Here is a 72089-nt window from a genome sequence, read left to right on the forward strand (position 1 = left end):
GGTGTCTCCTGGAATGGTTTTGCAGCAGTCTTGAAGGAGTTCCCAGAGGTGCTGAGCACTTGTTGGCTGCTTTTCCTTCACTCTGCGTCCAACTCATCCCAAACCAGCTCAATTGGGCTTAGGTCGGGTGATTGTGGAGGCCAGGTCATCTGACGCAGCACTCCATCACTTTCCTTCTTGGTCAAGTAGCCCTTACATAGCCTGGAGGTTTGTTTGGGGTAATTGTCTTGTTGAAAAACAAATCATGGTCCCAGTAAGCACAAACCAGATGGAATGACAGGGTGCTGCAGAATGCTGTGGTAGCCATGCTGGTTAAGTGTGCCTTGAAATTTGAATAAATCACCCACAGTGTCACCAGCAAAGCACCCCCACACCATCATACCTCCTCCTCCATGCTTCAAAGTGGGACCCACACTTGCAGAAACCATCCGCTCACCTTCTCTGCGTCTCACAAAGTCACGGCGGTTGAAATCAAAAATCTCAATTTGGACTCATCAGACCAAAGTACAGATTTCCACTGGTCTAATGTCCATTCCTTGTGTTTCTTGGCCCAAACAATTTTCTTCTTCTTCTTGTTCATCTTCAGTAGTGGCTTCTTCACAGCAATACGACCATGAAGGCCTGATTCACACAGTCTCCTCTGAACAGTTGATGTTTTTTAGAATGTAAGCTCTCACGAGTAGGGCCATCTACCCTCTTGTGCTTCTCCTTACTATAGTGTCATTTACTTCTTACTCACCACTAGGGCACCTAACACTTGGTTGCTTATGCTCTGTTGCTTATCTGGGTGATATGGTCGCTAATGTAGCAATATATATTATCCATGTCCTGTATTGTATTGTTCTGTGGAACACTTGTGGCGCCATATAAATAAATGATAATAATAATAATAATAATAATAATAATAATGTTGAGATTTGTCTGCTACTTTAACTCTGTGAAGACTTTATGTAGTCTCTAATCTGAGGTGCTATTAAGTAGTGTTTTCTGAGGCTGGTAACTAATGAAAATATCCTCTGCAGCAGAGGTAACTCTTGGTCTTCCTTTCCTGGGTGGTCCTAATGAGAGCCAGTTTCATCATAGCGTTTGATGGTTTTTACAACTGCACTTGAGGATACATTCAAAGTTCTTGAAATTTTCCATATTGACTGACCTTCATGTCTTAAAGTAATGATGGACTGTCGTTTCTTTTTACTGAGTTGAGTGGTTGGTGCCATAATATGGATTACAACAGTAGTCAAATAGTGTTGTCCACTGTGTACTAACCCTACCTCTGCACAACACAACTGATGGTCTCAAACACATTAAGAAGGCAAGTAATTCCCCAGATTGACTCTTGACAAGGCACGCCTGTTAATTCAAAACCATTCCAGGAGACTACCTCATGAAGTTGATAGAGAGAATGCCAAGAGTGTGCCAAGCTGTAATCCAAGCAAAAGGGGGCTACTTTGAGGAATCTAAAACATATTTTGATTTGTTTAACACTTGTTTGTTTGCAACATAATTCCATATGTGTTCTTTCATAGTCTTGATTTCTTCAGTATTAATCTACTATGTTGAAAATAATTGAAATAAACAATGGAAAGAGTAGGTGTGTCCAAACTTTGACTGGTAATATATATATATATATATATATATATATATATATAGCACTTGTCAGTCTTCAATTCATATTGCTCTCTCCCCCACATTGTCCTTCATCTACCAGGTGGAATTTCCCATCAACATGATGGGACACACTAGATCACATTATCATGCACAATTTTCCTGATGAACACACACCTCATGACTGATCTACTTTCATCTGTGACCTAAACCTCATCACAACGCCACAGCTATATCATTCCACAAGTGTAAACAATAACATCTATCACAGAGACACTGCTCACAGATAAGCAGCACATCACTGCCTCACTGCCAGAAATACACATTTCAAAAAAGGACCTGACACCAATCCTCACCAAAGATTGACTTGTGATGATGATCTACTCAAAGATCTTGAACAGAAAATACCTGAGCAGCCACTTCAGAATCCAGCATAGCAAACAGTGAGCAGACATGTAGGCCTTGACCCTGAAGAAGAATTAAGCAGTTCCTGCCAGTACAATCCACTATACAACAATTGTTTTCTTTCCTTTCCACAATGAACCTCTCTTAATGTGACATAGTCATTAATGTTCAACTGTTTAAATAGTATGCGTTATGCATCCTGGTGGTCTGGATACCGACGCTTCTATTCCTGGTGCCACAATCCTGATGCTGATCAGAAGCGCGGCGCCAGTATCCTGACTGCTGGGATACCAAAGATAAGTATCAGGGTGTTAGGGGGGGTCAGGTTTAGGGTTAGGCACTAGAGGGAGGATTAGGGTTAGGCACTAGGGGAGGATGGTTAGGGTTAGGCACTGGGGAGAGGGAGGTTGGGGTTATACACTAAGGGGGAAAGGTTAGGGTTAGGTACGGGGAGGGGGAGGTTGGGGTTATACACTAAGGGGGAAGGTTAGAGTTAGACACTAGAGGGAGGGTTAGGGTAGGCACTAATTGGGGAGGGTTAGGGTAGGCACCGGGGAGGGGGAGGTTGGGGTTAGGTACTAGGGGTGGGAGGGTTAGGGATTGGCACCAAAGAGGGGGGTTAGGGTAGGGAGAGGGGGAGGGTTAGCATACTGACCAACAAGTGTTGGTATGTTAACCCTTTTGGGATGCTGGCACCAGGCTTCTAACAGCCGGGATCCCAAGAGCCGACATCTCATGCCAATTCTGTTTAGACAGCCTATTCTGAATGTTCAACTGTTTTATTCACTTACACTGTTATCCAGTTTAATGTTTATTCATTAAAAATAATTCAAATTAAACCACTCCTATTCTGGATCTGTTTCACCCTACATCATCTCCATGAAGAACTACCTCCACTAAGGAATCCAATGCTGCACATGGGGTTCTAAAGAAAATAAACAGAGTACTGCGCGCTATCCTATGTGTGTGAATGGTTCGAGATCTGATAATGCCCAATGTAGTGGTTCTATTTAATTGTATGGAGAGAACAATATTACCGCACCAAGATTATTAGGTACAAAGTAATATTGAAGTGAGGATGCCACATAACGTATTTACAATAATTCAAGTTTTTGATTCTACTGATTAGAAAATAAAAACCAGAATTCTCAAAAAGAAAGATAATCAGTTAAAAATACCAATATCTTTTGGTCTGAATATATTACCAGGGTAATATAGTACCAGGGTCCTACTCTACTATTATAAATGACAAGAGATATTTTTATATAAGAATTATATACCCTTAAATAAGGTAATCGAGTGAAATATCATTTTTGAAAATGATAAAAATAAAGAGTGATAAAGAAAATACATTTATTTAAGTGATTAAAGAGTTGTTTAAAACCAAGGCTGTGGGGTGTCTTTATTTATAAGTCTGTTTTAGTATAGTCACTGTGTGTTTCAAAATATGTATCTCTTCTTTTTAAATTTGATACATTTGCTGTAGGGTTTTAAAGATACAAGAGTATCCAACAAGAAATTATTGTCAGCCAGGGATGTAGCCAATTCAAAGCCTGGCTGTTTATCTTTCAGTCAAGGCTGTATGTTCGCACATTATACTGTTTATAACACATTTTTATGTGATGATGATTCATGTTTCACTGTATAGTATAATTATAATGTTGGAATACTTATACTATTCTATGTTCCTTCATTATAGGTATAATACATAGTCAGGAGCGGCAGCTTCACGTGTGGGCTGTATTAGCTGTTTATATTATTAGTTATTCACATGCATTTCACCAGGACAGAAAGTGTTAAACCAATTCTGAAATAATTATACTATACAGTGAAATATTAATCACAGTCCGATCGCAGTGAGATGCATACGCATGTGCAGACTCAAGAATCGGTCGTATTCGTGCGTATTCGCAGTTGCGATCGGTATTGAATGGCCCAATGTCCCTTATATATTTATGTTATAGGTTTATGCAGATTTTACTATTTCATAAGGTTTAAAGTAGAGATGTGCAGGTTCGGTTTTACTCGGATATGTTCGGACTTCAAAAATGGCAACTCAGCTATCACGTGTTTTGGATAGCCAATAAAATAAATACGAACTAATACGAACTTGCGATCATTTTGGCGAAAAGAACTGAGTAAAAAGTTTGAAAAGTACAATGATGTTGTTCCTTCAGCTTGATCCCTTGTATTCTAAAGTGCTAGTTGAGAGCTTATCTGTTGGAGTATATTATATTAAGGCTGAATCCATAGAAAATTCTAGAAGGGGGAGGGGGGGGCATGGTGTTTAAGGTGCTACACAGATGGGATAGACAGGGAGGAAGAAGCATGTAGCAGCAAGTTAGGATGAGAGCTGGAAGGCAGTAGTACCCTTGATCACATTGTGTCACACAGTAGTACCCCTTATTCACGTTACCCCACAAAGTAGTATGCCTTATTCATGTTATGCCACACAGTAGTACCCCTTATTCATGTTACACCACACATTTGTTCCCTTGATCCCATTACAGGTATGTCACGCAGTGGTACTCTTTATTCATGTTAGTAGTCCCATTAATCACATTATGACACACAGTAGTACAGCTTATTCATGTTACGCCACACAGTAGTTCCCTTAATTATGCTGTGTCACACAGTATTCATGTAACACCACACAGTAGTCCTTTTAATCACATTATGTCACACATAGGTACCCATTAATCATGTTATGTCACACAGTAATTCGTTTATTCATGTTACACCACACAGTAGTACCCCTTATTCACGTTACACCGCACAGCAGTACCCCTTATTCATGTTACACCACACAGTAGTATGTTACACCAAGTTGATGGTACCTGACTAATGAGTTGGTGTGGGAAAAATCTTAAAAAATAATAATTGGTTCTGATACAATTGCAATAAGAGAAGGAAGGATGGGTGAACTGTGGATTAGAGAGTGTGGTGATAACCTGGGGAGGAGGATTGGGGGGACTGGCAGGTGACATTAACCCAGGATTTGTAACAAATGCTGCACAGGGTAGGGAGTAAGTAATAGCTGAGGAGGAGTAGTGTCTGACTGGCAGCTTGTATGAAGTTCCATCCCAGAACATATTGAAGCATTGGAGCCCCCTGCATTTACTGATTTGCTGTAGCACTTTGTTGAGAGATGGCAGTGACACATCCCTGACGTAACTACATTGAGAACCGCACTAAAGAACCACTCTCCGCTTCCTGCTGTTCAGCCCCTGCCAGACAGAGATCAGTCAGACGCTGGCCGACTGCTCTGGGACAGAACCTCATGCAAGACGCCAGATAGGCCCCTCACAGTGGATAAAGATAGAGGGTGTCTGGAGATCAGGAGCGCCTGTGCCTTGAATTTATTTTAGCTATTGAGGCTGGTGTTGTTTTTTTATTGTGAGTGATATCATTCTGACACACATAGTGTAGCTGTGACTACTTGCGGCCCCATCATATATTATAATGCATTTGCAGTGGAGCGCTCCAACTGTGGACTTCACAAAGGTTTACAATTTATTTACTTCAATTCGCCACTGGCTCTAAGCTGAGAGTAATTTACTTGGACCTATATCTGAGATTAGTAGATAGTGCTCGATAAAGACTGTGTGATTAATCCATATTAAATATGTGTATATTTATTCAGTTCAATCTATTTACCTGATTTTTAGATATTTTATTATACGTTTGATATTTTTTGCCTATATAGTATAAAGTATAATCTTTAAAAGGAGAAGACTGTTACTTTGTTGCATACTGCTGGTTCCTGAGGATACTTAATTTATTACACCAGTTGGGCGCAACTGGGAACCTTTTCTGTGTGTGCCTTATAGATTGGGCAATGAAGCAGTTGTCCCATCCCAGTTTGCGGCGTGACTGGCATGTGATTTTATCTAGAGAATTTTGTACTAGCGCCAGGTTAAATGTATTCAGAGGTCACACTCTAATACTTACTGTATCTGTTCTTTTTTTGACATACTGACTACATTCCATTTTATGTATTACTAGCGAATCGCCCCAGCTTCGCATGGGAGCAATTCTTAATTTATGGCAACACAAACAGATTTAGTTTTGATGTGACACGCAAAAGGGCCACGTTGTCCATGAGAAAAATAGTCTACACTTAGGTCAACTCCAACCACGTTAAGTGTCTGTGCTTTATTTATTGTCATGCCGAAGCAGAGTCTTACCGGGAATTGGATTTGTTTGAAATTAAAGAATCGTTTTTGACATAAATAAAATGGAAACGGTAAAAAAAGGGAAGAACTGAAATTTTGTATCAGTAAACAGGGCTTACATTAATTTTTCTGGAGAAACCAGATAATATGTATCAATCTCTACATCAGGCCTGGCCAACCTGTGGCTCTCCAGCTGTTGTGAAACTACACATCCCAGCATGCCCTGCCACAGTTTTAGCATTCCCTAATAGCAAAATGGAAGCAGTGCATGCTGGGACTTGTAGTTTTACAACAGCTGGAAAGCCACATGTTGGCCATTCCTGCTCTACATGGTATAAAATAAAGTCCATTGTTGTGAAATATCTTTACCTGTTTAGGCAGCGTAAGCCAAGAAAGTGCTTGGACATCTGTTTTTCATTGGCTTGCTTCACCACAATCATCAGTGCTCGGATCCCTTTTGTCATATATTAATGTTTCATACTGCTAAACCTACAGTACATCAACAAATGCTCTATGGAATGGTGAAAACTGCATCAAAATCCATCTAGTGGTTCTTGAGATTAGCCAGATGTCTATCAGGGACCATTTTTTCATTGACTTGCTTCACTAAAATTGTCACTGCTCGACTCCATTTAGTCATACTTTAATGTTTCATATACCTAACACCTTCCTCAACAAATGCTCTATAGAACAGTGAAAACTGCATCAAACTATGGGCCTGATTCAGACCCACTCGCAAGCTAACAGCGCTCGCAAGCGGGTCGATGGTCCCCCACTGTGCATGCACCTCCTCCAGCTTTCGCATGCACGAGACCCGTCCAGCAACGGCAGCTCCATCGCTACAAGTCTCGCTACAAGATGCGGCTGCTGTTGATGTTGATTGACAGCTCGCCCCATTTTGTAGGCGGGGAGGTGGGGTGGCTGCACAAATGCAGGCGTTCCCTTAGGAATGCACGGCATTTGTGGGCGGCCCTACTGACATCACTAGTGATGTCAGTAGTGGACTCCCTGCTCTATTAGAGCAGGGAGTCCACTTGGGCTTGCGAGAGCTGAGACCCTACCACAGGGTCTCCATGCAAGCCCGATGGTCACGATAATCGGGACAGGCTCCAGGTCACTTGCAAAAGCTGTTGGTGGTTATCCACAGCTTAGCGAGCGGCCTGAAAAAAAAATACCCCTCAGACCTGTGAGCTGCCACCGGCAGCGAGTGGGTCTGAATTAGGCCCTCTGTCCAGTGGTTCTTGAGATTAGCCCAACCAAACAGAGACTTTGGGCCTGATTCAGACCCACTCGCGAATGGCTGTCCGCTCGCAAGTGGGTCGATGGTCTGCACTGAGCATGCGCACGACGGAGGGAGCTCCGTCGTGCGCATGCGCCAGACACGACGAGCGAAGGACTTTCCTTCGCTCGTTATGTCCGATCAAAGGGGGCGTGCTGTCAATGTTGATTGACAGCACGCCCCCTTTGGTGGGCGTGCCAGGGGCGTGCCTCCCTGACGGGGGCATTCCCACGGGAACGCCTCCCGTCAGAAGCCGGCCCACTGACATCACTAGTGATGTCAGTGGGAGTGATTTTGGCTCTGATAGAGCCAAAATCACTCCGGAGCTTGCGGTTGAAAACCTCAACCGCAGACTCCGGCTCGCAATTTCGATGGTCGCGATGGTCACGACCATCGCGGCCATCAAAATGCACACTCGTATAGCCTGTGGGTGGTGACCCACAGCTATACGAGCGTCCAGGAGGACGCTCCATGAAAATGGAGCCCGGCCCTCATGCAGAGCGTGCGCTCTGCTCAGAGCGTACGGCTCTGAATGAGGGCCTTTATTTTACACTATGTAGATATGTTCCTCTATGTATGTACAGTATGTGTTTGTAATTGTTTTATTGTTGACTTGTTAATTACTGTACATCACTGTGGAATAAAATAAAGTAGATCAATGTTGTTTTTTATGCCCTGCTGGTCTAGTGTTTTTATTAATCACTTAACAGCCAATACAGCATCTTTTTGTTAGAAGACATGCAAAAGGCTAGTAATCTCTCAGAACCAAATCCCAACACATATGGAAATTAAAACCAGCATTTGAAGCTCTTTAATAAATAAAGTACAATGTTTGATATATTATTTGATATTTATTTTTATTTGTGTATGTTTTTTACATGTAGATCATATACTCGAAAGCTGCGATGTTATATGGTCAAGCAATTTTGAATGACGACTTGGCACATTAATTCCCAGTCAGCTAGGCATGCAGTTTCAGACCACATGTAGTTTGCCCTGAAGGAACTGTCAGACATATTCAATATAAAAAATAAAATACATGAACAGCACCACATTTGTGTTGCCATTTGTCAGGCTTAGATTTTGCTCACATTTGTTGCTTACGCCACAGAATTCATTAAGCAATGTAACAGTCTTATTTTGTATTGGAAATGCTCCCTCAGAGTCCCAAGGGTCATCTTTTTGTTCTAAAAATTCATCCTTCGCCCTTAAGCCCACTATGCTAAAGCTTACCACACTCAAAAACAATCTTAATGTACAGTGAATAATCCCTAACACCTAATCTAAAATAACCACATGGAGACTTGTGCTTGGTGAAATTAATTGTCACCATTTATTTAGAAAAATAAATTGGAAAATGTATAGGACTGGAGTTGAAGGGAATAGTTGCAACAAATGCATCCATCTGTCAGCTGCTTATCCATGTGACATCAGGCACATGCCACAGTGAGAGGAAGAGCCTATACCACCACCACTTGCTAGGTCTTCGCTTTAGGTTTCTGATGCTTGTCAACCCATCAGAACAAGGCAACCACCAGCATGCATCAGTTAACAAGGATGATTTTGGCCACTTAAAGGCAACCCACATTTAACGCAGCCCACTACCACACAAGAAACTTACAAGAATCAAAACCGTTCCGTCAAGATCAACCGCAAGCCATCCTCACTAAGATGGACTCCATTTGGACGATAAAGCTGCAATCAAACTGCAAATCAGGACGACGCATCACATGACTGCCGTGCATCAAAACATACTTAGATACAGCAGCATTCACCTTCCTGTGAGCACCCTCAATGACTGCCTCACTGCAGTGTGCCCGCCAAATGTGATGGGTCACAATCTCAGACCACATGATTCCCCGTACCAGGCCAACAGCATTGAGGACCTTATTCAGAGTAGGTCGTGAGCGCTGAGCGCTCGCAACTGACTCGATGTTGGTCCGCAGGGCATGCACACGACGGAGACTGCTCCGTCGTGCGCATGCGTGAGCCCCCGCTAATGACGGATCACCCGTCGTTAGCGGGCTCGAAGCAGATGGAGCGAGCTGTCGATGTTGATTGACAGCTCGCTCCGGTTATTGGGTGGGCAGGGGGCGTGCCCGGCCAACGGAGGCGTTCCTTTCGGAACGCTTGCCATTTTGTGGGCGTCCCCACTGACATCATCAGTGATGTCAGTGGGGAGCTTCCTGCTCAAACAGAGCAAGAAGCTCCCTGGGGCTTAAGGTTGACGAGATCCTACCCTAGGGTCTCATCTTAAGCCCCAATGGTCGCGATGGTCTTGACTATCGCGACCATCTCCCTTAGCGGTTGTTAGAGCTGTGGGTGTTAAACCACAGCCTAACGACCGACATGGAGGCGGCCGTTCAGGATGCAAGCGGCCGCCCTGTTTCTGAGCGACCGCTTGCATCCTACGACCGCCTCTGAATGAGGCCCAGAGACTCCTGACAAACCACCTTGACCTAGTAGAAAAAGGAGGGGGATTTAACCCCCTATTGTACCTCAGCACACTGAATAATACCTGCAACAATATATGAAGACTATATGGTCATAGAAATTCAGAGATATTAGTTGCATGCATTTGCAAATACATGGGAGGCTGCTGGGCCACATCATGGCTTCTCTGTTACCAGCAGTCCCTAACACTAAGGGGTTCACGTCCAGGGCGCAGTGCACCCCAAAAAACCACCTTGACCTGTAATACTAAACTAACCATAGACCTGGAACATAAATAGTTCCAAGCCAAGTGCATGACTTGCCAGTCAGGACAACACCACTCATCAGCAGTAATATACAGACATGGAAGCAAACCATTATAAAACATCCCATGCTTCCCCAACCACATAAAATACTTTCAAGTAAGTAGTCGCCCTAGCAGCCCAATCATGAAAAGCAGCATAGTGAACATCTGAAGCCCACCTACTGTATAATAAGGAACACAGAAAGACCGTCAGTTAAAGCAACCTACTGTATAAAAAGCAGCAAACCCTCAGGACAAAACAAAAAAAATAAACACCTCATTAACCAGCAAACAAACCACAACAGTGAGCCAGACCCACACATGTGAAGGAACAGGAAGGGGGAGTGCACAAGCAATTCATCTGTAGGTGACAAACTTGCCTTCAAAAAAATTCTAGGAACCCTAAAGTGGTCAAATCGGTGGGAAATGTGGAGGAAAAATATTATGCGGGTCAAAAAATCTTTCAAACTCCCATCACTGATGTGAGCAGCATACTGCATATATAATCTTAATATAAATGGTGGCAACAAAAGCAACCATATGTTGCATTGTTTTGTGATCTCAAACACAAAACAAGACAGCTGCCCTAATTAGTTCAATCAACAGATATAGACTTACTCACCTACCCAGCTCTTCAATTGTCTCATCCGATGACCGGGCACCTCAGTGAAAACAGCTGTGCCAATGCAGGAGTGTATCCCACTGTCTGCATTAAGGAAGCTTATCACAGCCAGGCAATGCTTAAACACAGCTGCAAAGTGAAATTTGGAAAGTGCAGTGCCGTCTGCATGCGCGAACCACACAAACCCCCCAAAGGAGTGGGTTAAAATGAGCTCTTAAGGTAACCTTCCCATCTGATCCATCTTAAAATGATGAACCTTCCAAAGCAATGACCACCCGTGGACTAAAACATTATGGAAAAGTAAATAAGAGTTCCAAGCAGCCACAACCAATTTCTCTATGCAGAAAGCACCAAAGAAAAGCCCAGGAAACAGACATCCGAAATAAAACAGCTTTGTAATAAGAAGAAGCGACAAAGTCCACGATGACAATGAGGGACTCCAGCATACCCAAGTAACCTTTAAGCCCCTTGGACAGCAGAAAACCCTTTGTAGAATCCTCCAATCCATGTAGATGAGTAAAATATACAAAGCCCACTAGGCTAGCACCAATAGATGCCCTAGAGTAGTCCTGACAATACCCTGCCCAAATTTAAGCAGACATAGGGCCTGATTCAGCAAGGATCGCAGTTGCTTATACGCATGCAATTGGCCAATTGTTGCGTTATGTGTATGCATTGCAGTGTGTGAACCGGCCACTGCGATCGGGATTGCAGACCCATCGCAGAGTGATTGACAGGAAATGCCATTTGTGGGAGATGGCGGTAGGGTGATCGGGCAAATTCAGGCGTGCCAGTGCGTTTCAATGGCATTGCATGGGCATGCATAAGTTAGCCACTGAGAAATAATATACAGCCTGAGACCTCATAGCGTGCGCTGAAGTAAGTAATTCCTGAGTGAGATTTTGTCACGGCTGCCAACACTTGAGACTCCTGAGAGGAAGCAGGCCTACTAGGCACAGTAAACTGGGGTGGCTTTAGGAATGACCTTTTCATGAAATCTCGATAGCATGGAATAAAAGTAAATAGAATTTATTCACAGGAGAAATATAATAGCAACGTCTCACATAAAATCTCTACAACACTGAGGTTCAAATAAGCAATAACAAGTATAGGATAAAACCCCCCATATAGTCTTTAACACAGAAAAGTTAATATGGTAGGGAACCCCGAGACCAGTATGAGGCTAACACCTCAGGATGGTATAGAGGAGCTTCACCTGGGTGGAACCCTGTAGTGATGGAGATCTGGAGCAGAGTGAGCTCTGTGATGCAGTGAAAGACAGAGCAGGGTTGAGCCTTGTGATGCTGTGAGGTTGAAGCAGGGTTGTGCCATGTGATTCGATGAGGTCGGAGAAGGGTTGAGCCATGTGATGCGATGAGATCAGAGCAGGGTTGAGCCCTGTGATGCGATGAGGTTGAAGCAGGGTTGAGCCCTGTGAAGCAGTGTAGTTCCGGAACAGGGTTGAGCCCTGTGGTGTAACTAGAATCCGGAGCAGGGTTGAGCCCCATGGTGCAATGAAGGTTAAAGCAGGGTTGAGCCCTGTGAAGTGGTGTGGTTCCGGAACACGGTTGAGCCCTGCGGTGTGACTAGAATCCGGAATGGGTTTAAGCCCTGCGTTGTGGTGATAATAACTGTATGGTGCAGATGACAACTGTAATGAAGATGGGTTTGATGTCCACAGGAGTGAGAGGCAACAGGTAAAGTAAATAGTGCAACAAAAGGTGAAACCACAGCAGTGGAGCAGAAAGCAATACTTAGGCAATGGCTATGCTGAGCTCTGTAGTGCGGCTGATAACTGGCATCGGAAGTTAAGCTGGAACATGAGCGGAGATATAGCAAAGTCCACAGCAACCCACAGGCACAGCAGATATCTTGCAGAAGTCCAAGAAAGACCTGAAGGTAATGTTGCACAGACACTGAGACACAGTTAGTAACCGGCTTTATACTGTTAGAGATCTGTGATCCATAGGAAGTTCAGAACATGTGACCCAAATGGAATCAGGTTTGAAATAATGAGCAATCTAGGAATCCCACAACCTGACAACACCTTGAAAACAGATGATCACTTTAACTCTCTATTCCCTGTATGTGAAGAACGCCAGCAAGCAGGATAGCTCCTCCAACGACCACAAAGGAACTTTGGAAAAAGTAATCTATCTTTATATACTGAAATAGTCACAGTCCTGACAGGTTTGACCTGCCTTAACAGTGCATATGGGTCCGATGTTACTCAATGTTACCCATTGTTTCTTTATGTTGCCCTAGTATACGGATGTGAGTAAGGGGAAGCGGGCGTCCTTGTGTCAGGCTGTGATTGCAATCTTAATGCAAACATTTACATATCACCGCTGATATTAGCAACTATGCTACGTGTGTATAAGCATGCTGAATCAAGCCCATAGACTGATCATTGTAAAAATGCAGATTGGTTATCAAGACCCACCACATGATGTTCACAAAAGCAAACGTTCTTACCGAGACAGCAAAGTACAAGTCATCTAAGCAGGTGCAGCTCCTTAAGGGATGTAACCCTCAACCACAACCATAGCCACCATGACGGCTATCAGCAAGCAGCAATAGATTAGATACATGACTCTCTGAGTGCTAGCATGCTGTCCAGGACCTTGTAACTAAAGAACCCTCCAGCTAAGAACTAAAACCCACCAACCGATCAATGTCCATATGTAACTAAAGAGCAAGGCTGGTGATAGTAGGCGTCAACCAGATCCGTTCACCATTGAAATCCCGCTAGAAATGGAACCATACCAGGACATAATCCAAACACCTCCCGAGAAAGTCAAGGCAAATTAGAGGAGCCTTATTGAGCCACAAGTCAGGCCTCTGTGATGCTGCACACATGATTGAACAAGATGAGGGCCTCCACAGAATGTGCAAGAGCAGCAGGAGCTACTGAAGGCAAAACATTTACCCGGTCCCACACCCGAGGGGCTGTTTCTCCCATCCCTCCAGGCTACTCGAAGGACACCACATCAGCGACTCCTGTACACTGTTGTGTGATATCCAACCATGCTTTGACATCCTTCACTCCAACATTGAAGATCAGGGGACCCTCCTGAACGTCTTGCCATAAAGATGCCAGACGATGCCCTTAGACTTAGAGACCAATCCATGCTTCATGCAAATGTTTTTAAGTGCAATTATGTGTTCATCAGGGCGTGATTCCATATAGCAATCTGCTAAGATAAGAAAGCCCCCAAGCCAGTTAAGAAAGGAATGGAAATCCTCCTCAAAAAAACTGCTGGCAGCCTTAGCAGCCACCAAACCATTATTCCTTTCCTTCTCAGTAAAGACATCATTAAAATGACCCTGCCATATTCTATCATGCACACTATGGCACAGTCCCTGCAGAATAGTAGTTTTAGCACAGTATCCTTCCTCCTCTAGATGCAGCCGCAGCAATGACTAGAACGGAAATGCTCAGTTAGAAGCAGCATAAACAGATGGATGCTACACAAAATCAGAAGAACTACATGATGAAGAAACATCAAGCCACTCATCAACATACTCACAGTCACCAACATCCTGCACACCATCATGTAAAGCAGCATCCATGATGAATGGACTGGCCGCCAATGACTGCATCGGAAAGATCGGATATGAAGAGGCACTAGCGACAGTACCATAGTCCTGCTCAGAAAACACAACATCAGGCACAGCAACAGCAGTAGAAATCACAGAAGAAACCTGAGGCCCGACCAAGGAAAGCAGAGGCAATGTATAAGACAAAGGATAAGGGGCCAAAGATGGCCCCATCAGATCCAAGGGAGTAGGAAAAAAATGAGCAGGATTGAGGATGGTGGGGAAGAAAAAGTGGATAGGGCAGAGGGGAGTCATGTAGCAGCAGAATATGTGGGGTGGAGGTAGCCACCTAAAGAGAGGGGCCACGGCAAGAGCAGGCATGGTGGTGGAGGGCACTAAGGCAGGCCAGGACAAGTCCACAGCTGGGGTCACTGGAGCCTGCAAGGGAACAGTGGGCGAGAAGAGGGGAGCAGCAGCAGCAGCAGCACTTGGGTTTGAGGGGGCACCCCAACAGCATCACCAAGGCCAGCGGGGTATCAAGTAACCCAAGCACATGTACTATTGTTTTCTTCTGGAGTAACCCAGGCGCATATTCTACTGTTCTCTCCTGAAGTAAGGCAGGGACATATACTATTGTTCTCTGCAGGAGTAACCCTGATGATATACGACTGTTCTCATCAGGAGTAAGGCAGGTACATATAATACTGTTCTCCCCAGGAATAAGGCAGACACATATACTACTGGTCTACCCAGGAGTAACCCAGGCACATATACTACTGTTCTCCCCAGGAGTAACCCAGGCACATATACTACTGTTCTCCCCAGTAGTAACCCAGGCACATATACTACTGTTCTCCCCAGTAGTAACCCAGGCACATATACTGCTGTTCTCTCAAGGAGTAAGGCACGCACATATACTACTGTTCTCCCCAGGAGTAAGGCAGGCACATATACTACTGTTCTCCCCAGGAGTAAGGCAGGTACATATACTAGTGCTCTCTCCAGGAGTAAGGCAGGTACATATACTACTGTTGCAGAACTGCATGCATCTTACATCTCTTACATTATTTTTTTACAATAACACCTAATGAATGGTCTTTATTACTGAAATGATGACAACTTTCAAACAATGTATCTTTTAGTTTACGTGCCTTACAAAACAGAATCCCATGATCTATCTGGCAAAAAAATGCAGAGTATCAAATAAGTTCCTATCGTACCCCTTGCCTCATTACTCCATGTGAAAGTAAATCATAATCCTTTTTGCTTCCATTTCCCCCCTCCTTAATAATAATGTAATAATTTTAATTTCCCTTATCCCATCACATACCACATCCCCTATAAAAACTTCATATTTCCACTCTATACAGCTATATTTTAGTATATTCCATTATATATTGAAGTTGACATTATCAGTACAAGATTCTGGAACTGACCTTTAGGGATATTTTAAGCCGTGGTTCAAAATGACACACGTCACAGGACATAAAACTATTTCTGTCAGTGTCCTTAAAATATGTTGTGACCCTAACTTAAAAAGAAACTAAGATGGAGAGGAAGGAAAATAATTGTACACAAGGAGCCCAATCTCTCCTCAAAAAGACATCATCTATATAGCTATACCATTCTACCAGATTGCCATTAACATCAATATGGGAATTGTGGCAATGTGGGGAGGAAGGGATTAAGGGGGCTATTCAGACTTGGACGCAGAGCAGCGCACTTTCGCTGCCATCAGAGGCAGGGTATGCAAATTTCGCGATCGCTTGGCAAGGCTTAAGGATGCCCTCTATGTCTTAGAGAGCGACGGCAGAGCGAACGTACACCGGTCTAAAGGCGCCCACTTTTCTTTCTTAGCACACGTCATCTACAGGAAGTGTATGATTAATCAGTAACATCGTGAGCCATCGGAGCTCCTTGTAGCCCTTGAGGTAGACCCTAACCCACCGCAAGCACTGCGATCACTGCAGGCTGAAATACAACCAGGTGACGTGTACAATGACGCCGCCATATTAATTATGCACACCATAAAACTCCATTTTGACTCCCAGACACGCCTGCATTCGCAGCACCACTCCCCCGTTCACAGGCACTTCCCCTGTTACCACCCAAAAACGGCACTGTCATTCAAAGTAGCGTCCAGTCCATGTACTACGAGCGCACAAATCCCAAGCACAGTGAGTGTCTTGCGCATGCACATATTGATGCATACGCAAGCGCAGACGCGTGGCAATTGCCCATAGCGTGCATTCGCGGCTTAGCATCTGGGTCTGAATCAGGCCCTAAGTTCTCATGGAATATGATAGTTCCACCCCTTCCACACATAATTATGTGCAATTTTAGCCTTGGAACTGATGATCCTCAGCAAGTCGGTTTTGTGGACATATTGTGTGCGTTATCACACTGCTCAGACTTCATACCCAAGTGGACGCATCTGTAAATTATACGCAAGATAGTCACATCTCCAACTGAAGGGTGGTAACCAGGCGTTCACATGTATGTTCAGAGAGTAAAGTTGATAAAAGTGTGGTTTGTGTAGAATCGCGTGTGCGCTTAATAACATCTTTTGCGCAAGTCACATGATGATGTACCACCCTCACATTTATTAAATATAGAATGCTTATTAAATGAATAGCCTCCAACAGCACCCACATTATATTAAGAACAGCCCACCACAGCTATTTGATCTGCAGATACTTGAAAGCTGTGGGTAGCTGGCTATTATGTCTGCCTCCTGTGCAGACTTTGGGCCTGATTCAGAGCCACTCGTAAGCGGCAGCTCGTTCGCTCCGAGCGATGTTTGTCAAACATGCGTACGGATCGATGTTTGTCAAACATGCGTACGGATCAATATACGCATGCGCGAACCAGTCAGTGCGGCCGAAATTCATGTGCTCGCAAAATAGCGAATGCCTGCTAATTTGAGTGACAGGATGAGGCGTATGTGGGTGGTAACAGAGGAAGGTGCTTGAAAACGGGGAGTGGAGATCCGATCGCAGGCGTGCTTAAAGGTCAAAACGGGCATTTTATGGGTGTGCATATTTAAAACTGCAGCGTCATTGACCACGTCACTGGGGTTTTTTTTAGCCGGAACTGCTCGCAAAATTGTGGTAGCAAAAACCAACCACAAGAATAGCGAGCAGCTCATACCCTGTTCGATGTACTCGATTAATCTAATAAATAGCGGACATGACGTAGGATGCGAGCGGCCAGGGGGCGTAGTTTCCCAAAAAACGACCGCAAGTTTTGTTCGCTCGTTCAGACCTAGAGGCGTGAACAGACCGCAAACAGCGAACGGTTCATTTGAATAGCCACCCCTATTTTCTGGACGAGCGAGCGCAAATAGCGACCGGCTCTGAATCAGGCCCTTTACCCACATGAGAAGTTGGCATCCGCACCAGGTTTGCAGAATAACTGAGGGGAATCTGGCCAGTGAGAAATGAAAGGAAATGGAGTAACAAGGTAAAATATGTGACATAAAAAAGGATGAAAGGAACAGAAACGTAAAGAGAAAACAATAGATAGACAAGGCATACAGAAGAGCTAGGATCAGCCAGCTGAACTCTCAGCATGAATAAGTAAATTGGCCTGTCCGTTTCCCTAAGCATCTCACTTCATGTGTTCTGTGGGAACCTTTATGGCAAGTGGGGAAGGGGAGTAACATTGGATCATTGGGGGAACACAGGAAGCAGAGAGGAATGGGAACCCGCCTGGATAACTGCTCCATGCTGTCTGAGGCAGAACATTTAATAAAAGCCCAATAGGCAGGAGACTTGGTAAAACCAGCACCCAACCTCCCCCCATGTCAGATAACACAAAAATTAAAAAGGTGGGCAAGAAGAAAAAATGCAGTGATGAGCCTCCAGCAAAATGGTGCCAAAACTATGGGACACCAGTTGCCCTATTCCCCAAATTGATTGGTGCCACCCACCCACACTATTATAGAATAATTCACCACTGAGTACAACTACCTTTAAAAATAACCGTCCGTTAACAAGTTACATATTGTATGAACCCAAAACAAGTGGCAATTAACCTGCTAGGCGTCATGTATAAAGTCTGCAATCCTACCACAGCCTTAATTGAGAGTGTGAAGACTTGAAATTATAACTAACATCACTTTCAGTGCTGCACTTATAGAAGAAAAAATGCCCCGATCTGTAATTAGTCAATCATTTAATCGACTGTGTACTTAGGAGCATATTAAAACAGAATACAGAGTACTTTGAATGTCATATTAGTGTCTTATTATTCTTTCGAGTTTTCTTTTTAGTTTGTTTAACTACTGTATGGTAAATTCTTAGGAAACAGAACATTCAGCCAGAAGAAATAGATTCCAAACAAAAACACAGCGCTCATTATTCACAACTAAATAGAAACAAAAAGAGTAATTTACGCAGCTGCAAAGTTGTGGACACAGGGCCTGATTCACTACGGATCGCTATTGCGATGGCGGCAGCGATTACACACGCAGTTCTGCTGCAAAAATATGCTAATGATTGCAATCGCAATGCCGTCGCACAGCCAGCATAGTAACGCCCATTACCGCTATCCCAGATCCGTAATACCTTGCAATCCTGCGTATACATCGGGAACACCGAGTAACTTCGGCCCATCACGCACAATTACAACAGGTCAGACATTACTCAGAAATTGCTAACCCCGTCACATGCAGTAAGTACTCAACTGCGTGTGCCGTCGCAGTGGCTAATTTATGCATGCCCATGCAACGGCGTTCAAACGGACGGGCACACCTGCATTTCTCCAACTACTCCCCCTTCAGCACCCCCAAACGCTCAAAGCCTGTCACTCTTTCTGCGATGGATAACTATCTGCGTAGGTGATCACAGTGCGATCGCAATGCTAACTCGCGCACTGTGATGCATACGTATGCACAGAACTCACCATTGGCTGATCTGCGTACACTGTTGCAGTTGCAATCCGTATCGAATCAGGCCCGCAGCACATTTCTTATTGATCTATTGGAATTATATTTGGAAATTGAGAATTCATAGGTGTATTCAACATGTCGACATACCGAATGTCAACACTCAGACCATGTTGACATTCTCCTGCTTACATGCTTAATGTCAACATTCTGATTGTCTAACTCGTATACCACAACACCCCATAACACTTCTATGTAATGCCTTTGTGCATACTGTAGGTACAGTTTTAAGGCTCAAAGGTTTCCCAAGGACCTTAGCCTTGGATTATGGGCCTGAGTCAGAGCCGCTTGCTGTTTGCGAGCGCTCGCTCTGAATCAGGGTGGGGATTTATTTTATTTTTTTCTCCTGCCCACTCGCTAAGCTGTGGGTGCCCACCCACAGCTTGTGCAAGCGGGCTGGAGATGACGCGATTATCGCGACCATCGGGCTTGCGAGGAGACCCTGTGGACTCCCTGATCTAATAGAGCAGGAAGCCCACTACTGATGCCTACGCCGGGGGCAACGCATGCGCAGAGGGCAAACATTGACCCGCTTGTGAGCGAGTCTGAATCAGCCCCTATGTCAGGAACTCACCCAACTAGCGAGGTGCAGGCAGCACAATGCCATTATAATAATTTATGAAGAAATATTACTGTGTCTTTTCCTCATGGCGATGACTGCAAGATGAAGAATAGATTGTAAGCTCTCACGACCGGGACCCTCTTCCCTTACGTGGTTTTCCTTCCCTCACTTATACAATCATCTCCTTCCCACTGTCTACAACGCCACCAAGCCTTTGGATTTGGCCACCCCACTGCTTATTATGTTTATAATATTATGACTGCTGCTCAATGTTTATACACCTTGTCCATGTTCTGCATTGTTTTGTACTGTAATTGTTTGAAATTGTTTTACAGTGCTACACTCATTGCAAATGATCAATAAAACAACCTTCATTTTCACAGACGGTGTAATTACTGCCTCACAGTTTGATTCCCACTACCGCCCTAAGTGTGTGGAGTTTCTATATTCTTTCTGTGCTTGCGTGCATTTCCTCCGGGTACTCGTTTCCTCGCACAATCCAAAAACATACCGGTAAATTAATTGGCTCCAAACAAAAAAATAACCCTAGTGTGCACAGGGCCGGCAACAGAAATCTCGGGGCCTGGTACACTGATGTCTCTGGGGGCCCCACCTTCTCACCACCACCCCCGATCCTGCACATCCCTCCCCTGTATGTGTGATATGTGAAGCATGATAATGTTAACTGAAAGATATGCCAGCCTTTAAATGAAGTAAAAAATACACTATGACTTACCACACTGTCTGTCTGTCACTGATGATGCTGGCTGTAGTTCTTGTCTGCCGTCTCTTCCAAGGTCTTCTTAATGACAATGCTGTGGTTGCCTCAGGGGTAGAAGGGATGGTGTCTGCAGCCAGCCATCCTCAGTCCTCTTCACCTTCCTCAAATTCAGCTTCTCGTCACCATCCTTAGCCCAGAAGCCCCCCTATCACTTTCCTCTTTCCCCAGCCCCCATCATCTTCATCTGCCAACACCCGGCATACCCGAATGAAGGCAAGCCGGGTGTCTTAACATCTATCCGCGGGGGGGGGAGGGAGGGTTAGGTTTAGGGATCCCCGGGGGGACTTAGGGTTAGGTACCCCCCAGGAAAGTTAGGGTTGGGAAAGGGGGGGTTAGGGTTAGGCACTACTACGGGGGGTTAGGCACCCCCCAGGGAGGGCTAGGTTTAGGGTGCGGGTGGGTGGGTCAGGTTGAGGCACTAACGGAGGGAGGTTAGGGTTAGGCACTAGGTGGTTAGGTTATGGTTAGGCACCTGTAAGGGAGGGTTAGGGGGGGAGAGGGGAGGGTTAGGTTACTTACCAGCTCCAGTTGGAAATTAGGTCCGTCGGGGTCCCGCTGTCGGTATTTGATCTGGAGGCTATTCAGCATCCGGCATTAAATACCGATTCCCTTCTATACATGTAGTAGGTCACCTACCAGAAATAGATGATATTTGAGCTCATCACAACAGACACAGAAAAGGCAAGTTCTAGTTCCAAGGCTCCCTCTGCTCAAACGGTGAGGATGGCAATCCACATGTCTGATCAGGTAACCACAAGTCCAATGAAGTTCCGCCTTTCCTGCACCACGCGTTTCGAGGTCCTCCTATTTGTCAAGTGCGGTTATACTGTTGTACTGGTCCCACTATTTATAGGAATATTACTCCCGCTGTTTGAAAAGCGGGAATCCCATCTATCCACCCTGGACTACACCGACAGGATCCAAAGGTGGACATGAACTAATATCGTATGCTATCAAATATTTCTTTAAATTCCCACTATGTAGTCAAAAAGAAAAATATTAAAATGAGAGGGTTCCACAATGTACAGGTTTGGAAGAGCAACAGAGAGTAACCATCAATCACCCCACGCTGATGCATATCGACCACTAAAGTCTATTTCAAGGAGATGATAGTGGATCTGCGGACACAGCATCGGATCATAAAGCCTGCAGTGCGCACAAGACGCCTCCTGCAGCTTTTGAATGATTTAACACAGCCACTGTGTACAAAGACAAAGCAGCTGTGCAAAATCATCCATCTCTTAATCAGGCCCAATATTCCGTACTCACTTTGTATTGCATTAGACCCATTGGGCGGAATTCAATTGTATTCGCGGCCCGCATCTCCCGTCTAAAGTGACAGGAGATCGCGGGCTGCTATACAATTGTCCAAGATGTTCGCGCTGATCGCGCCCATAGAGGTCAGGTTTAGCCGCGTAAAGCAGCTAAACCCAACCAAAGTGCTGGGCGCGATCGTGAAAAGTGATGTTTGGGCGCCCAAACATGTCACTTTTCGCACATTTCAGCTCTCATCCCCCAGGGGGTGCGAGCTGAAATGTAGCGCTGGCAGCTGATCGCGCCCGACAGGAGCAAGAATAGAATAGCTCCGTCGGGCGCGATAGTGGCTAGAAATAATTGAATTCCGCCCATTGTGTGCAGTTTATCCTTGGAAGATATTATGTTCTTCTCAAACATTTAAACTCCATCGACACCTTGTATTTCATGAGCGTTGTGGTTCAAGGGGACAAAAAAATTTTAATAAATTATGAAAACAAAATATTATTTACTGTTCAATATGTCAAGTTACGTTATTCTATGCTTGTTACAGAATGTTTTTTCTTACACATATTTAATATACAGTAGCATCACATTGATTTTGTGAATCTTGCACCGGAGGGGTTATTTATCCCTGATCCATTTTATGAATGTCATTTAAATGTCATGAATGTAATTTCCAAATATTTCAAGGAAAACTGCTTTTTTTCGGTCACAATTCTACTGGCAGCACTGAATTTGCACTCAGGCAAGACGTTGGATCCGGGGCAGGAAATTGTTGACATGGGTCATTTTCATACTTCTGGCTACTGGCCCAGATTCACTTGCCCATATTCCCAATCAGCTGGAAGCACTGTAAGGCAATTCATACTGTGCTGCTGCTGCCACCTCCCTGAGTCCACAGATTGCATTATTACGTGGCTTTTCATCCTCAGCAACACAGACAACTATTCTTATCAAACCAGATGCATTTGCAATGCTGCATTGGCGTTAATAGTATTGCTGTTTCCCCGAGAAGGAGTTTGATGACAGTTTACTGAATTTCATTATTACGTTCATTATCACTGGCATGAGGTTGTTTTGAACACAACGACACCTTCTTTTCTCTGACATATTATTTTTTGCTTTCTGAATACTGAAGAGTTTAAGTAAGTGTTTATAGGCAATATAGATGTATTAATTAAGTTTTAGATGCAATAAAAAATGTGCCCGTGTTCTGCTTATCATGATGATTCAGAAGGGTTACGATGAAATCAGCATCTATTCTCTTGTTACCATCCTTTACATACAGCTGTGTCCTCCTTTCCAAATAGCCCCACTTGGCGCGCTTCATTCCATGCGACTTAACCGCACCAATCGTCTTTTTTTCTCAAAATGTGCATCTTATTCATACTGCTAAAATGTCAAGAAAAGACAAAGGGGTCTATGTACTAAGCCTTGCAGAGAGATAAAGTTAACAGAGATAAAGTCCCAACCAATCAGCTCCTGTCATTATTCAAACACAGGGCCTCATTTATCAACAAGTTTTATCATACGCAAAGAGTGATAAAACTCGTTGTGTATGATAATGGTACTCCAGCCAATCAGCTCCCCAACTGTCATCTGTTTGAAAAATGACAGTTGGGAGCTGATTGGCCGGAGCACCATTTATCATACACAACGAGTTTTATCACTCTTTGCGTATGATAAAACTCGTTGATAAATGAGGCCCACAGTCTGTAAGATGATAGTTAGGAGCTAATTGGTTGGGACTTTATCTCTGTTCACTTTATCTCCATCCAAGGCTTAGTGCATAGACCCCACAGCCTGTAAAGTGACAGTTGGAGGTGATCAGTTGGCACCAGGACCGGCTCCAGGTGACGGAGCACACTGTGCCGACCCCCTCCAGTGCGCAACCAAAAATGGGGGTGTGGCCTAATTACCATACGTCGCGCCCCCTACATGAAGTTATTAGGAGGCATGTCTGCCTCCAAATAACGTCAGGCTGGGGGGAGCCTAACTACCTGGGCTTCCCCCAGCCCTGTCCCGTCACCGAAAGGATGCCACGCGCATGCGTGCAGCATCCATTTAGAGCCTCCGGGGTCCGGCACTACCGCACAGCTGCGGCAGTAGGGGGTCCCCAACCTCCCAATTTGACCACCCACTGGAATCTGAACAAAGGGGTTTAGGAAGTTCCGATTCTCTTGGTTGTGTGAATCACCCTTTCATGGTCGGTCTCTTGTTCAGTGGCCTCGGAATTTTCCTGGTTGAAGTAATTTACTTGGAGAGGGATGTCTTCCACTCTAGCTTTGCTCTCTGGTTCTAGAAGAGATTGTGGCCCGATAACATTCTGCCATCTCTGCCGTGCTGCTTCACTTTCCGGTTCTTGAGGTTCCTCTCTATATTCGTGGTATTGGTAATTTTGTGGAGAACCTCTGCGACGTGAATAGCACCAAGAACGCTTACGATCTGCAGCATATCTGCTGCCTTGTACTGGAAAACCACCAGGCCCAGTGACATTTGCTGCTTGCAGACCTTTCACTCCTTGGACCACATCAAACTGTACATTCTCTCCATCTCCCAAACTGCGGAGGTACTTCCTGGGATTGTTCTTTTTGATGGCGGTGTAGTGGACGAACACGTCTTCCTTGGTGTCATCCCGGTTGATGAATCCATACCCGCGTTTCACATGAAACCAGACGACTTTTCCGGAAATTCTTCCTGCAGGTGGAGTGCTCACAAATTTTATTTGGCTCTGTGATATTGGTCATTGATTCACATCTCCGGGTCGCCTATCTTCCAACAATGGACCTATTCGGTCTGTCTCTCCTGAGGGCTGTTCCTCGACCCCAGGACTTCTAAGTTTAGCAGCTCCCTCTGGTTGCAATACCGTTCAATGTGGCCACTCTGGTTGCAGCCTCGACAGATGGGTCGTCCTTGGGCATCGAATCTATCTGTGGCTCTTCTTCCGTTGCCTCAAGGGGGTTCCCACCAATCATTGTTGGCACTTCTCTGATCTGGACCCCACCGCATTCCGGATGAAGGGGCAGGCTTTGGGCGTGTTAGATGGCGCATTTCTTTGCTCATTTCCGTTAGCTCTGCTGTTAAGTCAGCTACTTGTCCTTTTAATGTTTGTTCGGGTCTCTCATTCATATTTGAACACTCTGTCTAACTGCCTCGTTCCCCATGTTGCTTTCATTTCCTGGTGGGTGGGGTGTTTCCTGAGAACCCGGTATTTCTGGGAATACAAGTTCTTGATTAGCATTATGACCAATAACTTTAATGGCTGCCTCCTTGAAGTCGAGAAATGTATAGTTTACTAATTGCATCCTTAGCATTCTCAGTTGACTTCGAACACATTCCTTATTTGCCCCTTCAATAAACTGGGAAATAAGAGTTTCATCCGTGTTCCTAATTTCCTGGTTTTCTACAGCTTGTATAGCTTTTAGTGCCTCTTGGAGGCTCAGGGCGAAGTCTCTAAGCCTCTCTCTGGTCCGTTGTTGTCGACCATAAAACAACATTTTTAGTTGTGAGACTGTTCTGGTTTCGAAGATAGTGGTTACTCTTTGTAAGATGTTCTACTTTTTGTCGTTCTTCTCGTGGCCATGACAAGACTTCCCTAAGTGCAGCTCCCTTCAACTGCCCAATCAGTATCTCTACTTGTTGCTGCTCGCTCACAGGATAGGCGGAACATTGCTTTGATCTTTTCCTTAAAATCCAGCAACGTTGTTCCAACTTCTCCCATACTATCTCCACTATAGGTTGGGAGCCAAGGGGCCCCAAAATAATATGGCATCGTAATTGGCGATACCAATGTTGAGGGTGACATTCCTTCACCGAGCAATGCATTGGATGACGGTGAAGATTTTTGGTGAGGCAGGTAATAGTCTCCTGCCTGGAGTGGATGCAGGATTCTGGGGTTCTGACATTTTTCTTTGTTCGTCCTGTTCGTGTGACGCCAAAATGTAACACCCCCACCGGATTAAGTGGTATCAAGAATGAATTAATTTTCTGTAGTTTTATTTAATAATACAGCGACTTGTAATGAATATTTACAATTAACAATAATCTTTCAAGTCTACAGCCAATAGTAAAGATTTACACTAATAATCGCATTAAATACACTAATAACACCTTTAACAATGGTTCACACTCTTTGGGTTTGAATTTTATTAATAAGGAATGCTTCTGATCTTGTACTGTGGGAAAATGGATTAGTCTTATGTTTACAAACTGCTGTACATGAAAATAATGAAATAACTCTATTAGCAGATTATGCACAAACAGGTTTCAAGACTTAGTGAGCTCACAAGTCCCTCAAAGTTGGCCAATACCCCTTTCATTGGTGCACATTTGAATACATGGTTACTTTATTACTATAGTTCCCTGATAACTAATGATGGTTGGTAACGCTGCTCTGACACTTGTACTGACTCTGGCTCTGTCTCTTGTATGTTGCAAGCCCAGGCCTGTAGATTACTTTAGGTGGACTGATGCTGTCCCTTAAGATGACTGTCACTCGCTAGGATGGATATTCTCTTTTAATTGTCACTGAATGTACAGTAGCTGAGGCTGCCTATCATTGGCGTAATATCCTGAACTCACTCACGGTTCTTTTTATATCAAGCTGAATCTTGACAGATCCTCCATATTTTGGATGCAGTTTTTTTAATTATTTAGAACCGGAGTTTCCCTTTCCTGCCACAGTCGCTCAGGTTATATATATATATATATATATATATATATATATATATATATATATATAAATAAATATAACCTGAGAGACTGTGGCAGGAGAGGGAAACTATATATATATATATATATATATATATATATGTATATATATATATATATATATATATATATGGAAGGTGTATTACAGCAGCAGTAAGCTGTTAGGTTTTACCCACTGAGGGATCCTGTTATACTCTCCTGACAGTTCGATTTACCTCAGGTCAAGCTTATTTATCATTGGATCTGTTCAATCAACCTCTATTCCTTCTTAGTAAATAGGGTAAGGAGAGGAGTTGGCATTAATGTAGTTACTACTGGTGAAATGTTTAACTTGAGCCGTTTAGCTAAAAGCTACTGTAGATGTATCAGTTCAGTAGATTTTTCTACTAACAGAAGATACTAATGCTGATCAGGACCACATAATAGCTGTATAACTGTCCATTATATCTGCAGCGTGTTGTACTGAGGTGTGATGTGTATTTAGCTGACAGACCTGCTCCCTGCAGTACAGCTTCAGCACCTGGAACAGCAATCTCCTCTCCTCTCTGGCTCCCGGCTGTCAGTCACTCTGGAGGGAGAAGGATTTAGGGCGGTCCCGTGGATGCTACTTCCCTCTATGTACCTGGCAGCTTCCTGTCAGCTCAAGTTCCTGTGCTTCCTTCATGGCTGCGGACCCTCTCACACAGCCTCCGATGAGTCCTGCTCTCTTGTCCCCTCAGGAAGCTCACTCAGGACCCGTCATGCCCTCCGACCAACACGGATCGGATGCCGCTCCCTGGACACCACCACCGATATCCCTGAGGTAAGGGACACTTAATGCAGGAGCTCCTTTCCACTGAACTGCCTCAGGCACACTCCTCCCAACTGTCAACTGTCAGGTCTCTTTATAACCTCTCCTAGCCCTCACTGCAGTGTCCAGCTCAAGTCCCCCCCTGCAGTTAATGGTGAAGTCCGTGCTGGGGCTGTTTTAGAAAAGTCCATCACTCACTGATGGGGGAGACCAGCAGGACTATAGGGCACCGGGCTATAGGTGCCATTACATTGCTACAGCCCCTCTTACATTACCATATCAACATGAACATATATATATTACGGTGTACATCAATGAATTTATATATAACTAACAGGCTCTATATGATTGAATAACTATATCCATTTCTTCTCGGGTATCACAGCTGAGCCCGCAAAAAAAAATGAATGGCATAATTCATTGAAGAGTGGCGTATAATGAATTTGTGGCACAGCTGTGTGGCATAGTATGAATTTGCAGCAGTGTTATGAGGTACATTATGATGTTGGCTCTCTGCTGTGTGCAATATTCTTGGTAGTATATTATGAATTTGTGACACTGATGTGTGGCATATTATTTAACTGGGGAGACTGATGCATGGCATATGAATTGGAGGGAGCAGGGACGGTTGGTGAAATGTTGCCTAGGGCGTCCTGAAACCTTGCACCGGTCCTGGACATGGGTGTGTTGCAGGCATATTGCAGCGGGCCGGCGCGTCTTTTTTCTCAATTGCACAGGTACCAGTGGTTATGTTCCTAAATAACCATAAGTGCTGCCCTAATGGTGCTACCAATGTGCGTCCAATGGTGCAACTTTTCACTCAAAGCGGCGGATTGGTGATGCTGCCCTTGGGCATCTTTGTACAAATTCCAATAGGCCAGACTCGCCGACATTTAGCTCCCTCCTTCCGGGAGGGAGCTGTTGGGCTTACACATTGGAAAGCATGACGCCGTCAAAGGGGGCGTGGCCTTACAGCTGGAACATCATTTCAGGCAGAGCATGGGGGCGTGACAGCGCGATCGTGTCATCGTAGCTCTGCCCCCTTATCACAATGTCGAGATTAATGGCATTGTGCAGCAGGGGCGGAGCCACGATGACGTAATTCATGGCAAATTGCATCACTGGCCCCCCGCTGCCGGGGTGTATACTTTGAAATGTGGGGGGTGGGCGTAAACGACGCCGGGGGCCGGGAGGCTTGCCTGCCTTTCCCGGGGGCTGAAAGCGGCACCTGATTTTCGGGAGGCTCCCGGCCGAATCGGGAGGGTAGGCAAGTATGAAATAGGTAAGGAAAATGATGACGTCATGGCTGCATTACCGTCCACCTCTGCACAAGGCTCTAAGTTGCAAATCTGTATAAAAGGTGCTTCTCATAAAGCTGCCTTGGCTATTCCTCCCATCATGTTCCATTATGCTGAATCTTTGTACATGTAGCAATTCCTTTGTGACAAAAGTCACAGCCTAGCGTCCCTTGTACATTGTCACACCCGCACTAAACATTGCTTATGTGAGAACATCCTGTTACAGCCTATTTTCAGTTTTTCGTCATTTAAGTTGCAAGTGGAGATGCATTTGAATTGCATAAAACACTTGATTGCCTCTAGTCACATGCGCAGTTCAACAACACGCATACAGTAATACAGTACATGCAATTCAGCATCAGCCCCGCAGTGTCTCACAACATAAGTAGAGTAGGGATGTGCGCAGACCCCGTGTTTTGGCTTTGATTTTGGATCTGTATCTCCTCGTGTTTTGGATCTGGATTTGGTTTTGCCAAAACCGCCCCTTTTGTGTTTTGGTTTTGGTTTTGGATCTGTATATTTATTTTATTTTTTAAATCATAAAAACAGCTCAAATCACATAATTTGGGCCAGTTTTTGTTCCTACAGTATTATTAACCTCAATAACATTTATTTTCAGTCATTTCCAGTCAATTTTGACCACCTCACAGCTTACAATATTGATTTAATCTAGTTTAGGGCCAAAAGGTTGCATCCAGCTAGCTGGCTGTCTAAGATAAGCGACAGCAGTGGGCGGCACTAACATGTGGCAGTTCAGCTTCCAACATGGCACAGAGTGGCATTGCAGTGGTAGACAGGATGGCATTTTAATAAACTATACGACCCCTAGGAAGTTTAAAAACCAAGAATGTTTTCCTTAACTAGGTCAGAGGCCTGACGGAGTTGGAATAAGTTTATGGACTGAAGACAGGGACAGGACGGAAGGATTGATTAGTTTTTAATTTATTTATTTTAATGTTTTGATTCTTTAAAAAAATTATGAGGGAAGATCAATCTAGGATCAAGTTCTTCAGTTCCTAAAAGACATCTTTGATCTGGAGGAGATTTTTAAATTTTTATACATCTAATAGAAATGAAGTGGCCTTGCTGGTGGAGGTGCTGCTAGAACACCTGCAGAGTCACAAATACGTGGATGATAAACTGTGGTCTGGCCGGCAGTGTCACCAAACAATAATAGCGCAGCTAAGTTGTTAATGCACACACCAAAAAAAAATCTAATTTTTTTTTTTTTGTGGCTTGATGATATTAGTTTTATTTCACTTTTATTTTTTTAACACTGGGGAAGAGCACCCCTAAACGAGGCAGCAGCCCTTTGATGAACAACACAGACAGCACCCCTGCCGAGTGCAGATAGACCACCTTCAAAGTCACAAATTCATAGACGATAAACTGCGGTCTGGCCGACAGTGTCACCAAACAATAATAGCGCAGCTAAGTTGCTAATGCACACACACACACACACACACAAACAAAATATGTCTTTATTTTTATTTTTTGTGGATAGATAATATTAATTTGATTTCACTTTTACTTTTTTAACACTGGGGATGAGCCCCCCTGAACGAGGCAGCAGCCCCTTGATGAACAACATAGACAGCACCCCTTCTTTATGGACAACCAAGCACCCCTCACGAGTGCGGACAGACCACCTGTAGAGTCGCAAATACGTGGACGATAAACTGTGGCAGTGTCATCGAACAATAATAGCGCAGCTAAGTTGCACACACACACAAAAAATAGAAATAAAAGCACTTTTATTTTTTTTTTACACTGGGGAAACACACCCCTAATTAACAGAGCACCCCCCCCCGGACAACACAGCACCCCTTTTTGGACTGCAGTCCTAGCCTGATGGATAGGACAACAACACAGCAGCAGCCACAGATAATTGACAGGACTAGTGACACAGCAGCTGCAGCACTCACTGAAGGAAGCCCACCTTTATATACTGCAGCATAAGCCCCTTTATGGACAACACCTCAGCAGCCTTCAGCCCAAGACCCCGACTGGACACACACACTGGGTGACTGACAGCTTCTCTCTCCAAGCTGAAAATTAAGCCGATTGCGGGGACCTTTATATAATCCAAAACCTGTGAGAATCCGACAGTGGGAGGATGATGTTTTGCCTCATTTTGAGATCCAAGTCAGGCGGGAAATCCAAGCCAGTCTTGGATCCAACTCGGAATTGTAATGTTCGGGTGGGTCTGGTTCTCTGAGAACTGGACCCGCTCATCTCTAATGTAGAGTTTCATCTTGTTGGAAGAACACATATGAGCTAATGGCAAAATGTTACATACTGTAATATTAAGGGTGTGGGGTAAATGTTTGCATTTGGCACGCAGCAGCACAAAACATTAAAGTAAATCCTGGTATGTCCAGCTCTAACTAAAATTTTTCCCTCTCTAATGAGAGTGGAGGGATCTAATGTCCCTCACACAAACAGAAGTCTTCAGCACAGCACTTTCATATAGTAATCACAGTGTCTCTTAATTAATTATATGTCTCATTTAACACAGTTTTCAATGGTAGAAATCATAGTTTTTAGTGCACACCTCCAGTAAAGGTGAAAAGTATTAAAAAAAATCATTATTGTTAGGCATAAATATTGAGACACAGTGCAGTAACTTTGGGACACCCTTCACAATGAATAAAAATGTAGGGAGTTTTTTTTAAATAGGAAAATATAGTCAATAAAACAAGCCATTGTTTCATTTTGTTTTCTCTAAAACGCAGAATAACGGGTCAAATAATGTGGGACGTGTATGTTGGGTGTTGCATGAATAAGAAATGGGGTTTTGAACTTGCAGATGGGAGTTACAAGTGTTTTTTCCCAACTTTTCGCAAACTTGTATGTAAACACTTTGAAATCACTATGGAGACCATTTAATGCACCACAACTATACTATAGACACTTTTATATGTTGAAACAAACTTGCAGGCCGTCATTTTTTCATCATTAGTACTAAATGTAAATATCAACCATTTAACACCATGTAACAGCCTCCAGTAAGGTTAGGCTTACTCAGATGGATGTTGGCTGCCCGATCGTGTTCCGATGCCGCATCCTAGGACGCAGAAGCAGATTACAGAAGCTGGCAGCTGTCGTCTATTTACACAAGCAGCGGCATTTATTTATCATTTATTTTATTTTTTCATGCATTTGGCCAACATGGCCCATATCTATACTTTGATTACTTGGAAAATAAAAATTGCATTTTTAGGCCCTCATTCAGAGCCACTCGCTAGCGGCAGTACGCTCGTTCCGAGCGATGTTCGCACATCTGCGCATGCATACGGTTTTTAGTACGCATGCGCGAACCAGTCAGTGCGGCCGAAAATCATTTGTACGCAATATAGCGAGTGCCTGCTATTTTGAGTGACAGAATGAGGCGTATGTGGGTGGTAACAGGGGAAGGTGCTTGAAAACGGGGAGTGGAGATCCGATCGCAGGCGTGCTTAAAGGTCAAAACGGGCGTTTTATGGGTGTGCATAATTAATACAGCAGCGTCAATGACCACGTCACTTGTTTTTTTTTAACTCAGAACTGCTCGCAAAATAGCGGTTGAAAAAACCAACCACAAGAATAGCGAGCAGTTCATATCCTGTTCGATGTACTCGATTAATCTAATAAATAGCGGACATGACGTATGGTGCGAGCGGCCAGGGGGCGTTTTTATCAAATAAACGAGCGTATGTTTTGCTCGCTCGTTCAGACTTAGAGGTGTGAACAGACTGCAATGTGCGAACGGATCATTTGCATAGCCACCCCTTGTTTTTGAACGAACGAACGCAAATAGCGAACGGCTCTGAATGAGGGCCTTAGTCCGACAGAACTAACTGTTAGACTATAATTTATATATGGATTATATATCCTAAAGACACACATTATATATCACCCACATCCATGATTTTTGGGTTACAAATTTACCAATGATCATCACATAAAGAAACCAAAACATTGGGATTACAAATGACTGTCCAATGCGCATACTCTACCATCACACGGGAAGTACCATCCACAGAGAACCTGAACTTGTGTACCCATGTGTGATACACTAGACACCATGGGCCTGAATTAAGGTTGTATGAGATGCCCACTTCCAGCGTCTTACGATGGTGCACTTCCATCTCAGTGCTTGTTTAGATGCACCATTAAACACAAGATCAGTGTACCATTAGACACACCATAGAAATGTGCACCAGCTCAATGGCAGTTCCTCTTTGTGAGTTGAAGGCAGCCCGGTCTTTCTTTTTAAAAAATCTAGTGGCTAATCACTGACATCTCATGATTGTCTGCAATTCGCAGACTATTACATTTACCCCTGTGATCATTTCTTGCTTACCAGTAAATGATCTGTGTCCTGTTGGTGCTTCATCTGTTCTTGCTGTCATGGTACCTTGGAGTGGTACCTTCAGGACAATCTTTTGCATGTGCTATAGGTGAAGTTTTCATCAAGACATTCTGAAATTAAACAGGGGAGGTGATTTGTGACAGGTTAGAAGCTTTCTCTGTGCTTGCTTGTTAGGATATTGGTGATGACATATCGGCAGCTCTTGTGCTGGTATTGAATTATTGGTTTCAATTGCTGTGTGATAAAGTACATGTTGGATTAGAATGCAACAGCAGCATTTTTCTTCCCTGCTATTGACATTAGCATTGCTTCTTTACTTGAACAATTAGTGAGGTGAGCTTGTCTGCACACATTATTTTGTTAATGGCAGATTTTGATTTATGATGCATTTTTCATCCTAATCTGACCACCAATAAGCATTGGACAAGAATAAATAATGATCCTCATCATTTCTCTATTACGATCACATCAGTGTTCTACGTTTTTCTGATTTTCAACCTCCACCTGCTGCAAATTTGTCATTGACACTAATTTGTCATTTCATGTGTACTTTGTTTGGGTTGGGTATGAAATCCTGGCTGTCGGGATGCCGCTGGTCAAAATACCGATAGCGGCATCCCGACAGCCAGAACCCTAACACCCACAGAGAAGACAAGTGTTTTTCTAACCACTACCCTAACCCTCCCTCCCCGATGCCTAACCCTAACCTTCCCCTGTAGTGCCTAAGCCTAACCTCCGCCTTCCTCGCACCCTAAACCTAACACCCCCTCCCCGATGCCTAACCCTAACCTTCCCCCCTAGTGCCTAAGCCTAACCTCCCCCTTCCTCGCACCCTAAACCTAACACCCCCTCCCTGGTGCCTAAGCCTAACCTTCCCCCCTAGTGCATAAAGCCTAACCTCCCCCTTCCTCGCACCCTAAACCTAACATCCCCTCCCCGGTGCCTAAACCTAACCTCCCCCCTAGTGCCTAAGCCTAACCTCCCCCTTCCTCACACCCTAAACCTAACACCCCCTCCCCGGTGCCTAAACCTAACCTCCCCGTAGTGCCTAAACCTAACCTCCCCACACCCTAATCCTAACCCTCCCTCCCGGGTGCCTAACCCTAACCCTCCCTCTAGTGCCTAACCCCGCACCCTAACCCTAACATCCCCCTAATGCCCTGATACTTACCCTGAGGAAGCCAGTGGTTGGGATACTGGTGCCGGGATCCTGACCTGTCAGGATTTCGGCGCCGGTATTCAGACCGTCGGCATCCCGCGATGCCGACGGGATGCTGACTACATCCCCTTTGGTTTTACAACTTCTAAGACTTGACATATTGGGCTGAGAGTTAAACACAAGCCAGATATAATTGCTACAGCATAGCGTGCATAGAAATAAAAGCTTATATTCATCCGATTGCAGAGTTGTAAGAATCTTTGAATTGCACCCACCCCTTTATCTATAAGCTTAGTATGATACTCATCATTATCATTGGTCATATGTGTTCCCGAATTGCATTCATGGAAAAAATATATATATATTTGTCTATATGCAGAGTTATATTCATCTTGTAGTGTATCTACCCCCTGTCCATTTACTTGATTTGCTACTAGTCATCACAATCGTATTTATCATCCATGCACACTTATATTAAATCATAGCCAGATATTTCCTTTCCTGTGAACACTCTGCTACTGTAATGTACTTTCACTCCCGGCACTCAAATATAAATTCACTTAAATATAAATAAATTCACCTGCAGTAAGTGAAAGAAGTTGTGCTCCAACTTTAATAATAGCAATCAACAAACAGGGAATCACTGTGCTAGGTACATTTGATGCAGTAGAGAACAATGCAAAGGTTTGCTCCCTAGTAAGTGTATAAAAATATAGAAAATATAGTTTTTTTTTACTATAGTGTATTTTAAATATAAGTATTCATAAAAAAAACACACATGTTGGCAGAATTCTAATTAGGAACTGATACACTTGCTAAAAAGCCTTTAACATAGTATCTAAAAGTCAGACCCATTAGATCTAATGATCAACAATGTCGCAAATATTCAAGTGTAGGATAGTAAGGGATAATTTCCCAAAACAGAATATAGATTTTGTGGTATATTTAATAAGGTACGGGTTTATACAGTAGAAGTGGAGATGTTGCCCATAGCAACCAAACAGACTCTAGCTATTATCTTCTAGAAGGTGCTAGATAAAAAATAAAATCTGGTAGGTTGCTATGGGCAACATCTCCTCTTCTAAAAACCTGCACTTTAGTAAATATACCCCCTTTTCTTCAATCTTGTATAGTTTATCTTCTCTTGCTTTATCGCTGTCCTCTCAGGTAGTTAGAAATAGAATATAAGCTGTACTACTTCAAAAGAAGGAGTGCACTGGCCGTTGCTGGCGTCCCAGCACAGATGGTAATCAGTCTATGTTAGCAGCTGCTACTGTATATTTTCAACATGTAACCTTCAAAGTATCAGTGCAAGCAGCAGGATAATATAGGCCCTCATTCAGAGCCGTACGCTCTGAGCAGAGCGCACGCTCTGAATGAGGGCCGGGCTCCATTTTCATGGAGCGTCCTCCTGGACGCTCGTATAGCTGTGGGTCACCACCCACAGGCTATACGAGCATGAATTGTGATGGTCGCGATGGTCGAGACCATCGCGACCATCGAATTTGCGAGCCGGAGCCTGCGGTTGAGGTTTTCAACCGCAAGCTCCGGAGTGATTTTGGCTCTATCAGAGCCAAAATCACTCCCACTGACATCACTAGTGATGTCAGTGGGCCGGCTTCTGACGGGAGGCGTTCCCGTGGGAACGCCCCCGTCAGGGAGATACGCCCCCGGCACGCCCACCAAAGGGGGCGTGCTGTCAATCAACATTGACAGCACGCCCCCTTTGATCGGACACAATGAGCGAAGGACTTTCCTTCGCTCGTCGCGTCTGGCGCATGCGCACGACGGAGCTCCCTCCGTCGTGCGCATGCTCAGTGCATAACATCGACCCACTTGCGAGCGGACAGCCGCTCGCGAGTGGGTCTGTATCAGGCCCATAGTCTCTACAGCAGTGAGCTGGAAGACCTGTGAGGGTTGGCCACAGTCTTGAGAAAGTCTCCAGGATTAAGTAGACGAAGTGCATTGACATTTCACATGTTTCACATTCTGGTGCTTAGTAAATTGACTGGTACACATCCCCAATAGAAACTTATGGGCGCTACTTTTGTGATTGAAAGTGGATGATAACACCAGATATCCCTGTTATTTACTGTGGTACCCCCTACATACACCAGATTAGTACTTATTCCATACTTGAAACTATATCAATATATAGGGTACTAGGGCACCCTGTTTTTCAAATGTAAGACAAACTTTTTTATTTTTCCAGGTGCTTATTAACTGATAGCCTTGGGTGTGGTCCTGTCTCTTTAAGGCAGGACCCAGTTTCATGTTTAAATTGTATGCAAGCTTGAGCCCAAGATGGCAGATCAAGTTCATTTATCAGAGAATCAGTGTAGGGACTGACTAGATGGGAATGACCGTGAAGCGGTGGCCAGCTTAACAAATTATTGCAATATTTTGGAACCAACATTCCCTATGTTCAAAGGAGTTGCAGTTTGAAAAGCATGTGAGTGCCGAGTTTGTATGATATTTAATATATAGGGTCAGATATAAAATAAGTCATTTACTCAAAAACACCTGTCTCCTCCAGCAGAAGGCCTATTTGCCCTTAGAGAAATCAGCCCCTGACTTCAAACACTAAAACCACCTTTTATAGTTTGTCCACTACTCATGGGCGAGTCCTGTGTACTTGCCCCCAGACTAAACTTTGCCAGCCAGCCCCTAGCTATATGTAGGATGTAACTGAGGGGGGGGGGGGGGGGTTGACGGCACCCTATGTAGAAGGGGGCCAGTGGGAGAGAACGTGACTCAGACATTTTGAATCAGCAAGGGTTAATGACAGTGCAAACATGACTCTTGCCATATTCTGTTCATGTGTGTAAATCTAAGTCTTTGTATTGCTCAAGCTAAAGGCTTTGAAGAGAAGGTGCTATAGGGAGAATATTTGTATCAACTAAACTTGTGAAAGAGAAGTCATTGTTGAACATTTGCTGATAATGCATTGACATGCGCAGAAATTAAGTTGCTGAAAATAGTTAGGTATCAACAACAGATGATAGCCTTTGCATTTTACTTGTGTAGATAAATCAGAGAGCTAATGCATCATTCTTTGTTTAGATTCATAATTGGGGCGCTACTGTCCCATGCAGTTAAATAGAGTGGAGAACTACTAATGTTCGTATCCTATTGTTTGTGTTCATAACTAGAGAACACTCCCTAAGGGTATAAAAAGTGGTTACAACAATATACTGTACTGTTGACTCTCCTAGAACCAAGCTGACGGTATCCAGTCTCCACATTCTTCGATCTGGGTGCCTAATTGACTTAGGCAATGGGGCTCCCCAGGACTCAAGGGGCACGATGGGGGTCTGCAGCATAAAAAGGGTGGTTAGAACTTTACTAGAGTGGATTGATAATTGTCTGAAATTTGACAAATAAAATACTGTAGTTGTAACCCTACTGGTCACCTACCTGGGAATCTGAAAATTGAAAAGGTGGTAGCCCTTATCCACACACACAAAAATACACAGACAATACCAGCTATAAATTGTTGTCATAGGTTACCATTTAGTAAAATGTGGCACTTCCGATCAAAGGGCCTGATTCAGACCCACTCGCAAGCGGCTGTCCGCTCGCAAGTGGGTCGATGTTGTGCACTGCGCATGCGCACGACGGCGGGAGCTCCATCGTGCGCATGCGCCAGACGCGATGAGCGAAGGACTTTCCTTCGCTCGTTGTGTCTGATCAAAGGGGGCGTGCTGTCGATGTTGAGCGTGCCTCCCTGACGGGGGCGTTCCCAAGGGAACGCCTACCATCAGAAGCCGGCCCACTGACATCACTAGTGATGTCAGTGGGAGTGATTTTGGCTCTGATAGAGCCAAAATCACTCCGGGCCTTGCGGTTGAAAAACTCAACCGCAGGCTCCGGCTCGCAGTGGCGATGGTCGCGATGGTCAAGACCATCGCGGCCATCAAACTGCATGCTCATATAGGCTGTGGGTGGTGACCCACAGCTATACGAGCGTCCAGGAGGACGCTCCATAATTATGGAGGGCGGCCCTCATTCAGAGCGTGCGCTCTGCTCAGAGCGTACGGCTCTGAATGAGGGCCAATGTTAGTAAATTACTGATGTACTGTAAGTAGTTAAAACTGATAAATGGGTGCAATATGCTTTTGACTTAACTGATGTATAAATGTGTAAATAGATTAGCATTATTATAAATTGTTATTAAGAAATCATTTAACTTCATTATTCAGTCACTGCAATTTGGAGAAAGTTTCATTAAAAAAATGTCAGTGTACAAGGACTCACAAGTAAATTGATAACAGTCCTGACATTCAGAAAAGGAAAGACAGCGCAGTGTTTAGGGCAGGTTTACTTCCATAAAAAGTTAATGTAATCTGACAAATGAGCATGTAAATAGTGAACACATTGTGAGATTTATGATTAATGTTCTCTCCTGTTAATGTTGTATGAAATACAGTGTAACCAGATAAACACTTCTACATCGGGAAATGCGGTGCAGAAATAATAAGATAAATTCAGTTTATTTGAGTTGATAACTATCCATGTGCTCTTCATAAAGAACATTTCCCTCTATGTAATTGAGCTTCTATTCTCTTATCGTCATTCATATTTATCCTTGTAATTTATTTCCTGACATTAATCATAATGTATTCTCCTAGCAATGTTCACACAGCAAATAATAAACACATTACACATAATCATTTTTAAAATGTTGGATAAACCCAATCTCTCACTGGAGCTTTCTCTTCAGCTAAATCTTCTTTGCAAAATCACAAGGAGCAGAACTGGGGCACAATGCTAATTATCGTGTACAAATTCCTAATTGTAAAACTGTGGTTTAGCGTTTATGCTGTTATAGCAAAATCGTTTTCCATAAATAAATATTCATGCTCAACTACCCAAGGTTTTGTCACATGGGTACAAGGCAAATCGGAGGTACAGTAGTAGGAAGTTTTCCTATTTGTTATGTGAAAAGATGACTATGAAAGGACAGAGCCAGGCTGTGTGCAGCAAACCTTTAGACCAGGGGTCTTCAACCTTGGCCCTCCAGCTGCTGTCGAACTACCCATCCCAGCATGCACTGCCATAGTTTTAGCACGCTGTTATATCAAAAAGGTGGCAGTGCATGCTGGGATGTGTAGTTTCACAGCAGCTGGAGGGCCAAGGTTGAAGACCCCTGCTTTAGACGAACATGAATCTACTTGGATGCATAGGTACCTGACCGGGATAGGCTGAATGATTTACCAGACTATGTAGGTGAACCATATAGATGAAACTTCTTTAGCAGGACAAGATCTAAGGGGCCCATTTATCAACGACTTTTATCATACCCAACAAGTTTTAAAACTCATTGCGAATGATAAATGGTGCTTACGCCAATCAGCTTCCACAAAAAGAAATACAGGTGCTCAACTCCAAATTAACTGTTAGTATATAAATAAAAAAAAAATTGCACTGAATAGAGGTTTTGGCATAATCTTGGCCAAGGTTATGGGTCTACCCACCACATCCGGGTAACCTCTGTCGGGTAGGTCCCTAACATACTAGGGTTCAAATACAGAACGCAGGACACCCCCAAACTAGCCCAGCTAAGCCACCCCAAGACACCGCTCTAATAAGAAAGGTGAAGTGTAAAAGAAATAGTTAAGAGCAGCTGCATATAAAGAATAAAAATAAAAAAGTGAAATACATATATAAAAAACAGACAGTGAAGCGTTAAAATGTGTTGAAGGAAAAATGTGTTATACTGTGGTGCAGAGGCAGATAAACCAAAGCAATCCAGGGGGACCCACACCCCAAAAGTGAACCAAAGCTGCACTACACAGTCTAAATATTTGCAGGACGTACCTATATTGTGCCTCTGACTGGTGGGCATATTACAATGCCAGACTCCACGCTCTAAACCAGGGGTGGGGAACCTTTTTACTGCCGAGGGCCATTTTGATACATATAAAATTATTAGCGGGCCTGGTGCAGACCATGCCCCCTCCGTGTGATGTCACATTGGGTGGGGTCACATTCGCCAGTGATTACAGCAATGCCCGGAGCACCCTGAGGATGCTCCGGGGAGCTGTAAGGGCAGCGGTGTGACCGTATGAAGTGTCCTAAGGACACTCCAGGTGGCACTGCTGCATAGATTCTGGCTGCAGGGTGCCATTCTTGGCAAACTGCTAGCCAGATGAGGCTAGCAGAAAAAAGCTCCGAGGGCCAGACCCAATGATCCCGGGGGCCTTATACGGCCCTCGGACCTGAGGTTCCCATCCTTGCTCTAAACCAATGTAGTAGGGGTGCTAGTCTGAGTGGAAAGTGTCTTAGGCTTTTCAGGTGTGCAAAGCAATGCACTGATTGATTCATATAGAAAATGGGCCTCAGCTTCCAACTGGCATTTTTCAAACAGGAGACAGGAGCCGATTATCTGGAGCACCATTATCATATGCAACGATAATGGTGCTCAGGGGCTGGCTAGCAACTTTCAGGCTGGGGGGCAAACACAAGCAAGTGGCCCTGGCTTGTCAATGAAAAAAAAGCTGTGACAAAAAACTATAGATAGAGTATAAATGTTATCTACATTATTTACTATTCATATATTATATCTATCTAGTGGGTTTATATGTACATGTGTGTTTATGTATACACATGTACATATTAATAATAATCTACATCCTGGGACAGGTATGATAGATGAAGGTGACAGGGTGAGTGTGCTGGGACTGTATGATAGGTGACGGGGTGAGTGTGTTGGGACAGGTATGGTAGGTGACAGGGTGATTGTGCAGGGACAGGCATTATAGGTGACAGGGTGAGTGTGTTGGGACAGGTATGATAGGTGACAGTGTGAGTGTGTTGGGACAGGTATGATAGGTGACAGTGTGAGTGTGCGGGGACAGGTCTGGTATGCGACAGGATGAGTGTGCGGGGACAGGTATGACAGGTGAATGGGTGAGTGTGCTGGGACAGGTATGGTAGGTGACAGGGTGATTGTACAGGGACAGGCATTATAGGTGGCAGGGTGAGTGTGCGGGGACAGGTATGGTAGGTGACAGGGTGAGTGTGCTGGGACAGGTATGATAGGTGACAGTGTGATTGTGCTGGGACAGGTATGATAGGTGACAGTGTGAGTGTGCTGGGACAGGTATGGTAGGTGAAAGGGTGATTGTGCAGGGACAGGCATTATAGGTGGCAGGGTGAGTGTGCGGGGACAGGTATGGTAGGTGACAGGGTGAGTGTGCTGGGACAGGTATGATAGGTGACAGTGTGATTGTGCTGGGACAGGTATGATAGGTGACAGTGTGAGTGTGCTGGGACAGGTATGGTAGGTGAAAGGGTGATTGTGCTGGGACAGGCATTATAGGTGGCAGGGTGAGTGTGCGGGGACAGGTATGGTAGGTGACAGGGTGAGTGTGCAGGGACAGGTCTGGTAAGTGACAGGGTGAGTGTGCAGGAGCAGGTCTAGTAGGTGATAAGGTAAGTGTATGTGGGGAAGATGTTGTGGGTGACAGGGTGAGAGAGTCTGTAGGCAGGTTTGGGCACAGCATCCCTTCCCCTCCCCTTCAATGTTCTCCTCTCACTGCACTACATGTTTCTGCAGTGTCTTCCATTTCCAGCCAGCCCCCATTCTCTGTTGCCAGCCCCAGCAGTAGTCATTCTGTCTCTCGAGTCAGCCTCCCTGCTGTGTCCCCAGTTCCAGCAGCCCCCTTCTGTGTCTACAGCCAGCCCCAGCAGCCCCCGTCTATGTCCCCAGCAGCCCCCCTTGTGTCCCTAGAACCAGCAACCCCCCTTCTGAATCCAGAGTCAGACCCAGCAGCCCCCCTTGTGTCCCCAATCAGCCCCCTTCTATGGCCCAAGCAGACAATCTTCTATGGCCCCAGCAGCCCATCTTCTGTGTCTCCAGCAGCCCATGTTCTATGTATCCACCCAGCCAGGCCCGACACTTACCTTGCAAGCTTCTGCTCACTCGGCTCCTCTGAGTCCTCTTCTCTCTTCTGCAGCACGCGTGACATCATGACGTCACAAGCGCGGGGTCTTTGTGAAAAACAAAACAACAAACTTTTCTGCATGAGTGAACTGCTCCGGAAGGCACGCAGTGGCACTCATCAGTAGCTGCACGGCCCTGGGAGGACTGACAGCAGCAGCCCTCATCCTGGTGGTGGCCGTGCAGCTGCCTGCAGGACACACACAAAGATCTTGCGGCCGCTGCTGCCACCGACAGTCAAAGTTGGAATGCAGCCATGGCTGCAACAGAGCAGCATAACACACTGGACCACCAGGGCCCTTTGCTGTCTGAGGAGGCGGCCCGCGATGCTTGGCGATAGAATGGCCCGGGGGGCAGATGGCACCCTGCCCCCCGGCCCAGCCCGCCACTGATAATGCTCCAGCCAATCGGCTGCGTATGATATGTGATAACTTGGGGTAATTAGCTGGTAGATGGGTCAGTGGTGCAGTGTTAGGTGCTTGAATGAGGGTCCACACATAGCATTTCAGGTTATAAATAAAAGAAAAGTGCTTTACGGTCAGCATAAATCTGGAAACTAAAATAACAAACACCTATCCCCATTAGGGCACTGACTCACTTCTTTGCCCCTGACTAACCTTGGGCTGCTAGTCTGCAAACATAGTCCAAAGTCTCTCTCTCTGCCTCCTGCAGAGTAACATAGGCTCCGGTATGGTCTTTAGTTGGCTGGCTGCTGCAGCCTCACTGTCTGGCCTGCTTCCTTGCAGGTAACATAGCTCAGTCCCAGAGTTTGGTAGCCTTCCCTGTCTCCCACAGGTCTAGGCTCAGGGCTCCTGGCCCTCAATGGCTTGCTAGCTCAGTGAGCTCAGGGCCTGATTCAGACCCGCTCACGAGCGCTGAGCGCTCGCAAGCGGGTCGATGGTGGCTCAGTGTGCATGCGTACGACGGAGCCGGCTCCGTCATGCGCATGCGCGAGACCCGGATAGCGACGGGCAAGCCGTCGCTCCGGATCTCGTACCAAAGGGGCGTACTGTCGATGGTGAGTGACAGCACGCCCCCTTCGGTGGGCGTGCCGGGGGCGTGGCAGCCCAGACGGAGGCGTTCCCTTGGGGACACCTACCGTCTGGGGCCGGCCCCACTGACATCACTTGAGCCGAAAGCACTCCAGGGCTTGCGGCAACAGGACCCTGCCACAAAGGTCTCGTCGCAAGCCCAATGGTCGCAATGGTCTTGACCATCGCGACCATCTTCCTGCCCGCTCGCTATAGCTGTGGGTGGTCACCCACAGCTATGCGAGTGGGCAGGAGGCCGTTCAAAAAAAAAAAATAGCCCGGCCCTGATTCAGAGCGAGCGCTCTGTCAGATCGTCCGGCTCTGAATCAGGGCCTCTGTCTGACTGGTCTGCCTCAGTCCTCCCTGAACTGAGGGCCTGATTCAGACCCGGACGCTATTTGCGGACGGTCGTTCCAAAAAAGGGGCCGGCTATTTAAATTGAGCGATCGCTCTTTGCGGTTTGTTGACGCCTCTGTGTCTGAGCGAGTGAACAAAAAATGTGCTCACTATTTTGTAAAGACGCCCCTTTGCTGTTCACATCACACGTCATCTCCGGTATTTATTAGATTAATCGGGAATATCGAAAGGCATCTGAACTGCTCGCAGTACTTGTGGTAGCTTTTTCCTACCGCAATCACTGCGAGCAGTTCAGGCTAAAAGACAACCAAGTGACGTGGTCGATGATGCTCCTTTACTAATTATGCACTCCAATTAAACGCCCTTTTCACCGTTTGGCACGCCTGCGTTCGGATCTCCACTCCCCCGTTTACAAGCACCTTCCCCTGTTACCACCCACAAATGGTACATTCTGTCAATCAAATTAGCAGTCCCTCGCTGTTTTGCAAGCGCACGATTTCCGACCACAATGACTGGTTTGCGCATGCGCATTACGACCCATACGCATGCGCAGTTGTGCGAACATCGCTCAGAGCGAACGAGCGGCCGCTTACGAGCGGCTCTGAATCAGGCCCTGAATCCACTGGGCAGCAATTAGGTGAGCTAACACCTGGCTTTTAATTCCCTGTGTGAGCAGATCCCTCCAGCCCCACACAGAATCCATGGCTCACTATTGCCATCTCTGGTGATCCTGTCACAAATATAACTTGTTGATAAATGGGCCTCTTAGTGTGAAAATTATGTGTATTTGAAAGTTGTCTTGATTTTGTGGAGTAGTGATTACACATATTTAAAAATGTACCTAAAGTGCATCGTCTCGTCACAAGGAATTTATGCCTGGCAAAAGGATCTGACACACTTACTGCAGACCCTCCAACATTACCCGTTCCAAAATGGTACAAAATGCTCTGCTCCTGGACTTCACTCTTAATTTATGATTGCAGCCACCTGTGGTGAAACAACTGTCTCATAAATTTCCTAGCTCAACACAGGTGATTGCAATCTTACAGTAGGTGGGAAGTCCAGGATCAGAGTGTTTTGTACCTAATGGAACGGATCATGTTGGAGGGTAGGTTACTGTACATCATCTAGGAGATGGGGGAAAATAAATCTTTTTAAAGTCAGTTACAAATATTTAAGAATGCTCACAAACATAGTTATTTATGTAGTGTTCCACAGTGCAAATACAGCATTGGACCTACTGTACTTTTGAGGATCAAAATAAATAGTATATTAGGAGGAAAAAAAAGGATTACAGCATAAGTCTCCTTACCACACCTAACATTATATTTATCATTTGCCTATCAGTGGAGAGTCTCCAGCCGCAGGGAGCCATCATTTGCATTCCTGTCAGCCCTGACCACCATCTTATATGTCCAATGCTTGCAGGTTAGGTTCATTAGCTTACATACCACAGACAGACCTGTGCTTGCAATTAATGACAGCTGAATGGATTAGTGACTTACGTGCTTAGATGCATTTTACAATCCTAATGTACGCGTTCAAATTCTGCCGCAAAACACCATTCTCACATGTGTATATTGGATTATGGGTCACTACACAACCGATTGCGCTAGAATTTATTTAGGTGTATTTTAGCAAAAAGGGGTAAAGTGAGACCATCACCATCTCAAAGCCCAAAGACCGATATCAGTGAGATAGGAGAAAGATTTTATAAAGCCTTTATTCTAATATCACAGCCATGTGAGTGCATAAGCATAAGAGAGCCGTAACCAGACTTTTTGGTGCCCTGTGCCAGAGAGAGCATTGGCACTCCCCCACCCTCCCATTTTTTAAATAGGGACATAAGATAGTGCACCTGAAAAAGGGCCATGGCCTCAAGAGGAAGGGCCTGGGAAGAGATAGGGGAGGCCAGGAGATGCTGGGGATAAAAAAAAAAGAGGAAGCTACAAGTGAGAATGATAATGAACAGGAAAACTGACAGGCCCAAACAACGCCCCCTGCCCTGCGATGCCCTGTGCCATGGCACAGGTCGCACTACCCTAATTACGGCCCTGGCAATAGTGGTAGCATTACCTGTGCTTACTCAAAATCTTACGACATTCCTGAAAAGTGTCACTTATCCCCAAAGATATTATATTTATATTTTTTGTCTAAGTTGTATTTAAGCACTGTATCCTCACATTAGGGTTTTATGACACTTCGGTGTCTATTTACTAAGCAGTGTTAGGAGACAGAGTGATAAGGTGCCAGCCAATCAGCTCCCAACTGTCATTTTTTAAACACAGCCTGTGAGATGACAGTTGGGAGCTGATTGGCTGGCACCTTATCACTTTTCACTCTGTTTCCTAACACTGCTTATTAAATAGACCCCTTATAGAGCATCTATTCAATTCTGCTCTTTGGGCCTATTTCAAAGAACTGCACATGCACAGATGCCACATTGCACATGTGTAGATCTCATTCTGTACGATTGCTCGCAGTGCCCTGGGTGACAGCATGATTGACAAGCTGCAGCCATGTGGGGTCAGAGGGGGGTGGCAACAGGCAGGAGTGTTGTCCACATTTTCAACAAAAACCACTGTACGTGAAGCCAGTGCATGCCATACTTGCCGACATTATGGCTGCTCCTTCCTGGAGGGAGCAGCCAGATTGGCAGGATGGGGAGGGTGTGGCCAGGACAAGGGGGAGTGGCTGAGCAGGTGACGGGTATTGGCAGACATGGCGGGGTTATTTGCAGACTGGGCGGGGTTATTTGTAGGCGTGGCCGATAATACAGGCATTGTGGGGCAGAGGGCAGGGCCAAAATGACGCTGGGGTTTATATATTAATCGCGGGGGGGATCGGCAGCTGCTGGGAGGCTTGCCTGCCTTTCCGGGGGGCCGGGAGTTGCACCGGATTTTCGGGAGGCTCCCGGCAAATTCAGGATGGTAGGCAAGCCTGGTGCATGCACTCCAACTTGTTCATTGGTGGTGGCGGATTTCATAGGGGGGTATGCAGCCCAGCAACCCCTAGGTAAAAACCAGGACTGGACTCAATCCTAGTTCCAATTGAGATTGGTAAAACTCAGTGCTGATTACACAGAATCCAAAAATAGAATAAAGAGCAAGATTCTGTTATAGAGCACTGGCAGATAGATTTTGATATTAAAGTAGTACCATAAAAAGAAATGCTGCCCTGAAGCCACTCTGTTTGTGTCCTATCAGAAGCAAATTTACATTATCACATGACCTTTACTGTAACCTAAATGTGGGGAACTCCACTGTCTGTGTCACACCTACCAGAATTTAATTATAAAATAAATTAAGCTTGTGATTGGTTGGGATGCAAAATAAAGTGATATATAGAATAAGAGAAGTTTTATTGGACAGTTGTCTTTACACACAGCATAAAAAACAAAGGGCCATATTCAATTGCCGGCGAATAGCCGTTATTGGCGATACTATTCGCCGATGATGTCATTTTTGCCAATCTGGACTTATCCCCGTATTCAGGGCCGGCCCTAGCCAAAATTCTTTGGTAAGCGAGTAGGTTTTTTGGCGCCCCCCCTATGCAGTACCCGCGGTAGTGGTCCCCCCTGTGCAGTGCCCCTTGTGCCCCCATTAGTAAGCTTATATAGTGCCCCCAGTAGTAGTCCCCCCATGTAGTGCCCCAGTTGTGGTGCCCCCTTGTAGTGCCCCTAGTAGTAATCCCCCCTCTTGTAGTGCACCTAGTAGTCCCCTCTTGTTGTAGTCCTCCCATTGTTGTGCCCCCAGTGGAGGTTCCCCCCAGTAGTAATCCTCCTTTCAAGTACCCCCAGTAGTAATCCCCTATTCTAGTGCCCCCAGTAGTAATCCTCCCTTCTAGTGCCACCAGTAGTAATCCTCCCTTCAAGTGCCCCCAGTAGTAATCCTCCCTTCTAGTGCCCCCATTAGTAATCCTCCCTTCAAGTGCCCCAGTAGTAATCCTCCCTTCTAGTGCCACCAGTAGTAATCCCTTCAAGTGCCACCATTAGTACTCCCCCCTTCAAGTGCCCCAGTAGTAATCCTCCCTTCTAGTGCCCCCAGTAGTAATCCTCCCTTCTAGTGCCCCCAGTAGTAATCCTCCCCTTTAAGTGCCCCCAGTAGTAATACTCCCTTCAAGTACCCCAGTAGTAATCCCCCCTTCATATACCCCCAGTAGTAATCCTCCCTTCTAGTGCCCCCATTAGTAATCCTCCCTTCAAGTGCCCCAGTAGTAATCCTCCCTTCTAGTGCCACCAGTAGTAATCCCTTCAAGTGCCCCCATTAGTAATCCCCCCTTCAAGTGCCCCCATTAGTAATCCCCCCTTCAAGTACCCCCAGTAGTAATCCCCTATTCTAGTGCCCCCAGTAGTAATCCTCCCTTCAAGTGCCCCCAGTAGTAATCCTCCCTTCTAGTGCCACCAGTAGTAATCCTCCCTTCAAGTGCCCCCAGTAGTAATCCTCCCTTCAAGTGCCCCAGTAGTAATCCTCCCTTCTAGTGCCACCAGTAGTAATCCTCCCTTCTAGTGCCCCCATTAGTAATCCTCCCTTCAAGTGCCCCAGTAGTAATCCTCCCTTCTAGTGCCACCAGTAGTAATCCCTTCAAGTGCCCCCATTAGTAATCCATCCTTCAAGTGCCCCAGTAGTAATCCTCCCTTCTAGTGCCCCCAGTAGTAATCCTCCCTTCTAGTGCCCCCAGTAGTAATCCTCCCTTCTAGTGCCCCCAGTAGTAATCCCCCCTTTAAGTGCCCCCAGTAGTAATACTCCCTTCAAGTACCCCCAGTAGTAATCCCCCTTCAAGTACCCCCAGTAGTAATCCTCCCTTCTAGTGCCCCCATTAGAAATCCTCCCTTCAAGTGCCCCAGTAGTAATCCTCCCTTCTAGTGCCACCAGTAGTAATCCCTTCAAGTGCCCCCATTAGTAATCCCCCCTTCAAGTGCCCCCATTAGTAATCCCCCATTCAAGTGCCCCCAGTAGTAATCCTCCCTTCTAGTGCCCCTAGTAGTAATCCTCCCTTCAAGTACCCCCAGTAGTAATCCCCCCTTCAAGTACCCCCAGTAGTAATCCCCCCTTCAAGTACCCCCAGTAGTAATCCCCCCTTCTAGTGCCCCCAGTAGTAATCCTCCCTTCAAGTACCCCCAGTAGTAATCCCCCCTTCAAGTACCCCCAGTAGTAATCCCCCCTTCAAGTACCCCCAGTAGTAATCCCCCCTTCAAGTGCCCCCAGTAGTAATCCTCCCTTCAAGTACCCCCAGTAGTAATCCCCCCTTTAAGTGCCCCCAGTAGTAATACTCCCTTCAAGTACCCCCAGTAGTAATCCTCCCTTCAAGTACCCCCAGTAGTAATCCCCCCTTCAAGTGCCCCCAGTAGTAATCACCCCTTGCAGCCCCCCAGTAGACACACGTAATAAAAAAAAAAAAACACTTACCTGAACCCCCCGCTCCTGTTCCCGCCGCCGCTATCAGCTACTCCCGACCATTCTCCAGGGCCGCTTTGCATTATGGGAGAGACTTCATGACGTCATGAAGTCTCTCCCATTACCCACTGCGGGAGCCGGAAGATGGCTCCCACAGTGGGAGCAGCAGCAGCAGCAGCCGATGAGAGTCTGACAGACTCTCATCAGCTGCTGAAACAAACACACAGCTGCCGGCACCGGCGGCTGTGTGTTTGGCACTGTGTAGCGCTGACCGAACTCCGTCCAGTCAGCGCTACACGCGCGGTGCAGCTGTGTCACAGAGACACAGTCTGCACCGCTGTAAACCTCTGAAATCTGCATGGTCGCGGCGCCCTTCACTATGTGGCGCCTTACACGGCCGCGTACCATGCGTAACCATATAACCGGCCCTGCCCGTATTCAATTCTTCTGACTTTTCACCAGTGCGGAAAGTCAATGATTAGAACCCTGCGAAAAAGTATCACCTATGAATAGGTGGCGAGAAAAAGTGTAGAATTGGGGTTTTGGGGTACAAGCCTCCAATAACCACCCTGCACCCCTTGGACAGTCCCCGAAGGTATTCTGTGTCAAAAAAAATTTTAAAAGTACCACGGGACAAACTTCTAAACTAGCGAAATAGACTCAGGGGGGGTCCCCAAGTAAGCGCCAGGTGTTTTTTTGATTGCAGGTGTTTGTGGCATGTGGATTTTTGACATTTTTTAAAAGTTCACATTAGCCACTTTAAAATATGCTAGTACCCATTTTCAAGTACCCCAAATTTGCTGGGACTACTCATTTTTAAAAAAAAACTTGGTAAATGCTATTCTTCATCAGACGCTAAACAGCACCTATTGAGACCATTTAAAGACCCCAAATACCTTCAGCAGGGCTATTCAGGGGTACCCATAATGAACCTCCATGTTACAGCATCTTTAGGGGGGTGTCAGGCTGATTTCCCCAAAAATGACAGCACTTTTCACTCACTTCGTTTTCGCCGGGTCCCGTTTTCGATGATTTGAAATTGAATACGGAGATATGCAGGGATGAAGGCGATACTCTTTTGCACCCAAAAGCGGCAATGATGGCGAAAAGTCCGGCAACTGACTTTTCGCTCCTAATTGAATACAGGCCAAAGACTGAGAGTTACACTCAACAAATGCCCCCAAATATAGTAATCCTGCAAAGCATTGACTTGGGTGGTGGTCGATACTGTAAGTTCTCTAAAGCTAGGTACATACCTTTGCAAATATTGGCTGATTGGTCCGATAATTGCATAGGTGTGTTAGTCGATAAACGTCTTATAATGCTACTGTAAACGGTCAGATCGGGAAGTCGCATATTATGATTAGTTTAGTATTGAAGTTACCAGACCTTCCGATCCAATAAAGAATGTACACACTGAGCTAGAAAAAACTCAGGGCCTGATTCCCTACAGATCACAAGTCTGCACACGCATGCACCCGGCCTCTGCAAAAATATGCTAATGAATGCAATCACAGAAGAATATGCAGACGCCCAGCACTACATAATTCCGCCCCCTTACCGTTACTTACAACCACAATAGTTAGCAAGACAGTGAAAACATCAGTAACATCGGAGACCATCAGACCCATATGCACAGTAGTGGCTGACCTGACCTTACTTAGAATTTGCTAAGCCTGTCGCACGCTACCAGTGATTAAGTTGCGTATGCCATCGCAATGGCTAATTTATGCACACCCCTGCAAAAACGCGTTCAAATGCACTGGCACGCCTGCGTTTGGTCGAACACACCCCCGTCACCACCCACAAACGGCACTACCCGTCAATCACTATTGGGAGAGTCTGCGTGAGGTCTGCAATCCATTTTCTGATCGTACGGGTTGGTTCGCCCAATGCGATGCATACGCATGTACAGAAAGAAAACATCGGCCGGGTGCATGCAAATTTGCATCTGCGTTCCTTGCTGAATCAGGCCCTCAGTACGTGGTACACACTGATTGGAGAATCGCTCAGAGCATTGGAGTGTTTATCGGATCTGCAGAGTGATCGGCATAGTGTGTACCAAGCTTTAGGTCAGTGGCGTCACAACGGGGGTGCAGGCCACACCTGGGTGTCACCCGCCGAGGGGTGACACCATAGTACAGACTCCTCCCCAGTGACAGGAGCTGGGTGCTGCACTCAGGGCCGGTGCAAGACTTCCAGGCACCCTAGGCAAAACTTCTGCATGCGCCCCCGCCCCACTCCCATACTCATTTAGCCCCTGTAGTGCCCCCAGTATGAGTGCTCCCAATAGTGCCCCTAGTAGTAAGGCCCTTGTAGTGCCCCCAGTAATAAGGACCCTGTAGTGCCCTGAGTAGTGCCCCCAGTAGTAAGGCCCCTGTAGTGCCCCCAGCAGTAAGGCCCCCAGTAGTAAGGCCCCAGTAGTAAGGCCCCTGTAGTGCCCCCATATGATGCCCCCAGTAGTAAGGCCCTTGTAGTGCCCCCAGTAGTAAGACCCCTGTAGTGCCCCCATATGATGCCCCCAGTAGTAATGCCCCTGTAGTGCCCCCAATAGTAAGGCCCCTGCAGTGCCCCCAATAGTTAGGCCCCTGTAGTGCCCCCAATAGTAAGGCTCCCCTAATGACCCCAGTAGTAAGCCCTCCCCCCGCGCACACACATATACACATACACATTAAAAAAAAACAACACTTACCTTAAACCCCACTCCAGTACTTGTTGCCATCCGTCCCCGGTGCCCGCTCCTCGGAACTATGGGAGTGACATCATGACATCACTCCCATAGTGCACTGCGTGACCCAGAAGATGGAGCTCAGGAGTGAGCTCCATCCTCTGCAGCCGCCGGGAGTTGGTCTCCCTCCCCCCGGGTGCTGCCGGGGGGGGGGGGGGGAGAAAAGGCTGGGTGCCCGCTGGTAACAAAAACTCAGTGGGCACCCGGCAAATGGGGAGGGGGGGTGATCAGAGGGCCGGGCCTGTCTAGTTGCCGGCGCCCCTAGGAAGCTGCCTAAGATTGCCTAGTGGATGCACCGGCCCTGGCTGCACTGTAGCATCGTGTGCAACACTCCTGACACAGTGATGGAGCCGGTAATGCACACAGACTGGTCCCGCACATTACAATCCTTTTTACACCATGTGTCACCACGAGGAGAGATGCCACTGCTTTAGGTGGGACACTTTATTCCTGTGAGAGGGCTTCTGTCTACTCCCACACTTGCAAGTATCTTTTAAAAGGAGATTTTCAGATTACACAGAGATTATTGCTTATCACGGGGTACAATTCATGTCACAATTTCAGAGTTACCTTTGTAAGAATGTTGGTTTGAAATTCAACTTTTTCAAAGCTTATAACTCACAATCCAACAGGCAGAAGAAAAGGGAGAATCAAGGTTTAGAAACTTTTATTTGACTATATATCTCGGCTAATCAAGACAGCTGTGCTAATCTGCTACATTAGACCAAATTTGCCCATAATAACCATACATACTGTATGAATTAACCTCTAAGTCTCCCTTCTTCATTACACATGGATTTCTATTCCTACTCATTGTCTTCCCACTGGGCTTACTAGAGTTTTCGAACATCAATTTTTTGTCTAACAGAGAAGTGAAGTTCCTAAATTAGTGTTGAGATACAGTATAGAATGCAGTTTTCCACAGGGAAATGTTGACTTAATGTAATGAGCACAATGTTTGCACCAAGGAATATTGGTCTTTTTAAAGTTCTCCATGAGATTAACCCTGTGGAATTCAGGCCCTGATTCAGACCCGGACGCTATTTGCAGACACTCGTTCTTAAAAAGAGGCCGGATATTTAAATTGAGCGCTCGCTCTTTGCGGTGTGTTGACGCCTCCATGTCTGAGCGAACGTCCGAAAAATGCGCTCGCTATTTTGTAAAGACGCCCCTTTGCCGTTCGCATCACACGTCATCTCCTTTATTTATTAGATTAATCGGGAACATCGAAAGGCATCTGAACTGCTCGCAGTGCTTGTGGTAGGATTTACTTCCCGCTATCACTGCGAGTAGTTCAGGCTAAAAGACAACCAAGTGACGTGGTCGATGACACGCCTTTACTAATTATGCACTCCCATTAAACGCCGTTTTGACCGTTAGGCACGCCTGTGTTCGGATCTCCACTCCCCCGTTTTCAAGCACCTTCCCCTGTTACCACCCACAAACGGTACTTTCTGTCATTCAAATTAGCAGCCCCTTGTTGTTTTTACGACAGCACGATTTCCGACCGCAATGACTGGTTTGCGCATGCGCATTGCGAACCATAAGCATGCGCAGTTGTGCGAACATCGCTCAGAGCGAACGAGCGGCCGCTTACGAGCGGCTCTGAATCAGGCCCTCAGTTTAGATTTGTCAACTTCCTTAGGGGTTCCTAACCTATTTCATACATCCCTACATAAATGCTTTGGTAAACAGTTTGTTCTTTTCCACCAGCTCTCCCCTTCTTCCATCCTTGTATAACAGCAGGAAAAATAGCAAGTTAAGCAAATTTTTTAATTCCCATATCACCAAAGGTGATTTACAGTTCCTAGTAGAGTTGAAGCAGTAGGGGCTTGAGGAGTGTTGTTGGGTTAAAGCAATTGATATCTGCACTCCACATTTTCTTATGAAATTACTCAGGGAACATCTTGGTAAGCCTTTAAGGAGGAGGGGGTTACTGCCAGGCATCACTGTATCCGGCATTCACTTCTGCTTGAATATTCCTCCTCCTTTAGCTCTGCTGGTAACTTAAAGTCACATAACAGTTGATGTCATCAAGGCACCAGATTTGAAATTGATAAAACAATAAATAGGTGACCAGGTGCAAATATAAAAAGTAGAAGAAATAAAAAAACTAAATATCACAAAAATGGTACTCCTAAATAAGATACTGAAATTACTATAACTTCAAATGCCAAATGTGAGTGTGTGTGAATATTTACAAAACAATATGCAAAAAAGATAACCAATTGTGTAATTGTGCTAGTGAAATAAAGTATATTGATATGGCAGAACAAATTGAAGATACATCAAAATGATTTAAATAAAAATATATTTAAATAAAAACATATACAAAATTATATATACTTTACAATAATTAAGAAACACTTAAAAAAGAAAAAAAATGATGAAAAAACCATCGAAGTTAAATGTACCAGCTCAGATGTGCACATTTACTGGATATAACTCCTTCCAATATAAAAGGTAAAAATTTCAATGCAATTTTTTAAAATATTTGGGTGCACTACAGGTCCCAGGGTATAATTTAAACCTATATAAAGCTCCTAATGCACTTGAACATATAAAACCTGAAATAGCAATTGCAGCATTAAAGTTGTTCATTTATAAAAACTTGAGGAACTGAAAGTCAGGGTAATTGAATGACATAAGCATTTTTCAGGGACTTATCACATGGGAGAGAACCACTTTACCAGTATAGTCCAGCTATATTCATTGGGGTCCCATGGTATATCTGGTAAACTGTGGCTGCTGTGCTAAATTTAATGTAGCTGACAACTGCATCCAGTTTCAATGCTGTGTACAGTATGCAGGTGAGTGCCAAAGCAGGAAATCCTGAATTCAGAGTCACAACAATAGCAGCTGATGGAACCTTACTGTGCAATGCTGGAGAACTCAACAATGAAATATCCTAATTGGATGTAAAATATGGAGAAGATTATCCAAGCAGAGAGTCCAATGTACAGTATAAGCAAAAAAGTATCACTTCTCACCGGCTTGGCCTCTAAATCAAAGATACGGTGAGACCACTGGCTTGAAGTAATGTCATTGGTGGCTGCCTTACTTTGACTTAAACAACATCAACCTCCTGAATTTGATCAAATTTTTCTTGCCCAATACATTCATCAACATTCTCATTAGTGTCAGTTACACATTTATCCCCCTTCATCCTGTTGCACTTTCAAAGTACAGTAGCATCCTTCATTTCGATGTCTAAACCATCATCACCATTATTTTTACTAATACTCATCCTCACATTTGCTGAGGGTTCAGAAAAGGTGGAAGGAGGCTTCTAAAGGATTACAATGTCAGAATAAGAAATGGCAGACTCACACACAGCACTCATGGACACCCTTAGACTCTCCTCAGTGATCTGTAAAGTTTGTGGACACACAGTTTGTTCTTCAGCGTTAGATTTCATTTTGTGCACTGATTTCCCTGTTTTAGAGGTGACACATCTAGACTCAGAACGAGAAGATACTGAATGTGAGGTTACAGAAGATGCCTGACTCTGTTTGGCCTGGCTTTTGCCATATAGATACTGTATTCTAGTTTATGAAAGAGCAGTAGAAGGGGCAAAAATTTCAAAAAAAATAAGGCCATGGTCTGAGCCTTTCCATGCCACTGCATTTAATGTATGGTATGTCGGCAATGTTGCAGTAGTAGCCTTTCCCTTCATAGTTAAAAGTGATATTTTCCTAAAGATTGTCAAGCATTGTTTATATTTGGAGTCTCCTTTCTAACACATTCTTCTTACACCTTGACCTTCTTTAAAAGTAGATGTTCAAGAAATACTATGGGCTCAATCCAATTAACCACGAAGGGTGCGAGTTGCCATTGCCATGGCATTAAAATGTCGGCAATGGCACTTCATCTTGCACCCCTCGTGGCTGGCTCTGAGCCTGAATTTGCACTATTTTGCTGCGAGCACTTTTTGCGAGTTCAGGCTGCCGTAAAGTGCTGCTAATTAAATCGAGCCCTATGACTGGCAGCACTACTAATGGATTGTCCCTGTTCTTCCATAGACTAATTCATATCTGATTTACACCAGGACAGGAGTAAAACTACTGTATTTAAACTTGTAACTGCTACCACACCAAGTGAACATACAATGAGACGAGGGACTGTTACCCTGACCATGCAGTTTTATTAAAAGACATAAGAATTTTTTTAAAACCAAGAAAAAAAAGTTTTCAGTTTTATTAGTTTGGGGTGCAGCTGACGGGGCAGTACAGTAATATATGCTGCCTCTCAAAAACACATTCTTCAATTGAAATATCTAAATTGAATTAATTTAAAACACTTCACATTTTTTCTAAAAATGTTGCCAGTCTATTTCATTTCCATCCAATTCCATCTCTGCCTTAAAACCTTAGATTTGCTATAAAGGCAAGAGAAAATATGGAGACTACAAACTAAATGCCAGTTTGCTTCATCTTATAATATCGCCAAAACATTCATGATCATTATATAATTCACTGTAATGTATGTAAGTTAGGTAATTACAAAAACAGTTAAATATTATATGATTTTGTTTTATTTTTTTCAAAATTTTATGGGTGAAATCCAGAAACAAATAATAATAATAATAATAATAATAATAATAATAATTAAATATTATTATTATTATTATTATTATTATTTTTATCACCATTTTATTAAAGGGAGAAAAAACTTTATACTTATTAATTAATTTCTTTCTTTTTACCATACACTATTTGTTACATTCAGTGGCGGCTCCAGAGGTGGGGCAGCAGCGCAGTCCAAAATTCAAATAGGGAAGCCACACCAACTGCCCTTCTAAATGCTGCCAAACATCGCCAGTCGGAACTCACTGGCAATTGGTGTGGCTCCCATGTTTGAATTTTAGACTGCACTGCAGCCCTACCTCTGGAGCCGCCACTGGTTACATTGTATACATTATTCAAGCAATGTACTACAGTATCTAAATAAAATTGGAAAGCACACTTATTTAAACCAATCAGATGCAGCATTTCCCAGCAGGCATGTGGAGTCTGGAGAACAAACAACAAGTTCAGCTTCAAGGGGAATAAATTATAAGAAACCTGTGACTTTTGCAGTAGTAATGAGTTGTCTGTGAATATCATGAAAAAGCAGAGATCTCTTCACCATCTCCATGACATTAATGTACGATTAGATGGCTTACCATGCCTGAGACAGTACTATTGTCATTATTGCAAGTTACAGTAACTTGGATACATTATGGGCCTGATTCAGAGCCACTCGTAAGCGGCCGCTCGTTCGCTCCGAGCGATGTTTGCCCAACTGCGCATGCGTACGGATCGTTACACGCATGCGCGAACCAGTCAGTGCGGTCGAAATTCATGTGCTCGCAAAATAGCGAATGCCGGATAATTTGAGTGACAGGATGAGGCGTATGTGAGTGGTAACAGGGGAAGGTGCTTGAAAACGGGGAGTGGAGATCCGATCGCAGGCGTGCTTAAAGGTCAAAACGGGCGTTTTATGGGTGTGCATAATTAAAACAGCAGCGTCATTGACCACGTCACTGGGTTATTTTATAGCCAGAACTGCTCGCAAAATTGTGGTAGCAAAAACCAACCACAAGAATAGCGAGCAGCTCAGACCCTGGTCGATGTACTCGATTAATCTAATAAATAGCGGACATGACGTAGGATGTGAGCGGCCAGGGGGCGTAGTTTCCCAAAAAACGACCGCAAGTTTTGTTCGCTCGTTCAGACCTAGAGGCGTGAACAGACCGCAAACAGCGAACGGTTCATTTGAATAGCCACCCCTATTTTCAGGACGAGCGAGCGCTAATTGCGTCCGGCTCTGAATCAGGCCCTATATGGTATAATTTTCTATAATCCAAGTATTGTGAAAAAGAAGGCATATAATAGGAGAAAATATTTTAATTATGAATAATACTTGTGGTTTATTTTAAATTTTTTTCAAATATTGACCAATATTGTTTGGTGGATGAGTTATAAATAAAAAAATGCATATTCTTATGTCTATTTCAGTGGTATCTGGATCACTATGATTGAACCAAAAACATGCATACAGTATTTTGAGGTTTTAACAGTATTGTTGGGATTTACAACAAGTTTAAGACATGTACATCCAGTAACTCAAGGCATTAACTCAAAGCTGATCACATTCAAAAATAACTTGTAATGTAGGAATCCGGTCAAAATACCAACAGTTGGGATGCCGGCATTTAGAATGCTGGCACCAGAATCCCGACACTTGTCAGAATCATGACCGCCGGCAGGGATTAGGTGGAAGGGTTAGAGTTAGGCACTAAGGGGGAGGGTTAGGTTTAGGGTGTGAGGAAGGGGAGGTTAGGTTTAGGCACCAGGGAGGGAGGGTTAGTGTTAGGGGTAGGGGTAGGGGGAGGGTTAGGATACTGACCAACAAGTTGGGATGCCGGTGTCGGGATTCTGACTGCTGGGATCCCGAGCACCAGCGTCCCGTACCCAACCCGTACTGTATATTGATCAAGAACTCCAGGCACACATGTCCTGGAAACAAGACTGACTTGCAAAAGAACTTCTGGCAAATAGAATATTTCAATAACAAGCTATTTCCTTTTGGTGTGTGTTTTGTCTCTTACCTTGGTGCCTGCATAATAGCTGTGCCAGATATCATGTACACTGTAGTAGGCCTGTTTATATTTCATGAAATCTGAGATTCGGTGCCATGTTGTTCTAGCTGTTTTTAGCACATTGCTCTGTGGCCTCTTCTCATTCAAATGAATACTTGCCTCTTCTTGTTTAGCTCCTGTTCCTAAAGTTTTTATTTTCTGTTCAGCCAGAGATTTTATACAAACTAATGGAGTGGGCATAAATAATGATTTTATCTCTTTACTGAGTTCTGAGAACTTTTTACAGATCAGTGAGAATGAGCTGAAACGAGGGAATGGGTATGTAATGCCGACTGTTGGGATGCCTCCTGTCAAAATACCGACAGTGGCATCCCCACGGTTTGTATCCTGACAGGGTCGGGTAAGTATACTTACCCTCCCCCCATCTCCTCCTAACCCTCCCTTCTTGTAGCCTAACCCTAACCCTCCCCACCCTGCACCCTGACCTTAACCCTCCCCGTTAGTACCTAATCCTAAATTTCCCACCTTCATGCTTAATCCTAACCCCCCCATTGGTGCCTAGCCCTATCCCTCCCCCCTAGGGGTGCCTAACTTCCCCCCCAAAACCTAACGCTAACCTCGCTATGCTATCTAAACTTAACCCTCACCCCTGCTGCTAACACTAAGGGCACCCTGGGCTTACCTCGTTCGGGCAGCCATCCTTATGTGTTCTGGCGTCGGGATTAAGCTAGGCATCAATATATTGATGCCTATTCTTAAGTCCTGTCTCAGACTTTCAGCATCGGGATTGAGACCGGCGGCATTCTCTCAAAATTTTACTCAATACTAAGCCCTCAGCACACTACTGTTGGTGTGCTGCTGCAGTAGGAAGAAGATGCTATGTGATGCAAGAATGATGGTAAACTGGCTATCCATGGCTATCCATGGAGCAGCTTAGTTTTGCCAAGCATCTCTCCCCATAGAGACACCAGGGGCTGGATTCAGAATTGGAGGCAATACTAATGTTTGCGTAGGTTGAGCGATTATTTGCTGAAAATCTCTGCAGTGATTGTGTTCTCCTGAATATATATAGACTCCGCTAATACATATGGAGGCACTGGCATTAGACCTGGTGAGGAAATACCATGGGCACTCCTAGTTGGAGTCTGGGAGGTGGCCTGAAGTGTGTGCAAAATAGCCCTTCTCACGGACGTGAAATGGGAGTGTCACAGGCATGTCATTGAAGGCGATTGCATGTCCAATAACAGAGCCGCAGTCACAGAGGCGATGTTTAGAGCAATTTCAGAAGAAGACACTGCACCAGCTATAGGTTGGTGCAAATGCCAAAGGTGGATATGATGGTGTGCCTATGGTGTTTGGAGGCCAATGGATTTGCACTTTCCACCAGCTAATAGTGGGCGTCCCAGGGCTTGCACTGTCCACCACACACTTATACACATGGGGAAGGCGGAAACTAACATTGCATATTACCGCCAATGCAATTTTGCAGAAAATCGCAACTATAGCGGCATTAGTATCCACCTCTGAATCAGGCCCTTGGTGTTATTCACATATCAAACTTTAAAAATAAATAAATAACTACAGTATGTAGCATTCACCAATAAATGGACTGCAGTGTCATTACTTATTAGCGAGTGTCATTAGCAATGATTCCTGCTCAAGAATAATTATACAGATAATAATGGCAATGTTTAGGGACTTGTTCAAAGAAAAGTCTTTAATGGCCCTTTCGTCAGGATATTAAATATTTTAATATCCTGACGAAAGGGCCATTAAAGACCCTGAAACGTTGACATTACAACGGGGTTTGTGTCATTTATCAAGTCGCCACGAGTGCCGCTGATTTGGACATATATTTGTTCCTCACCCTAATAGGTGAGGTAATACAGAGGACACCGGGCGCAAGTTATTTTTCAAGCAGTGGAGGAGTGCCAGCTATTTTCTGGATGTATATATATATATATATATATATATATATAATCAGAAGAGGTGGCAATCCAGGACTAAGTATGCTACTATAATTCAATGTGATCCTCTCACGTAGTTCAACATTTCAGTGACCTTTAATCACTTTCCTCTGAGGTTCATTCATCAAGTTTATTTTAGATCAAAGTATCAGCCTCTGTTACTGTGATATACTTATCAATTCATGTCTTTCCTTTCAATTTGTCTACTGCTGGTTATAATGTATGTATGTTAATTTTATTAAAATTATTTGTATTCAAAATTTTATTAGCTGGTACAATAATAAGATGACCAAGGGGTCCGATGTTCAGAGCATTATCTGCAAACCAGGAGAATGATAGTTCAAAGTGCAGTAATGGAAAAATAAAAAGTACATTTTTAGATGATTGTTACGCTGCTGAAGAAGAGAGTAAGACGACATGTCCCTGGAGCCATTTGATGAATACCCTTACCAAGAACAGCACAATGTAATTTATAAGATTCCTATACCCTAGTGAAAAATTTTCTTGGCTAGTTATTGCTTACAACCCATAACTGTGACAGTGAATATTCATTATGTGTAATGCTGCCAACATTGCTGAACTCTAACCAAAAACATATCATTTTCTACATTTTTTATTCTTCTTAATAACAATCTAAAGTTACATATCATTGCATATTGCTTCCGGACTTTATTACATTGTCATATCTGTTGCTTTGCTTTAAATCTGTACTTTTTAAATGTTAAATTAAGCAGTTCATCTGTCTAAAACCATGAACATGCATCTTATAAATGAAAAGTTGTCTTATTTTAATCAAAAGTTATTATTTTCGTAGCTTGCAGCCATTCAGCTAATGAATATATCTGGGCCTCATGCTGTTCTCTTGATGCTTGGTAGCTTTGCGTCTCAGCTCTTGCTACAAGTATGAACAGAGGCTGGCGAGGCCCCCACTCGCTTCTGTTGCCATGGAGATTTTGTTAGGTAGCTTTAATACATCTGTGTGAATTTTTCCCTGGAGTTTTGCCTCGACAAGTTCACTATGCGGAGTGAGCAAGAAGCCATAATCTCCAGACGTTAGGAATAAATGACTGAGTAAGTACTAAGGTTGTAAACAGCAGGCTGTGGTGCTGCAAGTACTGTACAGTATATGGCACAACAAAAGAGGACAATCTAAAAATAAGAGAGACAAATTGATGTTCAGATGTACTATCAGAGATTAGACAGCCTTTTTTATGTATTTAAATAATTTTACCAATTTACATTTTAAAAATAGTTAATCTGCTGTCTCCAGGGCCTGATTAAGATTTGAAGGGACCATAGGGCAAATAATTTAGTCCATAATTGCCTTCTTTGTGGACTTCCCTCTCGACAGTCCCAAGGAGGTCCAAGTGGTATGTTCTAGAGAGCGTGCTGGTGCGATTCATGTCATCATTACCCCAATACTGTATCATGCAGAAGGGGTGAAGCCATGTTTATAGATTTGCAACTTTATTAGTAAAGTTGATGGGCATTGAGAGGATACACTGCTCTCCCAGATGTCCAGGAGAATGTCTGACTGAAGTTAGAGGTAACAAATCCCAATTAAAGACACCGATGGGGAAGGTTTTCCAAAACTTCTAAAAATAAAAAATGAATGTATTACCCATAACAACCAATTAGATTCCTGCTACTGTATAATTTTTCTAGTAGAGTGAAGAAAATGATAGCTACAGTCAGAGGTGGATTTAGACCTCCTGGGGCCATAGGCAAGAGACCGGTTTTGGGCCCCCTCCCTCAAATAGGATGCAATTTGGATACCAGCGGGTGGTATCCCAACACTGCAAGCCCAACATGGGACTAAAGATAGGCATCGAAATCCAGACGCCTATCATTAGCCCCACTACAAACTCCAGACACCCGGCATTCCGAACGAAGGGAAGCTGAGTGTCTTAGGGTCTAGCCGTAGGAGGGGAGGGTTAGGGACCCTGGGGGGACTTAGGGTTAGCAGTGATCTCCCCAGGCTGTTTTCTGCAGGCGCATCACCTGGCAGAAACAGCCTACCGCCCGGCACTTTCCCTCGCCCACCCCTTCTGTGACTGGTCTCTGAAGTGACCAGAGGGTAAAGAAGCCTCTGATCGCTTCAGACGCAAGCGTTCCCAGTGATGCAGTGTGCGGGTGACGTCATAACGTCACCCACGACGTGAGTAGCCTGCCCCACGCGCCTGCTGGATCTCGTTAGAGCCAGTCAGAGTGAGGCAGCGGGAGTGGGAGCATGAGCAGCGAGCAAGTTAAGGTAAGTTCTGGGCTGGGGCAGGGACCGTGACCAGTCTGGGGGCACTGCCTAAGGGGCACTATTTAAGCCTGGGGGCACTGTATAAGGGAGCAGCCTGGGGGCACTGCATTAAGGGAGCAGCCTGGGGGCACTGCATAAGAGACACTATTTAAGCCTGGGGGCACTGCATAAGGGACCAGCCTGAGGGCACTGCATAAGGGACACTATTTAAGCCTGGGGGCACTGTGTAAGGGGCCAGTCTGGGGGCACTATTTAAGCCTGGGGGCACTACATAAGGGACCAGTCTGGGGGCACTACATAAGGGCACTACTTCAGCCTGGGGGCACTGCATAAGTGCAAAGCAAAATTACAGGGGGCAATGCATAAAGGGGAAAACTACAGGGGGCATTGTATAAAGGGGTAAACTATAGGGGGCATTGTGTAAAGGGATAACCTACAGGGGGCAATGTATAAAGGGGAAAACTACAGGGGGCACTGTATAAAGGGCACAAATACAGTGGACACTGCATACGGGGATAACTACAGTGGGCACTGCATAATGGGCACTTTTGACTGAGGGCCAGTGGGGGAGCAGCCTGAGACCTGTCGAGCTGGAATGGTAAGGGAGATACTGCTTTTACCGGCACGCACATAATTGCAAAGGCCCCCAACCGGCTACTTCTTGATGCCATCCGGCTCTTCCGGGGAGAACACTGGTTAGGCACCCCCCAGGGAGGGTTAGGGTTGGGAAAGGGGGGGTTAGGGTTAGGCAGCACTAGGGAAGGGGTTAAGGTTAGGCACCCCCCCCAGGAGGGCTAGGTTTAGGGTGGGGGTTAAGTTTAGGCACTAACGGGGGGAGGTTAAGGTTAATGCACCACTACGGGAGGGTTAGGGTTAGGGCCAATGTAGGGAGAGAAGAGGGTTAGGGTAGGAAGAGAAGAGGGTTGGGGTACTCCAGTCAAGATTTCGGTCCACCGGGCTGCCGCTATTTGATCTGGTGTCTAAACAGCCGCCGGCATTACATACCAATACCCCTCAAACAATCCATAGCATTATATTTTTGTTCCTGATTCATGCTTACATTATTTGTTGTTTATCCTCCATATATACAATTTTTTAAAACTTTAAACATTGCTAACATTAAAAAGGCACATAAAAACACAGTGCAAATATAATACAAAATAATTTCTTTACATTTTCAACACCTGATATAATAGAAAGTGCAATCAATGTACGGTATGTAAAAATAGCCGTGGCCCATAGATATCCTATTCAGTCTGCTCTTTCCAAAATAGTAGAGATAAAACACCAAGGATTCACATTTGTATTTATCATAGAAATAGGCCAGACTACACTATAATCCCGGCCATACACTGTGTGATGGCACCGTGCAAGGCCACAGGGGCTCCGTCGACAAACATATCGGGCGGTCCGCACACACGGTGCGATCGGGTGGCCGACCGCTTGATATGTCGGCTCCACCCTCCCTCACCCGCATAGCAATGCATGGGATCGCACATCACATCCCGATTGCCTGATCTTGCAGTAAGATTAGGTTATCTTACATTAGGTTATCATTCCGCGTTCGACTGCATGCCTTTCCATTACTAAACCCCTCAATCATAGACTCTATTATATTACTTTCCCCCTTCACTGATTGCACCATATCCCCTACCCTCTAATTCCCACCCATCCCTTAGTACTTATTGTTACATTCAGGGCCATTAGTGACCGCTCTATATATCAGTGCCCCCTCGTCCCCTGGTCTACTAGCACCCTGTGCAAGAAATGTTGGGGCACCCATCGCCTCCACCCAAATCCACCTATTTTCATAATTAGTCCCCTGAGACACAGATAAGTCTATATGATAGGGAATGGTAAACGAAAAACTTCTAAGGGTCAATATACAGTGTAAGTCCAATGAAGTGACCTTCTGAGGGTCACTATTCCCCAGGAAAAGTTCAATAACCAGGTGGGCAAAAACTGTCGGCCGGGTGTTGATTTGTCAATATTAGATTAACTCAGCTAGGGAAAAACTGTTGGCAGAATGTTGCATGAAAACACATAGGCTTTGTCCAGGATTTGGATATAAATGGACAAATGCAAGTGCACACTCTAACCATGCGGAACCTTATAATATAATTGCTAAATAGCATCAAAGAGGTTCTTTGCATAATAATGGCCATAATTATGGGCCTGCCCACCGCGTCCAGGTGACCTCTATCAGGCAGGTCCCTAACACTCCTATGGAACAAATATAGGGCACGGGACCCCCCAGGCCAACCCAGCAGAACCGTCCCATGGCATCACACTAGTGTGAGATTTAAAGTGAGGGTTAAAGAATAATAAAGAAAGCCTATGTGTTAAGTCCTACATAAGTAGGAGGTTATAGTAAAAAGTGTATGAAGTGCTACAGATATAAAAAACAAACTAAGGAAGTGAAAAAGTGTACATTATGATGCCATGAAGCAGTCCAGCCACACCAGCCCAGAGAGCCCCGCACCCCAATACCAGTCCCAAAACTGACACAGCATATATATATAATAGGCCTTACCCTCAATGTGCCTCATTAGATGTGCAGTCTTGGGGTGCAAGGACTCCTTGCTAATAAAAACACCCAGGAGCAGGTGGGAGGGGTGCTAATCAAGGTGGAAGGAGTCTCGTCCTTCCAGTGTACATACATACACATAGTACAGAATACATAGGGGGAGGGGCCCTAGATTGCACACCCTAAGCACAGTGTGAGGTGCTACCTGCTGAGACTTGTAGTGCTGCAAGCATAAAGAGACAAATGCAAGTGCACACTCTAACCATGCGGAACCTAATAATATAATTGCTAAATAGCATCAAAGAGGTTCTTTGCATAATAATGGCCGTAATTATGGGCCTGCCCACCGCGTCCAGGTGACCTCTATCAGGCAGGTCCCTAACACTCCTATGGAACAAATATAGGGCATGGGACCCCCCAGGCCAACCCAGCAGAACCGTCCCATGGCATCACACTAGTGTGAGATTTAAAGTGAGGGTTAAAGAATAATAAAGAACGCCTATGTGTTAAGTCCTACATAAGTAGGAGGTTATAGTAAAAAGTGTATGAAGTGCTACAGATATCATACACTTTTTACTATAGCCTCCTACTTATGTAGGACTTAACACATAGGCGTTCTTTATTATTCTTTAACCCTCACTTTAAATCTCACACTAGTGTGATGCCATGGGACGGTTCTGCTGGGTTGGCCTGGGGGGTCCCGTGCCCTATATTTGTTCCATAGGAGTGTTAGGGACCTGCCTGATAGAGGTCACATGGACGCGATGAGCAGGCCCATAATTATGGCCATTATTATGCAAAGAACCTCTTTGATGCTATTTAGCAATTATATTATTAGGTTCCGCATGGTTAGAGTGTGCACTTGCATTTGTCTCTTTATGCTTGCAGCACTACAAGTCTCAGCAGGTAGCACCTCACACTGTGCTTAGGGTGTGCAATCTAGGGCCCCTCCCCCTATGTATTCTGTACTATGTGTATGTATGTACACTGGAAGGACGAGACTCCTTCCACCTTGATTAGCACCCCTCCCACCTGCTCCTGGGTGTTTTTATTAGCAAGGAGTCCTTGCACCCCAAGACTGCACATCTAATGAGGCACATTGAGGGTAAGGCCTATTATATATATGCTGTGTCAGTTTTGGGACTGGTATTGGGGTGCGGGGCTCTCTGGGCTGCTGTGGCTGGACTGCTTCATGGCATCATAATGTACACTTTTTCACTTCCTTAGTTTGTTTTTTATATCTGTAGCACTTCATACACTTTTTACTATAACCTCCTACTTATGTAGGACTTAACACATAGGCTTTCTTTATTATTCTTTAACCCTCACTTTAAATCTCACACTAGTGTGATGCCATGGGACGGTTCTGCTGGGTTGGCCTGGGGGGTCCCGTGCCCTATATTTGTTCCATAGGAGTGTTAGGGACCTGCCTGATAGAGGTCACCTGGACGCGGTGGGCAGGCCCATAATTATGGCCATTATTATGCAAAGAACCTCTTTGATGCTATTTAGCAATTATATTATTAGGTTCCGCATGGTTAGAGTGTGCACTTGCATTTGTCTCTTTATGCTTGCAGCACTACAAGTCTCAGCAGGTAGCACCTCACACTGTGCTTAGGGTGTGCAATCTAGGGCCCCTCCCCTATGTATTTGTACTGTGTGTATGTATGTACACTGGAAGGACGAGACTCCTTCCACCTTGATTAGCACCCCTCCCACCTGCTCCTGGGTGTTTTTATTAGCAAGGAGTCCTTGCATTCCAAGACTGCACATCTAATGAGGCACATTGAGGGTAAGGCCTATTATATATATGCTGTGTCAGTTTTGGGACTGGTATTGGGGTGCGGGGCTCTCTGGGCTGGTGTGGCTGGACTGCTTCATGGCATCATAATTTACACTTTTTCACTTCCTTAGTTTGTTTTTTATATCTGTAGCACTTCATACACTTTTTACTATAACCTCCTACTTATGTAGGACTTAACACATAGGCTTTCTTTATTATTCTTTAACCCTCACTTTAAATCTCACACTAGTGTGATGCCATGGGACGGTTCTGCTGGGTTGGCCTGGGGGGTCCCGTGCCCTATATTTATTCCATAGGAGTGTTAGGGACCTGCCTGATAGAGGTCACCTGGACGCGGTGGGCAGGCCCATAATTATGGCCATTATTATGCAAAGAACCTCTTTGATGCTATTTAGCAATTATATTATTAGGTTCCGCATGGTTAGAGTGTGCACTTGCATTTGTCTCTTTATGCTTGCAGCACTACAAGTCTCAGCAGGTAGCACCTCACACTGTGCTTAGGGTGTGCAATCTAGGGCCCCTCCCCCTGCTCACACCACCTCAGAAAAGGAACGCAGTATCAGAGTGACAGGTACACTAGGTAGCATTGTCATAGGTGAGGAATAATTGCTTACCTGACCATGAAGTCTGCTGGTCATGCACGTGCATGCGTCTGCAAATACTGTGTGCGAGTATCAGTGGGTGGCCTATAGTGGGTAATGAAGACTACGTGTACTGGACGTAATAGAAAATGAGACTGTTTATTAAACAGTATTGGACAAAAAATACCCTTCAAACAGGGATTGCAATTAAAAGTACATAGGCATGGGTAATAATGTACCAACGCGTTTCATCTCATTTAGAGACTCATAGTACCAGTGATCGATCATGGTGTCCTCTAGTGTCTATCTTCTGTTTACAGTTTGAGTGTGCGGCAGCACGATGTACGCGCTGCCGTCTAAAACCAGTGGGTTCGAGTAACGTAGGACTATATCCTGCTTCATTGTCCTTATTCGTGGTGGCGGCCATCTTTGGTGGGACTATTTTTCTACTTGTGTGCATGATAACACGATAACTCTAATGCTGTCTGATTATAGTGGATGGAAGTGACATAATAGTCTCTCTAACCTCTTTGTCCTTATTATTGATGGCAGCCATCTTTGGTGAAATTTGTTATATGACATAAATGAATCGTATGTCAGAAAGTTGTATTGGCAGCTGGGAACCTGCATAACAATATACAAATGTGATACATGTCAGTGAATATGTTAATGTAATATATCTTATAGATCAATGGAGTTTTTATGAGCATACCTCTAGTGGAGATATCGATCCGATGTGTTAGAGGGAATGGTAAGGATGTGTAGTAATAAGTCACTTGCTGCATCTGCACTGTGTGCGCGGGCTGGACAGCGTGTGGCAGTGTGGTCCTATGACATCATGCCGCCGCCTATAGATCATGCACAGCCTGCGTCTGCTACACATAAGAGCCCAGGGCTGCCCAGGCCAGGAATTGTATAAGGGCAGGCTCAGTCATGATGACTGCAATGTGGTCGTGAATTCTGGAGGACATGGAGGCCTGGGCCTGGGCGTAGCAGTGGTCTACCAGATATGTCCCAACGGCTGCACTGCGCACCTGTTCGGCCGCTGCACAAGAACTGCCCTCAAGCTGGCCGTGCTGATTGTAGCAAGCAGTGGCACCCATCCCTTAATACTTACTGTGACACTCAGGGCCATTAGTGATCACATTATGGGCTTTATTCAGAAGCGAACGTACGGTCTATGACCGCACGGCGGCCTCGATGTTTGTCTAGTGCGCATGCGCACGAGGGAGCCGGCTCCTTCGTGCGCATGCGTGAGACCCGCTGCAACCAACAGCGCCGGTTGTAGCGGGTCTCTTTCCAAAGGGGGCGAGCTGTCGATGTTGATTGACAGCTCGCCCCATTTGGAAGGCGGGACAGGGGGGGTGGCAGCCCAAATGGAGGCGTTCCCATGGGAACACCTGCCATTTGGGGGAGGCCCCACTGACATCACTAGTGATGTCATTGGAGAGCTTCCAGCTCTGACAGAGCCAGAAGCTCTCCGGGGCTTACGACAAGTGAGACCCTACCCTAGGGTCTCGTCGTAAGCCCCGATGGTCGCGATGGTCAATGACCATCGCGACCATCACCCTAGCGGTCATTAGAGCTGTGGGTGTTAACCCACAGCCTAACGACCGAAACAAAGGCGGCCGGTCAGGATGCAAGCGGCTACCCAGTTTCTGAGCGACCGCTTGCATCCTCCGACCGCCTCTGAATGAGGGCCTATATATCAGTGTGAGTATGTTCCTCACTGATTGTAGCAAGCAATGGTCACTTATGGCCCCTGGGTGTAAAAATAAGTATTAAAGGATGGTTACCACTGCCTGCCCCCTCCCCCCATACATGAGCAGGCCCCCATCTTCAATACAGTCAGTGCCACCCAGCCAGGGCCAGATTAATGCTTGTGGGGGCCCCTGGGTAACTAAATTCTGGGGGCCTCTACGAATAAAATTTCCACGGCCCCCTGCAGCCACTTCTATGCCCCTTACCTATGGAGAGAGAGGGAAGAGAGGAGGGGAAATGATAAAAGAGAGGGGGGGAGAGAGACTAAGAGAGGAGAGAGACAAAAGGAGGGAGACAGATTGAGGGAGACTGCAAGCACACACAGTCACACTCACATTACCTGCTTGGCTTGTTGCTTCATCATGATCATGTTCCTCACAGGGGTGGGCATGTCACGGAATTAGACCACGCCCCCTATCCGTACACCAGCGAATCACGGCAATATCTGCCCAGGGGGCGGGGCTTAGCTCGTCCTGCAGTCACATTCCCTTGCTGCTTATCCTCCGCTGGTCCCGGCTCCTCTCTCCGTGCATATGACATCATACGCTCATGCGTCATGAGGTCTCATGCACAACAAGCATGGAGACTTACTTGCACCCTGGAGCCAGCACTCGGCAGACTGTCAGCAGTAGCCGGAGTCTCTTTAGCCTGCCAGCGCGACTGCATACAGAGCTGGACACGGGCCCCCTGTTACCCGCCGGGCCCTAGGTGGGTGCCTTTATTGCCTTACAGGAAATCCGCCTCTGGCTACAGTTTTATTGGTTGTTAAGGGCAACACCTCTATGTAGAGAATGATTATTACAGATTAGTTGGTTGCTAGGTGCAACACCTCCACTTTTCATGTTTAGAAGTTTTAGTAAATCTGCCCCATTATGTGCTTTTTTTTTACTTTTGTTTGAAAGGCCGCTACTGTAAACTTTGAGAGCACAACCTGAAATCTATTTATACCGCATTAATAAGTCATTCTAGATTCTACAATTTGGCCCAAATGTAACAACCTGTGAGCTGGTAGTAGTGGTGAGATTTTGTTGATCATTGAGATTCAAAGCAGCAATTTTTTAAAAGACAACAAAAAAAAAATCTGCTTTAAATCACGAGAACATATCACCAAAATCTCGCCACTGCCCGCTACTCTCAGGACATCGGAGCCTTTGTGTAATATAATAAGTTGCAAACTATCTGATGTTTGAGTGCTTTTTGTATTTATGTCTTTATATATTTTAGAGATGTGCGGGTCTGGATTTCTGAAATCCGAACATACCTGAATTTAGGGGTTCCAAGTAGAACCGGGTCAAGGTTCAGATTCACTTTTGTGACCCGATTTGAACCAAGTCCCAGTTTGGATCTGTTGCCAGTTCGGAACTCTGATAGAAAAACTGAACTCAGGTTTTGGTTTCAGACATTTTAGCTGCTTTTATAGATTTCTATTGATTATTAATCGATTTTTATTGACTTTTATACAAAACACTTGAGGGTGGTTTTACAAAACCAATACATGAACATGAATTCAGATTCAAAACCAAATAACTAGAGATGAGCGATACGGGCCGAGATCCAAGTCCAGCTCGGGTTTTACCACCAAACTCGGATCCCGAAATGAGGCAAAATGTCATCATCCTGATTTCGGATTCTCACAGGTTGTGTATACTATAAAGGTACCTGGTCATCTGTGCCATTACTGTACTCAAGGAGGTGCCTCCTTCTACCACTTGTGCATCCTCTGCAAATGTGGGGATGAGTAGCACAAGTCAACATGCTGACATAGAAATTGAGGATGCTTTTGTTGAAGTGCACAAGAATGAGGAGGATATTTGTGTAGCTGATGCTAATAAGGATGTTGATGATGAGGATGCTGATAATGAGGATGTTGTTGATGAGGATGTTGTTTGTGTAAATCAGACCCAATTGGAAACAGTTGTTGCCCATGATAAGGAAAAGCCCATTGTCATGTCTGGGCATAAAACAAAAAAATCCACTTCTTATGTGTGGAATCATTCTTCCCAAATTCAGACAACAATTGTCAAGCCATCTGTACCCATTGTCATGCCAGAGTAAGTAGATGAAGAGACCCTAACCATCTCGTAAACTCCTCCCTGTTATGTCATCTACAGCGCATCCATCAAAAGTGTTTGCAAAATTCAGAAACTTTGGCTAAAAAAGTAACAACAAGCAGTCCAGCAGCAACTAGCTCCCTTTTCTCTGCTAGATCCAAGCACCTGGCATCTTCACCACCAACACCTTCATCAACAATATCCTCAATCATGATCAGATGTAGTCCTGCATCCAATTTGATAAGGCTAACTCAGTCCTCCCCTATCCTGGATTCTCAGAAGAATCCTTGAATGCTACGCCTGCTGCTGCTGGGAGTGGATCTTCAACCCAGAAGGGGACCATGAAGACTACTAGTAATAGTTCTAAAAAACAATTGTTAAACAATCCTTTGCAAGGAGGAGCTACTATGACAGCAGTCATCCAGGTGCACAGTGGATCACTGACACCATAACATCTATGCTGGTATTAGATGTGTGTCCAAATAATCGCCATTAGAGCAGTGGGTTTTAGGCTGTTAACTGATATCCCGTGTCCCTGATACCAAATCCCATCTAAGTTCCACTTGACTATAAGAGCAATTCCCAGCCTGTATAGGGACTTTAAAAAGAACTTAATTAGCGTCCTCCAAAATGCCATTGTACCCACTGTCCAATTAACCACAGATATATGGACAAGTGGTGCAGGACAAATGCAAGATTACATAACTGTAACAGCCCACTGGGTGGGTGTCTTGCCTTCAGCACCACCAACAGCAGCAGCAGCATCTAAGAAACAGCAGCTTATTCAAAGGCAGGCTACTCTGTGTATCACCGTTTTCACAATAGGTATACCGCTGACAACCTCCTAGAAAAACTCAGGGAAGTCATTGCAAAATGGCTTACCCT

The 72089-nt window shown here is 45.0% G+C and overlaps 1 pseudogene; it reads right to left on the reverse strand.

Annotated features, from left to right (window-relative positions):
- Window positions 1–24072: 24072 nt before the first annotated feature.
- Window positions 24073–42195, reverse strand: LOC148505764 (uncharacterized; annotated as a pseudogene).
- Between the last annotated feature and the right edge of the window lie 29894 nt (window positions 42196–72089).

Source organism: Taudactylus pleione, unplaced genomic scaffold (assembly GCF_031769625.1).
Source record: "Taudactylus pleione unplaced genomic scaffold, aTauple2 ptg000437l, whole genome shotgun sequence".
NCBI lineage: Eukaryota > Metazoa > Chordata > Amphibia > Anura > Myobatrachidae > Taudactylus > Taudactylus pleione.